Source organism: Nyctereutes procyonoides, unplaced genomic scaffold (genome assembly GCF_905146905.1).
Source record: "Nyctereutes procyonoides isolate TBG_1078 unplaced genomic scaffold, NYPRO_anot_genome, whole genome shotgun sequence".
In the NCBI taxonomy this organism is placed as follows: Eukaryota; Metazoa; Chordata; class Mammalia; order Carnivora; family Canidae; genus Nyctereutes; species Nyctereutes procyonoides.
Genome location: NW_026575146.1, coordinates 68,399,973 through 68,471,309, shown reverse-complemented (window position 1 = coordinate 68,471,309; position 71,337 = coordinate 68,399,973). Strand labels below are relative to the sequence as shown.

At 48.6% G+C, this 71,337-nt stretch overlaps 2 protein-coding genes and 2 pseudogenes across 2 annotated transcripts in view; 3 read left to right on the top strand and 1 right to left on the bottom strand.

The window, feature by feature from the left end:
• The window catches only part of LOC129499752 (MICOS complex subunit MIC10-like), an 832-nt pseudogene extending 704 nt beyond the window's left edge, over positions 1–128 (top strand).
• Positions 1–28,363, top strand: part of NLRP5 (NLR family pyrin domain containing 5) — a 29,523-nt gene extending 1,160 nt beyond the window's left edge. Inside the window, exons 2-11 of the mRNA XM_055310199.1 lie at positions 2,000–2,077; positions 9,414–11,004; positions 12,237–12,407; positions 14,330–14,497; positions 18,973–19,143; positions 21,087–21,257; positions 23,601–23,771; positions 25,022–25,192; positions 26,463–26,633; positions 28,231–28,363. Coding sequence (XP_055166174.1) covers positions 2,000–2,077; positions 9,414–11,004; positions 12,237–12,407; positions 14,330–14,497; positions 18,973–19,143; positions 21,087–21,257; positions 23,601–23,771; positions 25,022–25,192; positions 26,463–26,633; positions 28,231–28,363 — 2,996 coding nt within the window. The remainder of the gene's footprint in view (positions 1–1,999; positions 2,078–9,413; positions 11,005–12,236; positions 12,408–14,329; positions 14,498–18,972; positions 19,144–21,086; positions 21,258–23,600; positions 23,772–25,021; positions 25,193–26,462; positions 26,634–28,230) is intronic.
• A 15,096-nt stretch (positions 28,364–43,459) lies between these two features.
• ZNF787 (zinc finger protein 787) lies at positions 43,460–70,701 on the bottom strand. The gene is made up of 3 exons (XM_055309510.1): positions 70,298–70,701; positions 56,828–56,916; positions 43,460–45,222 (listed from the first exon to the last, which is right to left on the bottom strand). Exons 2-3 carry the CDS (start codon positions 56,904–56,906, stop codon positions 44,144–44,146), a joined length of 1,158 nt encoding a protein of 385 aa, XP_055165485.1. The 5' UTR covers positions 56,907–56,916; positions 70,298–70,701; the 3' UTR covers positions 43,460–44,143.
• On the top strand, positions 48,059–49,242 carry LOC129499682 (14-3-3 protein zeta/delta-like; annotated as a pseudogene).
• Positions 70,702–71,337: the final 636 nt, after the last annotated feature.

Sequence of the window (71,337 nt, the reverse complement as noted above, 5' to 3'; positions counted from 1 at the left end):
GTGGGAGGAAAAGAGAAATCCTGTTTATTACTCAGGAATACTGAAGTGCCCTGGAGTAAGCTGACATTCTTCTGTAACAATGTTATCAGTAATGCTTTAAACTCCAGCATACTGTTTATGTATTTGAAGGGAAGTCTGTTTCTTGTTTTGTATTTTCTCTGGAAATTGCAAGGAGGTGGTCTTAAAGGAAATAAATTAAAAATAGGCAGCCCCCCCCCCCAAAAAAAAAGACTGACCTTGTCAGACTGCCGGTGTCCCTATTATAGCAATGTACTCAGATCAAATTGTGTGATGAGCTTAGGGTATGTAGGAGAAAGGTAGTGTGGGGAAAATAGCTCTCTTTTATCAGGAGAAATTCTCCTGTTCTGTGGACAGAACTTAGAGTCCCAAGGGTGAGCAGTCAGACTGGCCCCAAAGACTACAGGGTCCCAAGGGTGAGCAGTCAGACTGGCCCCAAAGACTACAGGTATGACATTCCTAGATGTAACTCAGCATCTACAGCTGCAAGGGACCATAAGAGAAGCCATCTCTTCTGAGCTTTTTTTAAAAAAAAAAAAAAAAAACCTGTATGGGGAACATGTTGATATTACTCACAGGAAATGAGGGTTATAAAATTAAAATGATAGCTGATATTTACTGAGTCAGTACTCTAGGTGAGGTACTATGTTGAAACTGCTACAATGAAGTCCCAAACCCAGCCAATGAAATAGGTTTCCTACGGCAGAACTAAAACAGAGGTTCTACCAAGTTATAAAACCTAACCAAGTTCATGAGCTAGTGGGTGACAAAGATGAGATTCACTATTTAACATATATTTACATTTTCATGGGTAATGTACCAAAGATTTCTAGCTCCCAGTGCAGAAGGGAAGAGGGATTGATGGCAATTTTCTTTTTAAATGGTGTAGATAAACAATTTCCTCTTTAAGTGGTCCCTATTCCAGACCAGAGTGAAGACTAGACTCCCTTTCTAGAAGAAGTGAAGTTCAATCGAACAAATATTAAACAAAGAAGCTAGCCAAGCTAACTGGACATGGTAGAGAATAACATGATGAGCAGCAGAAATAGCATTATGAAGGCTTTTAGCAAAGAGTGTGGTTAGACCATGAAGAACAGGAGGGAACAAGTCAAGAGATTTTTTTTGGGGGGGGGGGACTACAAAGCCAACAACACAGAATCTTAACTTTAATAGAAAAGCATAAACAATTCATTTATAAAGGGGTGGGGGATAAAAATAATCTAGTTGGCATTTCAGCATTGTTGCTGAAGTGCTGCGTGGTCCAGAAAGAGTCCTGAGTAGAAGTGGAAAGACAAGCTATGAAGCCATTCTAGTATCCCACGGAGAAATAGAGGTGTCTTGGGCCAGGGTGGCAGTGGCCTTTAGAAATGTAATTGGAATAGGTTTCAAAAGCAGACACAACAGTTTTATAGGACTTAATGCAGAGAGAGGATAGGCCATCAGCGATGGCGCCTGTGATTCTGGCATGAAAAAGTGGGTAGACGAGGTTCTACTATCTCACCCCAGGAAATACAGGAAGAAATGTTTTGCAACAACTAGACGAGAGAAAGAATGATTAGTGTTAGAACTCCTGAGTTGAACACCTCTATTTGGATAATTCACAGGCCTCTAGAGAGTACTTAACTAGTTGAAGTTCCAAGAAAGACACTGAGAATGACTCTTGAAAATGAACTCCTGATAACTGTAATATACTGCCTTGTCATGTGAATTACCCAAAGTCATATAGCAAAAATGGAACTAGAATTTACCAGTTCAAGCTCCAAGCACACTTTATGACAAATCTTTGCTGCTTCTCTGTACTGATGGTACTGGAGGATCTGACTCCACTCTCTCCATTATCAGCTAGTCATGGAATTAACTGTGCGATCCTGAGGCTTTCTTGATTCCCCTCAGTAATTTGGGCAGGAGATGTTCTCATCTCTAGTCTCAGTAACTGTTATGCCTTTATTGAGACTAATATGTCCTCTCCTTGTTTTTGCAGAATATTCACTGACTGAAATGCCAGAAAATTCTACATCAAAGAAGAATGACCAAGAACCAAACATGAAAGAAGGGCCAGGTCAGTGTGAATGTGGTGGAAAAATGGATGTGTCGAAAGCCACATGGGACTAGTTAGTGACATGTCCAGGACTGGAACTTGACACCTGATAATCCAGTGTTCTTTCTAGTTTAGCATCCTGTTGTTAGCTGGTTGTATGGGTTCTGAGTACCTAGAAATCAGTCTTTCTTATTCTAAGTCCAAGAGAGTTCTGTGATCTTAAAGCTTTCTTACAACTTTGGGTTCCCATCTTCAGTTTGGGCATCTTCAAGACCTTAAAACTTATACTTCAGTGGAAGAAAAGGGAGAGCAACAAAAGGGGTCAAAGCAGTGAAGACAAACATAGAGGGAAAGATGTAGGCTTGCATAGTCGGCATGCATTCCCCACTGTTACTCACGCTACCACTTGTATATTGCTAATCTTCTGGCATAGGCATTGACCATGAAGTTTAATACCTCAAAAGGATCAGTGTCAACCTTGTGTTGGGCAGCTTGGTCCAGGCTGTGTATAGGAAAGCTCCCTTCAAAACTAAAGTCTGAAATAGCCAAACTGTGGAAGAAGCCTTGGTGTCCATCGAAAGATGAATGGATAAAGATGTGGTCTATATATACAATGGAATATTGCTCAGCCATTAGAAATGACAAATACCCACGATTTGCTTCAACGTGGATAGAACTGGAGGGTATTATGCTGAGTAAAGTAAATCAATTGGAGAAGGACAAATATTATATGGTCTCATTCATTTGGGGAATATAAAAAATAGTGAAAAGGAATAAAGGGGAAAGGAGGGCAAATGAGTGGGAAATATCAGAGAGGGTGACAGAACATGAGAGACTCCTAAGCCTGGGAAACGAACAAGGGGTAGTGGAACAAGGGGGAGGTGGGCGGGAAGATTGGGTGACTGGGTGACGGGCACTGAGGGGGGCACTTGACAGGATGAGCACTGGGTGATATGCTATATGTTGGCAAATCAAACTCCAATAAAAATATGCAAAAAAGTAAAGTCTGAGAAATTGATGAGTCAGAGTCTCATACTACCAGAAGTTATAAATTGTTCCAATTTTTATGTAAATGTGGGCTTAGCGGGGTAGTCCTATATATCATCTTTCTGGGGATACAATTATGTCTTATGCATTTATAGATCACTAAGTAGGGAAGTAGCAATGGTATGGAATAAAGACACTGCCTGGCTAATCTTGGTAGTGGGACCAAAACTGACAACAGCAGGGGTCTTACCCTGCCATATTGGGGAAAGTCCTCTAAATTACCATTGTACACAAGAACTACCACTTGTAGAGACCTTATGGGTCAAGCATAGTGCCATACGCTTTAATCTCCTAAATCTCTGGTGTGATGAGCACTGGGTGCTATACTATATGTTGGGTAATTGAATTAAAGAAAAAAGAATAATCTCATAAATCTCAACAGGATCCTGTGTGGTAGTAACTGTAATTCCAATTGTCCAGCAACAAAACAGATCCAGAGGCTAAAGAATATGCCCAAACCCTACGGGTGTAGACACACTAAACACTGCTTTATCTGTATGCCAGAAGTTTTGGGATGTTGTTAAATACCCACATTATGTCTTGTGGCCCATCTTGGAGAAAGTTACATGTGCGTTCCAGGAGACCATGCATTTTTCTGTTATTGGTATTATTGGTTTTCTATATCTGTTTTCACTATTTTTTGATATCAGTAAATGGCACTGTTATCCACTGGGTTATTCATTCCAAAAGCCTAGTCCCTTTTTAATCTTAGACTTTTTTTCTCTACTTTCCATCCAATGAATCAAAATCCTATAGCTCTACATCTAAAGTATGACCCATTTCTATGTTTTTCTATCCATATCCTGTATGCAAGAATCATTACCTTTGAAGCTCTTATCTGTTTCTGCTCTGCTTATATGCAATCAATTTGCCACACAATAACCAAAGTGATCTTTTAGAAATTTACATCTAATAACTTGACTCCTTTGCTTCAAAATGCTTAAGTCGTTTTCTGTTATATTTTTGTTCATTTATTGTATTATTTTTTTTTTTTTACAATTTGCAACAAACACCACCTTATGACTATTCCTTAAATACCATAAGGTCATTCTCACATCCCCTAAGTCAAATATGTACTTAGTCATGTTAAGGAACTAATTTTTATTTTTTATTTATTTATTTTAATAATAAATTTCTTTTTTTATTGGTGTTCAATTTGCCAACATACAGAATAACACCCAGTGCTCATCCTGTCAAGTGCCCCCTTCAGTGCCCGTCACCCATTCACCCCCACCGCCCCCCCTCCCCTTCCACCACCCCTAATTCGTTTCCCAGAGTTAGGAGTCTTTATGTTCTGTCTCCCTTTCTGATATTTTCTACCCATTTCTTCTCCCTTCCCTTCTATTCCCTTTCACTATTATTTATATTCCCCAAATGAATGAGAACTAATTTTTAATAAGCAGGCACGATGGTTATTCTTGATAAGTTGTACACACCAGAGGCTGTGCTATTTCTCTACCAAAACACCCAATTTTATCTTCAGAGCAACTCCACAACATAAGAACCATTATCCCAGTTTTATAGGTGAACATACAGAAGCCTGTAAACCCAGCAAGTTAACTAAGACCTCACAAGCAGAAAGCGACAGAATTCCCACTTAAATCCTGTGTCTAACTCCGGACCCTCGGTTCTTATCCACCACGTTCTATCCCTCATTTTAATGACTGCCTAAAGGTCTCCAAAGAATTAAAAGCAAAAATGAGACCAGAACCTCATATCTTCTGACTTTTGAATCAAGTGCTCATTTTATAGTTAATCTCTCTAGCTGAGCCAGCGGCTGCCATATTTCAAACTGGTCCTGAGATGTGGGTCTGTACCATCTCTGATTCACATACTCATATATGAGTGGGGGAGTTTATTCTTCCCTCTCTTTTTTACAGAAACTTCTCAAGCTATAGAACAAGATTGTGCCAGAGCAGCAGAGACAAAAGAACAAGGTAAAGAAAACTGATTCACTTTGTTTTTTTTCATCCTGGAATAGAACTCGGTGAAAACCAGTCTATGGAGTTTGCCTGGCAGAGGAGTCCACTGCCCCTTTGCTAATCCACATTTGTCTCTGATGCATCAGCCTCTTCCCCAAGAGCTCCTAGAATCATCACCAAGGACAGTCATGTATGCTCACTGTGATCATCTACAGTCACTGGGTATGAAGATAAATTCCAAAGACCTGTGATTCCAGTGAACTTGGGCATCAAGCACAAGCTCATTTGATAGGCACTAAATATAGAGATGAGTAGTCAAGCACTTCGTTCAAAATTACTTGGCTAGTGGTGATCTTTTTTTCTCCATTCTGTCAACCTTTGTTTTGTGAATACCTACCATTTAAAGAACTGTGACAGGAACACAGTGGTAAAATATCTATATATGGCCATGTAGAGTTATATGTTAACTAAAAATACAAAATGAAGATGAGATACCAGGTTCCATGATTTTTTTTTATAAATTAATTTTTATTGGTGTTCAATTTACCAACATACAGAATAACACCCAGTGCTCATCCCGTCAAGTGTACCCCTCAGTGCCCGTCACCCATTCACCCCCACCCCCCACCCTCCTCCCCCTCCACCACCCCTAGTTCATTTCCCAGAGTTAGAAGTCTTTATGTTCTGTCTCCCTTTCTGATATTTCTCACACATTTCTTCTCCCTTCCCTTATATTCCCTTTCGCTATTATTCATATTCCCCAAATGAATGAGAACATACACTGTCCTTCTCCGGTTACTGTGGCCAAGTTCAAAAAGGGTGTTGCCTGAGTTCTTCTCTGGGATTTTGATGGAATCTTGTCTCACATTTAGATCTTTCATCTATTTTGAGTTTATCTTTGTGTATGGTGCAAGAGAGTGGTCCAGTTTCATTCTTCTGCATGTGGATGTCCAATTTTCCCAGCACCATTTATTGAAGAGACTGTCTTTCTTCTAGTGGATCGTCTTTCCTCCTTTATCGTATATTAGTTGAGCATAAAGTTCAGGGTCCACTTCTGGGTTCTCTGTTCTGTTCCATTGATCTATATGTCTGTTTTTGTGCCAGTACCACACTGTCTTGATGAACACAGCTTTGTAGTACAACCTGAAATCTGGCATTGTGATGCCCCCAGATATGGTTTTCTTTTTTTAAAATTCCCCTGGCTGTTTGGGGTCTTTTCTGATTCCACACAAATCTTAAAATAATTTGTTCTAAGTCTCTGAAGAAAGTCCATGGTATTTTGATAGGGATTGCATTATACATGTAAATTGCCCTGGGTAACATTGACATTTTCACAATATTAATTCTGCCAATCCATGAGCATGGAATATTTTTCCATCTCTTTGTGTCTTCCTCAATTTCTTTCATAAGTGTTCTGTAGTTTTTAGGGTATATTTTGAGAACCATTTTAATGGTAAATGGTTCTCCAACCTTTTATTTTCAGGTTGTAGGTGTCCTTCTGTCAGGTTCCATGATTATATGACATGGCAAACAACCTGTCAAGGAAGTGACAGTAGGCTTTCCTGAAGAATATTACTTGTGTCTTTTTTATTGAGCTATAATTCATGTTCCAAAAAGCTCACCCTTTTAAAGTGTACAGTGGGGTTTTTTTGTATGTTCACATAGTTATGCAACTATCACCATTCTCTTATTCTCTTCCCAAATAAGAAATTCCAAATTTTTCTCTTCCTGAAAGAAATTCAAAACCCATTATCACTTTACATCTCTACTTCCCCAAGCCTATGCAACCACTAATAGACTTTCTGCCTCTACAAATTGGCCTAATCTGGACTTATAGATAGATAGATAGATAGATAGATAGATAGATAGATAGATAGATGACATCCTACAAATGTGGCCTTTCATGACTGGCTCCTTTCACTTAGTATAATGTTCATCCATGTTGTAGCGCATACCAGCACTTGGCTCATTTCTACTATCCTATTGTGTAGATCACATTTTCTTTATCTATGCATCAGACAATGGGCATTTAGGCTCTCTCTGCTCTCTGGCTATCATGAATAATGCCACTATGAACATTCATGTACAAGGAAGTGCTGATGGACAGAAGTGCTTTGATTTCATTTTTTAAAAAAGATTTTATTTATTCATGAGAGACACAAAGCGAGAGAGGTAGAGACATAGTCAGAGGGAGAAGCAGGCTCCAGGCAGTGAGCCCGATGTGGGACTTGATCCAAGAACTCCAGGATCTCACCCTAAGCTGCAGGCAGACGCTCAACCACTGAGCCACCCAGGCATCCCTAGTGCTTTGATTTCTGAGATATTTAATACAAGTTGGTGTTTGGGGTTTCAGGGGGGAAAAAAAGATTCAGGAATGCTTCCTGACTTTCTAATTAGACAACCTGAAGGATGGTGATGCCAAGAGTCAGTGATTTATGTGCCTTTCAAGCTAGGCTTTTATTCTACCTCTATGACCCAACCTATGTTAGCCTTAGGTGTGTTATGTAATCTTTCACTGGACAAAAGCTTGAAGACCTAGTGGTTGCCAGAATTGTCCATTTTCATTTGGGATGAGTAATAATAAATGCCAGTATTAACGACCTCTCAAGAATAATTGCCACAGACCAGGTGCTGTTCTCCACATCTTACAACTATGCTGTGGCATCCTACAGCAGTCTCATAGGGGAGGTATTAATATCCCCATTTTGTAGATGAACAAACCACCATTGAGGGCAAGATGGGGCTAAAATTAGGCTTATGGAGAAAGCAATAAGGCAAACATCAGTTCATAGGAAGTTCATAAAGAGAAACTTTTGTAATTATCACTTATAGGAAATGTATAAGAAGGAATTTCTGGTTGGAGGTAAAACATGAGTTTTTGATGCATTGAATTTGAGGTCCCTGTGACATGTTAAGGTGATGAGTTTGACACATGAGCCTGGGACCTTGGGAAAGAAGTCAGCACCACAGACAGAGATTTGGAACTCTTGGTCACAGGTGTGACACTTGAGTCCGTGGGAGGAGAAGTGGCCAAGGAAGACCTGAATTCAACTGCAGGCTCACCTTTCTGGGGCTGCCTTACCTCTCTGAAAACCTACAGCTCAGGAACATAGTCTGTCCTTTGAGGGTAACGTATTGGTTTGAGCTCAGCAAAAAGACGTTTTTCATATCTCAAGATCTTCTTCCTGTGGTTTTGATACAGGTCTCTTAATATCTGTCTCTGATACAGGATAATGGAGTTTAAGATTTAGAACTTCTCTGTAGAGATTTTATGTACAGATAGCAATTGCCTTATACACAAGAGAATCTTGCTGACTTTTATAAAATTAATAGTACTACCAGCAAATACAAGGACCCAGGATTGGAGGGTTGGGTTTTTTTTTTTGTTTTTGTTTCCATATTATTGAGTACCTAGCAGATGTCAGAGATTATTGAAGAGAGGCTGGAGGTATGGAGGTAAAGTGCTTTCATAGGACTTAAATCACAATCTAGGAACTAGACAATAATATGCATAAAAGAATTACTGTTTATGAGAAGTGCTATGATTAAAATGTGAAAGAATTATGGTTTGTAATGACGATAGTGGCTATTGATCATTTTTGCTAGGCCCCATGCTAATGAATTTTGAAGGCACATTCTCCCTTAAAGGTTTATTGCAACACTTTAAGATATGATGTTAATCCCATCTCAGAGACGGGGAAACTGAGGCTCAACTGACCCTGTACAGTAGAACTTCGAATTTCAAGTAGGATCTGGCTGACTTAAAAGGCCAGGATTGCCTTTTTATGCAGAGCTGGATTCCCCATGACTGGAGGTGTTTCTCCACAGCAACCTAGAGATGCACGCCTGTCCTGCAAGCCTAGAATTCAGGGCCACAGTGCACACATCCTCAGCTTCCCTAAGCCTGTCTGTCTTTCAGAGACCACATAGGAGTGTTTGTTATATATTATTCATTTAACAAATACTGGAGTGTCCACAGAGTGCCAGGCATTATCATAAATAATGAAGACATGACAGTAAATAACAAAGTCCCTGCATAGTCTACTGAGGGGAGTAGGATAGTAAGCCAAAAAAAAAAAAATGTAATGTGTCATGTAGGTAGTAAATGCTGAGAATAAAGATCAGGCTAAAGTGACAAATACTTATTTTGTAGGATATTCATAAGCATTGAGGAAGTGATCTTTGAAGGATGGAACTTGTTATCAGTACATTGCTAGGAAGGAACAAAAAAACCATGTGGGTAAACTGTCTGACTTAGGATCCTCTGATTCTACATCCAGGATTTGGGGTTTGTTCTGTTTGGGTTTTTTTCCCTAAATTCCAGACTTTCTTCAAACATTGTCTCCTGTTTTTCTTCTCCCTTCCCCTGTCCAACTTGGGCCGTGGAGGTAACACATGGAACTACAAGGACTATGTGATGACAAAATTTGCTACAAAGTTAGATGAATACCATGGTTCTGAAAACTTTGCCTCAAACTATCCAGAAATGCAAACATTGCTTGGTGCTTTTAATCCAGACCAGAGGGGCTTCCAGCCTCGCACTGTGGTTTTGCACGGAAAATCAGGAATCGGGAAATCAGTTTTGGCCAGAAGGGTCCTGCTGTCCTGGGCACAGGGTAAACTCTACCAGGGCATGTTTTCCTATGTCTTCTTCCTCGGTGCCAGAGAAATGCATTGCATGAAGGAGGGCAGTTTTGCAGAGTTGATTTCCAGGGAATGGCCAGACTCCCAGGTCCCAATGATGGATATCATGTCCCAACCAGAAAGGCTCTTGTTTGTTGTTGATGGCTTTGATGACCTGGACCTTGCCTTCAAAGACAATGACCCGAATCTCTGTGAAGACTGGACAGACAAACAACCCACATCTGTTCTGATGCATAGTCTGCTGAAGAAAGTCCTGCTCCCTGAGTCCTCCCTGATGATCACTGTCAGAGACACGGGCATAGAGAAGCTAAAATCCATGCTCACATCCCCCCGTTACCTATTAGTCAGGGGCATCTCAGTGGAGAAAAGGATTCAGTTGCTTTGTCAGCACACAAAGAATGAGCATCTAAAGACACAAGTCTTGCATTCAGTGGTAGACAACCATCTGCTATTTGAGGAGTGCCAGGCTCCCATCTTGGGGTCACTCATCTGTGAGGCTCTGAATCTGCAGGAGGCATCAGGAAAGAGCCTTCCCCCTACCTGCCAAACTCTCACGGGCTTGTATGCCACTTTTGTGTTCCATCAGCTCACTCCACGAGATGCATCCCGGTGCTGTCTCAACCAGGAAGAGAGGGCCATCTTGAAGAACCTGTGCCTAATGGCTATGCGGGGAGTGTGGAACAGGAAGTTTGTGTTTTACAGAGATGACCTGAGTGTTCACAGGCTCAGGAAGTCGGAGCTCTCTGCTCTGTTTCAGATGAACATCCTCCTCCAAGATGGCAGTCATGAAAGGTGCTACACGTTCCTGCATGTCAGCCTCCAGGACTTCTGTGCTGCCCTGTATTATATTCTAGAAGGACTAGAAACGGAGTGGGATCCCTACCCTGTGTTCATGGAGAACATGAGGAGTTTGGTGGAGTTCAAACAGATCAGCTCCAATGCCCACTTGCTCCAGATGAAGCGTTTCTTGTTTGGCCTCATGAGCAAAGAGGTGATGGGAGCTCTAGAGGTCCTGCTTGGATGTCCTGTCCCCCTGGTGATGAAGCAGGGGCTTCTGTGCTGGATCTCTTTACTGGGTCAGCAGGCCAGCACTGCCACCCCACCAGACTCCCTAGATGCCTTCCACTGTCTTTTTGAGACTCAGGATGATGAATTTGTTCTCTTGGCATTGAACAGCTTCCAGGAAGTGTGGCTTCCCATAAACCGGCGTATGGACTTGATGGTGTCCTCTTTCTGCCTTCAGCGTTGCCAGTATTTGCAGAAAATTCGGATAGATGTCTGTGAAAGCTTCTCAAAGGATGAATTCACTGAGGCATATCCCCTAGCTCCCCAAGGGTGAGTCCTTTACCTCTGTCATTTTATTCTTTTTTCTTCCCGTATTTATGGAGTTATAATCAAATAAAAATTGTACGTATTTAAGATGTACAACTTGATAAAACAATCCCCACGATTAAGCTAATTAGCATATCCATCACCTCACCTACACCTCCCACACATTTTTGTGTGTGTTGCTAGTACTTAAGACCTATCCTTCTAGCAAATCATAAATATACGATACAGGATTGTTAACTGCAATCACATTGCTGTACATTAGATATCTATCTTGAGTAACTGAAACTCTGTACCCTTTGACCAACATTGCTGCTTTCCTGCTTCCCAGCCACGGGCAAACCACTGTCTTCTGCCTCCATGAGTTGGCCTATTTTAGATTCTGTGAGATCATATGCGTCTTCGTGTTACTGGCTTATTTCACTTAGTATAATGTCCTTTAGGTTCATTCATGCTGTTTCAAATGGCAGGATTTCCTTATTTTTTAAAGCTGAGTATGGGCAGCCCGGGTGGCTCAGTGGTTTAGTGCTGCCTTCATCCCGGGGTGTGATCCTGGAGACCCAGGATCGAGTCCCATGTCAGGCTCCCTGCATGGAGCCTGTTTCTCCCTCTGTGTCTTTGCCTCTGTGTGTGTGTGTGTGTGTGTGTGTGTGTCTCATGAATAAATAAATAAAATCTCTTTAAAAAGAAAGCTGAGTAATATTTGCTGACGTGTGTGTGTGTGTGTGTGTGTGTGTGTGTGTGTGTCACATTTTCCTTATTCATGCTTTGGCCATCAGTGGACACTTAGGTTGTTTCCATATCTTGGCTGTTGTGAATGACAGTGCACACATCTCTTCAGGATCCTGATTTCAGTTCTTTTGTATAAATGCAATTATTAGATCCTGTGGTAGCCCTATTTTTAATTTTTTGAGGAACTTCCATACTGTTTTCTATAGTGGCTGCACCATTTTACATTCAAGGGAGAGCTAGAATTTCAAGGCAAACCTGATCCAAGAGCTGGTGGCTCTATATCATCTTCATACATTCCCCCTGGCATATAAAAAAATATTCAGGAGACAGGGTGGGTGTGAGAGTGCACAGTCACAGCACAAAGCGACAATATTAAATTGCCCGGAGAACCTCTAAAGCCATCCCTATCTTGCCATAATAGACTTATTTTTCTCTTCTGACACTGCTATGGCAGTTGCTTCTGTTAAACTCCATCCTGTGGAAGTGTTTTTCCTTCTCCAATATAGGATGCCGATTAAGACCCTTGCTGATGAGTGGTGGGAAAGTCTCTGCTTGGTGCTTAGCACCCACCCGAGTCTGCAGCAGCTCGACCTGAGTGGCAGCATCCTGAATGAATGGGCCATGAAGACCCTCTGCATCAAGCTGAGACAGCCAACCTGTAAAATACAGAATCTGATGTAAGGCTGCCCTGGTACATGCCCCTTTGCATGGCTGTTACCACACTCCTGTCCCACCCATGAGAAAAGAACCATCTAAGCATTTGTAATCAGAGGGGATAAGTGCTGTGGAAGATACAGGAGACAAATTCCCAAAAGCATGCAATAGGGAGTAACCAAAGACCCTGTGAAGAGATTATTGAGGTGGGTTCATTTACTCTAGGTATTGAAGGATGAATAGGAGTGCTAGTAGGGGCAAAGGTAAGGGGGGGCTCCTTACAGGCAAATAGGTAGAGCATGAAGCCATTGCAAGATCAAAGTGCTAGACTTTGGCTTTAAATCAGTTCTTAATGCTTTCTGGTTCATTAACGTAACAAATATTTGAATTCACAGTAAGTGCCTGGGTCTGTGAGAGACCTCAGGAGTAGATGAAGGGCTAGTTCTGCAGACAAAGCTTCTATTCTGGACTCTTTCCTACAAGACCAAGAGAAAAGCACGTGACACCCAAGACTAGAGCAAGTCAACTTCTCCATGCAAACATCTTCCTTTTCTTGCCACTTCCATCTCCAAAGTAGTTTTCATAAGCTGCACCGTGCCAGGGAGCCTGGCAAGGCCAGAGTCTTTGCAGTGTTCTGTTCTCCTCCATCCTGCCCCAAACCCCTCTGTCGGCTTTACCTTAGCATTTTCCCCCAGGAACCCCCCTTCCCATCAGCTGTCCCTGCTCTCAGCTCCTGCTACACAGTGAGGAAACTGAGTCTGTGTCATCACTATATCGTAATACAGCACTAAGGCATCATAATGGTCACAAGATTCGGACATTGTAAGGGTTTTAAGTAAATTCCCTAATGCCTCTTCAACTTTCTAAACTTCCTATTTCCCTAATTAGCTTTCACATCTCCTAAACTTTCCATGCCATTATATCTATATATTGGCAAATAAGTTTTTTTTCCATCCAAGTGGTGTTACATTATACACAGTCTTCTGACATTTGACTTTCTTCAGCCTGAACTTAACCACATCTGTTTATAGTTCTGTTATTTTTTTTAAGTAATCTCTACACTCAGCATGGGGCTCAAACTCATGACCCCTGAGATCAAGAGTTGCATGCCTGGGGCATCTGGGTGGCTCAGTGGTTGAGTATCTGCCTTTGGCTTAGGTCATGATCCCTGGATCCTGGGATGGAGTCCCGCATCAGGCTTCCCACAGGGAGCCTGCTTCTCCTTCTGCCCATGTCTCTGCCTCTCTCTCTGTGTGTCCCTCATGAATAAATAAATATATTTTTAAAAAGTTGCATGCTCTTCAGAATGAGCCAGCCAGGTGCCCCTATAGCTCTGTTCTTAATGGACTGACCATATTTCATTCTCCAGCATAACTCTTATTCAGCTCTTTAAGTGTCCCCCCATAAGATCAGGCTCCGTGAGAATATGAAGCATCAGTGTCACTATTTCCAGTGCCTGATGCATCATAGATGCTCAAGTATTTGTTGCTTTAAAATTAAATAACTGTAGAGTGCCTGGCTGGCTCAGTCGGTGGAGCATGCAACTCTTGATCTCGGGGTCATGGGTTTGAGCCCCATGTTGGGTGTAGAGATCACTTTCAAAATTTTTAAAAATCTTTAAATAAATGGGGGATCCCTGGGTGGTGCAGCAGTTTGGCACCTGCCTTTGGCCCAGGGCGCGATCCTGGAGACCTGGGATCAAATCCCACGTCGGGCTCCCGGTGCGTGGAGCCTGCTTCTCCCTCTGCCTATGTCCCTGCCTGCCCCCCCCCTCTCTCTCTCTCTCTGTGTATGACTATCATAAATAAATAAAAATTAAAAAATCTTTAAATAAATGCAAATAGTGAAAATAAGAGATTTGGGATGGGAGAAGAGGGGAAAAGAAAAAACTGGGATACAGCTATCACCTGTGTCTCATGCATATTTCCTGCTTTCTCTTGTGTAGATTTAAAGGTGCACAGGTTACCCTGGGTCTTCGTCATCTCTGGATCACTCTCATAACCAACCGTAATATTAAATGCCTGAACTTGGAAAGCACTCACCTGAAGGATGAAGATATGATGATGGTGTGTGAAGCCTTAAGACACCCAAACTGCTTGCTGGAATCTCTGAGGTATGTTCTGCTTATGGCTTTTATGGCTTTGGTTTTGCCTTTCTTGTCTTTCCTTTTTAAAGAATTGTTCACAGCAAGTTGCAAATGTATCAGAGAAGAGGACAATCTGGAGATGGTGGTGGTGGTAGTACAGCAGCGTGTATGTACTTCATGCCACCCTTCTGGGTACTTACAAATGATCAAGGTGGTAAACTTTGTTATGCATATTTTACTACAAAAAAAGTAAATTTCAAAAAGGTATTCAAATTGGCAAAGAAGTCAAACTCTCCCTCTCACAGATGACATAATACTGTATGTAGAATACCCAAAAGACTCCACCCCAAGATTGCTAGAACTCATACAGCAATTCGGCAATATGGCAGGATACAAAATCAATGCTCAGAAATCAGTAGCATTTCTATACACTAACAATGAGGATGAAGAAAGAGAAATTAAGGAGTCAATCCCATTTACAATTGCACCCAGAACCATAAGATACCTAGGAATAACTAAAGAGGTAAAGGATCTATACCCTAAAAACTACAGAACACTTCTGAAAGAGATTGAGGAAGACACAAAGAGATGGAAAAATATTCCATGCCTATGGATTGGAGGAATTAATATTGTGAAAATGTCTATGCTACCCAGGGAAATTTACACATTCAATGCAATCTCTATCAAAATATCATGGACTTTCTTCAAAGAGTTGGAACAAATCATCTTAAGATTTGTGTGAAATCAGAAAAGACCCTGAATAGTCAGGAAAATATTGAAAAAGAGAACCAGAGCCAGGGGCATCACAATGCTGGATTTCAAGTTATACTACAAAGCTGTGGTCATCAAGACAGTGTGGTCCTGGCACAAAAACAGACACATAAACCAATGAAACAGAATAGAGAACCCAGAAATGGGCCCTCAACTCTATGGTCAACTAATATTCGACAAAGCAGGAAAGACTATCCACTGGAAAAAGGACAGTCTCTTCAATAAATGGTGCTGGGAAAATTGGACAGCCAAGTGCAGAAGAATGAAACTGGACCGTTCTCTTACACCATACACAAAGATAAACTCAAAATGGATGAAATACTAAATGTGAGACAAGAATCCATCAAAATAAAAAACAAACAAACAAAAAAGGAATCCATCAAAATCCTAGAGGACAACACAGGCAACACCCTTCTTGAACTTGGCCACAGCAACTTCTTGCAAGAAACATCTATGAAGGCAAGGGAAACAAAACCAGAAATGAACTATTGGGACTTCATCAAGATAAGAAGCTTCTGCACAGCAGAAGAAACAGTCAACAAAACTAAAAGACAACCTACAGAATGGGAGAAGATACTTGCAAATGACCTATCAGATAAAGGGCTAGTATCTAAGATCTATAAAGAACTTGTTAAACTCAACAGCAAAGAAACAATCCAGTCATGAAATGGGCAGAAGACATGAACAGAAATTTCACAGAGGAAGACATAGACATGACAACAAGCACATGAGAAAATGCTCTGCACCACTTGCCATCAGGGAAATACAAATCAAAACCACAAGGGGTAGTGGAAAGGGAGGTGGGTGGGGGATTGGGGTGACTGAGTGATGGGCACTGAGCGGGGGGCACTTGGTGGGATGAGCACTGAGTGTTATGCTAAATGTTGGCAAACTGAACTCCAATAAAAAAATTTTTTAAAAAAGCACACAATGAGATATCACCTCACACCAGTGAGAATGGGGAAAATTAACAAGACAGGAACCAAGAAACGCTGGAGAGGATGTGAGGAAAGGGGAACCCTCTTGCACTGTTGATGGGAATGTGAACTGGTACAGCCACTCTGGAAAACTGTGTGGAGGTTCCTCAAAGAGTTAAAAATAGAGTGACCCTACAACCCAGCAATTGCACTACTGGGGATTTACCCCAAAGATACAGATGCAGTGAAAAGCCAAGACACCTGCACCCCAATGTTTATAGCAGTAATGTCCACAATAGCCAAACTGTGGATGGAGCCTCAGTGTTCATCAAAAGATGAATGGATAAAGAAGATGTGGTCTATGTATACAATGGAATATTACTCAGCCATTAGAAATGACAAATACCCATCATTTGCTTCGACACGGATGGAACTGGAGGGTATTATGCTGAGTGAAGTAAGTCAATCGGAGAAGGACAAACATTATTTGGTTTCACTCATATGGGGAATATAAAACATAGTGAAAGGGATTATAGGGGAAAGGAGAGAAAATGGGGAAAATCAGAGAGGGTGACAGAACATGAGAGACTCCTAACTCTGAGAAACGAATAAGGGGTAGTGGAAGGGGAGGTGGGCAGGGGGAATGGAGTGACTGGGTGATGGGCACTTGATGGGATGAGCACTGGGTGTTATATGTTGGCAAATTGAACTCCAATAATGGAGTGTAATGGACAGTGTATGTAACTATAGTATAGTGTCAAACTGTGGACACTAACCAACATGTGGATGTCCTCCTGTGTCAGTTTATCACATGTGCAGGTTCATAAAAGCATGCCATCCCCAAGATCCAGAAGTGCCACCACTCTGTTCCCTTTTCCAGCCACACCATCCCTAATCACTGAAAGTAACTGATGTTTCCCATCTCCATAATTTTGTCATGTGGACAATGCTTTATCAGTGGAATCACACAGTATGTCACTACGCTCAGATTGGCTTGTTTCCCTTTTTATTTTTTTTAAGATTTTATTTATCTGACAGTACAAAAAGGGGAGCAGCAGGCAGAGGGAGAAGGAGAAGCAGGCTCTCCAGTGATCAAGGAGCCTGACTCAAGGTCCAACTTGAGCCAAAGGCAGATGCTTAACCAACTCAACCACCCAGGTGCCCCTCTCTCTTTTTTAATTTGCATTTTTTGAGAGAGCACAGCAGGAGTGGGGGGAGGTGAGGGAAATGGAGAGAATCTTAAGCAGAGTCCATGCTTAGTGTGGAGCCTGACATGGAGCTCAATCTCATGACCCTAAGGTCATGACCTGAGCCAAAGAGTCAGATGCTTAACAAACTGAGCCACCCAGACACCATGAGATTGGCGGTTTTCAATCAGCAAATGCCCTCAGATCTATCATCTAGCCTGTTCTGTGTATCACATTCATTTTTAGTGCTGAGTACTATTCAATAGGATGGATACACCACATTTGGTGTAGCCATTCACCTGTCCAGGGATGTTTTGGTCCTTTCCAGTTTGGGGCTATTACCACAGTTCTGTAGATCCTAAGCAAGTGTTTTGCCAATTAGATTAACTTGGGCTAAAGACACTGCTACTGGATGCTTTTGGTATGCTGAGACAGAGAAACATGAGCTCTGTTTTAAGCTTTAATTGACACACAGCAACTGTGAAAGAGTATTTTGCTTTGCACCACATGAATATTTTTGCTCTGTAACCTGTGAGCTGCCATCCCAAGCCAGGTGCCTACCCTCATCGAGATGACAAGATGACTTTCTAGAGAACAAAACAAATACCATATGGCCTCACATATGGAATTAAAAAAAAAAATATGAACTCATGCCTGGGTGGCTCAATTGGTTAAGCATCTGCCTTCAGCTCAGGTCATGGTCCCAGGGCCCTGGGGATTGAGCCCCACGTCAGGCTCCCGGCTCAGTGAGGAGCCTGCTCCTCCCTTTCTATCTGCTTCCCTCCCCGCTGCTCCTTGTTTGTGATCTCATTCTCTGTCTCTCTTTCTCTCTGTCTCTCAAAATTTTTAAAAAGCTAAACTCAAAAACAGTAAAATGGTGGTTATCTGGGACTAGAGGAGTGGGGGGGGGAATAGAAATATGCTGTTGAAAGGTACAAACTTGCAACTAGTAGGTAAATAGATCCTGGAGACCTAGCACACAGTATAAATATAGACAAAGATATTGTGTTACAAACCTCAAACTTGCTAAGAAACTAGATCTTAATTATTCCCACCACAAAAAAGAAATAATTATGTGACCCAATAGAGGTGCTCGAGAATACTACAATGGCAATCATACTGCAGTATATAAATGTTTCAAATCAATGTGCTTATACCTTAAATGTATACAGTGTTATAGGTCAGATATATTTCAAGTTTTTAAGTGCAAATGTGTGAAATATTGGCTGGTGATCATTGTTATGCATAAAATAATGCTGGATACCATTGCTACACACAAAATAACGCTGGAGGAACACATGTACAAGGGAAATTCATGCCTTGTTTTTAGGCAGATGGGGATTTGGGTAAAATGGGGGTGGGGCAGGCACAGTTAAGTAAGGTTTTGAGACTGGCTAACTCAGAAGAGGGGATGTTCCAGAGACTTAAATGAAAAACTGAACCACATAAAGATATGGGGCTGGGGATGAGGAGGGATGTTACAAACAGAACAACTAGCAAATGCTCAGACCCTGAGCCTGGAGCAGTGTCCAGAAATCAGCAAAAGGGCCAGAGTAGCTGGAGCACAGGGAAATGGGTTGCTCTGGGGAAGAGAGGAGAATGTATTTCACATTGTTTATCTCTGCAGGTTGGATCACTGTGGACTAACCCCAGCCTGTTGCCTGGTGATCTCCCAAATCCTTGTTACATCCATCAGCCTAAAATCTCTCAGCCTGGTAGGAAATAAGGTGACAAACCAGGGCATAAAGCCTCTCTGTGACGCCTTGACAGCCTCACAGTGCACGCTGCAGAAAATGATGTGAGTTGCACTTCTTTCCACCCAGGGTTCCTTTCTCTTAACTGACATGGTCCAAGTGGTGGGGAAGGAGAGAGTGGAATCATTGGATACCTAAGCCAAGGGTTAGAATGGGAGTTCTGACCCTATGGGAGTACCCCAATATTGAGGCATAAAAAAGACCAGTAAATAACATCTGTGTCTTTGCTACCAAACTCTGAACAATATATAAAAGTCTAGGAGAGAACCCAAACTCATAGAACCAGAGAGTAGAATGGCGGCTGCCAGGGGCTGGCAGTTAGGGGAAGAAATGGGGAGAAGTTGGTTAAAGGGTACAGATGTACAGTTAAAGAAGTCCTGGGGATCTAATATACAGCATTCTGCTTATAGTTAGTAATGCTGTGTTGTATACTGGAAAGTTTCACCAATGCCCAAATCCCGGAGAGTCTTAGCTTGTGGTTGGAGTTGCCATCCCTGGCGTCCTTGAGCACCAAGCTCTGTGCTGAGTGTTTATTCCCATTAATGCCAACTTTACAAACAACCTGCTAGGTAGGAATTATTTTTACCTCATTTTCTGATAAGGAAAACAGAATCCAGAAGAAAGGAAATCTCTTACCTAAGGCCATATAGGGAATAAGAGACAAAGCTAAAATATGACCCCTGGGTTGATAAGTAAGGCTTAGAAATCTCCCCCTTGATGACCTACAATCTGGGCAAAGTTGCTTCCCCCACTATTCCCAAAATGTGTCTTGTCAATAACCTACCTCTTTCATGAGGAGTTTGATTCTAAAGTCATAACAAAAATTGAAAACAAAATGGCACAAATTACCCTTTAAAGTCCTGAGGTGGAGGGTGGAGGCAGGAAATCGCATTAGAAGCCAACATATCTTCTCTCCTTCAGTCTATGGGAGAGGGGGAAAAACTTTCCCTCTATCCTCTTAGGTTAAATATCTGAGGCCTGCAAATTAAACTGATGATTGACAGGAGAAAAGGCACACATATTTTATGGGTATTACTTTTTTTTTAATGCATGGAAGCTTCACAGAAAAGATGTGAGAAACCCTAAAAAGTGGTTAGAATCAAGCTTCTATATCATTTTAACAAAGTTATGCTAAACTGTGGAGAAGTGACTAGACAAAAGGAGTTTGAGGCTTTTAGGGGCTGATATATTGTGGGTAGGCAACTAGGAAATATGAGGGGATCTAATGGTTAGGTAAAAGTTATATGATAATTCATCTCCATGTCATGTCCATTTCCAGTGACAAAAGTCATTCTCTTGTACCAAAGAGGGGGGATACATGTACAAGGGAAATTCATGCCCTGTTTTTAGACAGATGGGAAAGAGCAGAGAGCCCTTCCTGTGTCTGTTTTTCCTTAGTTGCTTTCAGCTCAAGATAATCCTTACACTAAAATGGCCTATTTCGGGCTTACATATCCTGACCCCCTTCTAATCTGACCCAGCCAGTATTTCTTCATCCAAACATCTCCATCAGTAAATGGAGTAAATGGTTGCTATATGCACTGCTCTGCACACTTAGATGGAGTTAATTTATTTAACTTTGTCACAATGAGAGTAGTACTATTAGGCTCTTAATTTCAAGTGCTATTGCATGTTAATCTTTGAAAAACAGGTGGAAGGTCACCTTCTAAATAGGAAGGTCCCTAATCTTGGCAACACCTCACACCATAGTACACATGAGGAGCAAAGATACCTGGATGGAGAGCAGGTTGACTTTGTCCATGTGTTTCCCATTATGGGTGATGGCTAATCTAGTCACCCACACCATTTAGACTATTAGGGTTGGGTTTGCAAGTTCAATGCAGACACAGTGTGACCTCAGCATATGTCTGCAAGAGCATGGTCAGCCATGGGGGTGGTAGTTCTTTCCCGTCCCTGCAAGGAGGGAGGGGTAGAACCTTAGGAAAAGACCTTCATCCTTTCTTTCCTGGGGGCTCTCTCCTTGCAGACTGGGGAAGTGTGGTCTCAAGGCTCCCGACTGCCAGGACCTGGCCTCAGCCCTCATCAGCAACCAGAGTTTGACACACCTGTGCCTGTCAAGCAACAGCCTGGGGAGCGAAGGCATGAATCTGTTGGGTCGAGCCATAAAATTCCCCAACTGTGGACTACAGAGGCTGATGTGAGTCCAGCTCACTTCCCTGGGTGGACTGCATTGTTTTGTTACAAAACAGTATGTACCACTTGCCACACACAAAGTAGCAGGAACACAGCTGTCATGATGAAGGTAGCTGATAGGAGCTGCATTCTGTCCCCGCCCATTTCTTCCTTCCATGGAAAATTCTATCTCTGTTCCCATCTTCTTACAGTGAGAAGTCATCCTTCATCCAGATACAGACGTTTCTCGTTGTTTCCTGCAGTTATGTTTTGTAAAGTCACCACAAACACTGACCCACTTCTCCCTGGGTAAACACAGCATTAGGTTCCTGTGAGCCCCTGGTCACATTTTCAACCAACCAGAACCTAACCTTGCTTTGTGCATTTCTGTTTAAAGACTCCTTATTTAATACATAGTGTTGATTTATTGACATTAAACTTGCGGCCAACAGCACCACAACTCATGCCTGAATGAAGCTCATCTATGACGGATCTTCTCCATCCACACAGCACTGCCTTCTTGTTGGAAACACTGGATAGCACTCCAGCTCTGTACATTAGCGCCACATTTTAAACAGCAAAGTCATCAACGAAAACCACAAAAATGCAGAAAACGTGGCAATAACTGGACCATGAAAAGGATACTTATTTATGATGAATTTGAAATGAGGCCAGCCTCAGCTGGGAACATGTGCATTGGGCAGCTCAAATATTTCTCTGCTCTGCCCGTGCACGCATGTCCATGAACAGTCATGAGCACCACGAGTATGGATTTGGAGGGTAGCAAATAAATTTTAGTAAGCAGACAAATGTGCAAACACAGAATCCATGAATGAGGATCAACCATACTCACTGAACACCTGATGTAGGCAAACACATAGTTGGTAGGGATGCACAGACAACCAACGTGGTCTCTGAGTTTACAGAGCTTAGGTTTTGGTAGGGAGAACTGGGTAATTGAGATTTTTAGATGATGGTAATGATGACACAGGGTTGGTAGCCACAGGGGTGATGCTCCACTACTCCAGACAGTACCATGCACATGGCTAGGGGATGCTGTGTACTCTAGCATACAGCAAAATGTCTCAGTAAGTTCTTTAAAAACTACCCCATCGCCAGATTACCCTTCTAGCCTACATCTTTCATCTGAGATCAAAGGATTATTACATCTGTTCCACACTGTCAGCTTGCCTTGCTGGGGTCACTTTGCTTTCAGCCATTTTACCCCATTGACCAATTAGTTCACCAATAACCCTATAAATAATTTTTAAAATTAACATGTTAATGGTATACCTGTAGCCAGAAATTCTGTTAAAGAATATAACTTTAATATACATGTCTACTTTGTGAGTTGCAAGGTGCCTCAGTGAATAAGTGATGAGAAGAGTCTGAGTGGTAGACTGGATAGTGAACCCTCCCCAAGATGTCCATGTCCTAATCCCTGTAAATATGTAAACTTATATGGCAAAAGGGACTTTGCAGGTGTGATCAAGTTAAGGATCTTGAGATGGGGAAATTATCTTGGATTATCTGAGTAGTCCTAATGTAATGAAAGGGGGCATTATAAGGGAAAGAGAAGCAGGAGAGGAGATGTGATAACAGAGGGTAGATATAATTGCTGACTGAAGACCAGGAGCTAAAGACTATGCGCTGCCTACTATAAAAGCTAGAAAAGGCAAGAAAACCAATTCTCCCCTGGAGCCTCCAGAAGGAACACAGCACTGCTGACCTTTTGATTTTTACTCCAGTAAGATGCTGAACTCCAGAACTGTAAGATCATAAATGTGTATCTTAAGCCACTAAGTTTGTGGTATTTGTTACAGCAGGAATAGGAAAATAACACCTCAAATATGAAGGAAAATTAAAAAGTGACAATATCCTTTTCATGGTCCAGTTAGTATCACATTTCCACATTCTTTGGTTTTCATTGGTGATCTTGCTGTTTAAAATGTGCTAAAAAAATAAAATGTGGTGCTAATGTGTAGAGCTGTAGTGCTGTCCAGTGTTCTAATGCACAAGAAAGCCGTGCTGTGTGGGTAGAGAAGATGCTTCATAAATGAGCTTCATTCAGGGACAAGTTATGGTGCTATTGACCCCAAGTTCAATGTTAATGAATCAACAATATGCATTGAATAAAGAAATGCATAAAGCAAGGCTAGGTACTGAACAGCATTCAGCCATGTGCGTTATGTCAGGCATTGTGCTAAGCACTCCAAGGTTGTCCTATTACCCAAGCCAAAACCTTCTTAAAGTCCTCCTTACATAATCCTCTCCCAAAGGAGGAGCAAGCTGAAGCTAGCAGAAGTGGCTTACCTGAGGTTACACCAAGTCATGAATATGACCTCTTTTCCTTGTGTGTGCCCCACAGACTAAACGAATGCAACCTGGATGTTGCTGGCTGTGGCTTTCTTGCATTTGCACTTATGGGCAACAGACATCTGACACATCTGAGCCTTAGCATGAATCCCTTGGAAGATGATGGGATGAACCTTCTGTGTGAAGTCATGATGGAACCATCTTGTCACCTCCAAGACCTAGAGTAAGTTTCAATGGTTGTTGGGGGTCAGCTCTACTATATAGGGGTTTGGAGTTCCTAGAAAGTCCAGAGATGTGAGCAGGAAGACTGGTACCCAAGATTAGTTCTTAGGTCAGCTGATGCTCGTGTTTTCCAGGGGACACTGCAATGAGTGTGGGTAGAACACGAAATGAGTCCACACAGGAGCCCTGTGGCAGGATTTTTGGAGCTTAGGTCACTCTTGATTTCTAAAAACCTGTTCACTTCTCAGAAGACCTCTTTTTGCCCTGAGTTACTCTTCAGCTGTTCATTCTATACAGAATGAGGGTAGAGATGGAGGGGCGCTATCCCGACACCTTTTCCCTCTGAGGCTCAAATTTCTTTACCTTTTATTGGACTGTTTCTACTCAATAAGAGTATTCCATCATTAAACAGACTATAGGAGAGTTAACAAATCTCAATGAGCAGAAATAAATCTCCAATCTAACAACCAATCCATAAATGCTATTAATACTTTGACAAATTCCTCCTGCAGTTACCACTGAAAGCATTCTTGCCACATGGCAGGCACAGAACTTTAAATATTTTACATGTTTAGGCTCATGTAGTTCCCTACCAATCATTTCCAGGGGAAACCAGAACTCCCTAGAAGCCAAAACCTTGCCTTTGGTCTCACGTTCTGTCCCTTAAGGATCTGCAGACCATAACAGTAAACAAAGTATGGCATGGTATTCCACTTAATGATGCATGGTAACTTTAAAAATCCCCTAAAACTAGACACTGAGCTTGTGCCCAATGGTTTGGACATGTGTACCTTGTAAATATTTGTGTACTTGGTACCCCAAACCCATCTAGCATTTCAGCACCTTCTGTCATCCTTCCTCACCCTCTCAGGAACTCTATCAACTTCTCCTCTCGTGTGTGTGTGTGTGTTTCTTTCTTTCTTTCTTTCTTTCTTTCTTTCTTTCTTTCTTTCTTTCTTTCTTTCTTTTCGTCCACTGGGGAGAATCTTTATCCCATCTCCAGGTGGGAAGCAAGCTCTGATGTGCTTATTTCTTTTTCTAAAGATACCTCCAGCTACATCACATGCTTTCCCCACCTACCACTATCATCCCTCCTCACCTGAACCACTGGATGCTGCACAGCCTAAGCCATTCCCAGGGATGGACAGAAAGGTTACCAGTGAGGAAAAGTCAAGGAAAGCCCCACCAATGTTTCTGGGCACCATCCCCGTCTGGCACTCTCCTCAAATGAAACAGGTTTTCCTCTTGCAGATTGGTTAAGTGTCATCTCACTGCCGGCTGCTGCAAGAAACTGTCCCATGTGATTGTGAGGAACAAACACCTGAAGAGCCTGGATCTGGCCGTGAATGCCCTGGGTGATGATGGCGTCACAGCGCTGTGTGAGGGGCTGAAGCACAGGAAGGCTTCTCTGAAGAGGCTTGGGTGAGTTCCCGAGGTCCCCTGTATGAGGCCTGGGTGAAGAGGAAGGGAGATCAGAGCATGAAGTTGCTGAACAAAACAGCGTTCCAACTCTCACACCTCCATTTGAACCTGCCTTTGTTCCTCCTGGTGCTTAAGAAAGGACCTCCCCCCCCCCCACTTCTAATCAACCTTAAGACATTGCATAGGATAGCTCTGGGCTTTCTACCATGAAACCACTTATATATTCCTTCTGAATATTCCCTTCCTTCTGAAACAATAAAGGAAGAATCCCTACATCTATCAGATTAACCTCATTCATGTTGGGAATCTATGAACTGCCTTACACTATCACTGAATTACTTCCCCTTGCCTCTTTCCACAGCCTCCCTAATAGAGACTTCCTGTTTTCATAGATGCTTAGATATTATTATAGAAGCAAAACCAATAATAATGTTTATTCAATCCCACCTTACCACCTAACTATAGGCAGTTATACCTACTTGAGCTATGTCCCACGACTTTTTACTCTATCACAAGAAATTCCCAAATACACAAAATCTAGAACAATTGGGGCACTGAAAATCTTATGCTTACCACCAGGTTTAAATGATTCTCAATATTTTGCTCTGTGTGGTGAACCATTTCACAGTGAGTTATAGTTGTTCTGCCTCTGAATACCTCAACATGCATCTCCAACATAGGGGAACATGGCTACCATCCAATTACTACATCTAACAATGTGGTTTGGCCCTCAGTGCTCTTAGGCTAAAATCCTAAATCTTAATGTGACCTAAAGTGGCTAGCCTCCTCTCACATGATGGCCTCTGGCTCCCCTGTAGCCATATGGTTCACTCTCCGTGTCTCATATATGATCCACTCTTCCTTCCACAAGAGCCAAGTACGTGCAACTTCCTAAGCCCTCCTTGCTACTTCCTGCCCTGGTTCCTTTGTCTCTTGGGTTTCGGGTGAAATGCAGGTTCTCAGCAAGTCTTCCTCCATGTGCCTTCTCTTGTTCCCTGGTTACAGGCTCTCTCACCTTTTATCTTTTATTCTTTTCACAACTGGAATTAAGTTACCCAGCAGCTCTTAACAGGAGAACCAGCAGCAGTGGTAGCACCATCCTTTGGGAATCTGTTAGAAATGCAAATGTCCTGGTTCCTCCCCAGAATTGCTGAACCAGAAATGCCAGGGGTAGAGCCCACCACTCCATTTTAAGCATTAATGTGAAAGTCCAATGGGTTGAGGGGTCAGTCACTGAACTTTGGAGGCATTTCTTGTGTTGACCCTGCAGGTTGGAGGCATGTGGACTGACTTCCAGCTGCTGTGAGGTCCTTGCCTCGGCTCTCCTCTGCAGCCAGCGCCTGACCAGCCTGAATCTGATGCGGAATGATTTCAGCCCCATGGGAATGACGAAGCTGTGCCCAGCCTTTGCACAACCCACATCCAACCTGCAAATAATCGGGTGAGTACCTGGCGATTGTCTTCCAAGATGCAAACCACCTTCTGCTACAGGCATGCTGGTTGGTGGAGAAACCCAGAAGCTGATATGGTGGCTTAGCAACTAGGTCCTTGTTTCAACCACTAAGTGCCCACTGTGCTCCGGGCACTGTGCTGGGGATACAGGGATAGAGATGGAGGTGTGAGGTTCCTGATATCATGGGGCTTACTTTTGGATGGATTTAGGAAGAATGGAGAGACCACATACAAATCAGATGTTTATCCTTAAAAAGCTAATAATAGAATTGCTATATAATCCAACAATTCTACTTCTGGGTACCTACCCAAAAGAATGGAAACCAGGATCTAGAAGAATTATTTGTAGACCTGTGTTTATAGCAGCACTATTCACAGTAGTCAAAAGGTAGAAGCAACCTAGGCATCTGTTGTCAGGTGAAAGGGTAAATGAAATGTGGTATATCCACACAGTCGAATCTCATTCAGCATTGGAACAAAAGGAAGATCTGATACATGTTACAACCTGGATGAACCTTAAGGACGTTATGCTCAGTGAAGTCAGTCTGATGCAAGAAGACAAATACTGTGATTCTACTTAAGTGGGGTCCCTAGAGCATCCAAATCCATACAGACAGAAGGTAGATGGTATGGCACCAGGTGCTGTGGGAGAAGGATGGGAAGTTGGTGTTTAATGGGCACAGAGTCTTAGTTGGGAAAGATGAAAAGTTTACAAGGATAGATGGTGGAGGTGGCTGCACAGCAGTGTGAGTATACTAAATGCCACCAAACTGCACACTGAAAAACGGTTAAGATGGACAGCACATTGAGGTTGGTTTTCCCATATTTATTTCAATAGCAAACTTCCCTGAGAAACTCTTCTATGTGGCCCAGCTTCCAGTGGTTGGATTTGTGCAGAGGCCAAGTGTCAGCATATAGATGTAACAGGGTGGTTGTAGTGTGGGATCTGAGGAGCAAAATGGATTGGAAGGCACGGCTCAGTGGATTTGGAGATCCCAACATGGCCAAGGAGAACTGTCACAGTGATCTATTTTGCAAATGAGCTAGAAGGGCAGAAGATTGGGTTGAAAGAGCATGTTTGGACAAGTTCAGCCTGTGACCATGGCACTTAGCACTTGAACCTGCAAAGAGGAATCAGACCTGGATTTTACTAATGGACCTTTCAGAAGCCTATTTCCCTATCCACAAAATGGAGATGATTCTGTGTATCTATTTGAATACCTGTTTCTCTCTCTTGTCCTAGAATATAAGCTTCATGAGGTTTAGGGACTTTGGCTTGCTCATCACTGCCTCAAAACACTATTATAGGGCCTGGCACAAAGTAGGTTCTCAGGAAAGAGTTCATGGATAGATGAATTATCACACCCGCCTTTTAGGACCGTGGTGAGGGGCAGATGCCTATAAAAGCTCAGTGTAGCACCTAATACATCTAAGCATGCCTTTACGGGTAGGGATTTACTCTTATTCTATGGAGCACCTCAAGAGTACAAGAAGAGGTTTTAGATCCTTGATGTACTAAGGAAATTTTACGGAAAGGAGAAGTAGTCAGAAGCAAATTCCCAGAGTAATATATCTCTCTTCTCCAGGCTGTGGAAATGGGAGTATCCCACTCAAATAAGGAAGCTGCTGAAGGAAGTCCAGCTAGTCAAGCCACAGATTGTCATTGGTGATGATTGGTATTCTTTTGATGAAGATGACCGGTACTGGTGGAAAAGCTGAAGACTCCTCCCACCCCACCCACTCTGATGGAAGAACATTAAAAATAGTCTTCTGGGGTAAGCTGTGCCCAGAAACTCCCTCTTGGGGATAGAATATTAGTTCTGGTTCTCACAAAGCCCTCAGTGACATAGGCTGTGACTTTCAAATCCTAGGATCTCAGTATCTGTGAAATGTCTATCCTATCTTGGAGCATATAGAGAAAATTGAATAAACATGGAGAGCATTCAAGGAATAATTACCATGTGACCTTCTTGGGTAGTTCCAAGAGAAGAGTGGGAGGGCTTAGTCCTAAAAGTGGCCCCCAAATGTTGATGATTCAACTCTGCTGGTGTTAAAAAAAAAATCAAAGTACAATCTGAAAGTCAAAGGATGGTGTGACTATCATTATCTAAATATAAACACAGGGATGCCTGGGTGGCTCAGTGGTTGAACCTTTGGCTCAGGTCCTGATCTTGGGGGCCTGGGATTGAGCCCCGCATCAGGCTCCCCACGAGAAGCCTGCTTCTCCCTCTGCCTATGTCTCTGCCTCTCTGTGTGTCTCTCATGAAAAAATCTTTAAAACATGTATAGAAACACAAACTGGGGCACCCCCGGTGGCGCAGTGGTTTAGCGCCGCCTGCAGCCCGGGGTCTGATCCTGGAGACCCAGGATCGAGTCCCACGTCGGGCTCCCTGCATGGAGCCCGCCTTCTCCCTCTGCCTGTGTCTCTGCCTCTCGGTCTCTCTCTCTCTCTGAATAAATAAATTAAAAAAAATACTTATAAAAAAAAAAGAAACACAAACTGAACATGTTTCTTAGTGTAGTTGATGAACTGCTCTACCACCATCACTGAGAAGAGCAGACTGCTGATCTTATATAGGTAGGAATGTGGAGAAGCATGGAGTTCAGGGATTGGTGAATCTTCGGAATGAGTTGATCTGTAGTCTCTTCAGTAAGGCTGCTTAGCAGTCACAGGTGTGTTCACTGGGGTGAATCTCTTCCTGATTGGCTGAATCTCAGAAGCTGAGGGAGTCCTTGGTTGGCTTGTCAAAGCATGTTCACTGGGGTAAATTGTCTTGGATCCAGTTCATGGGTTTACACCTGGTTGGTTAGCTACTCTTTACCATGGCTACAGAACCATCAGTCTCCTTCTAGGAAAGAGGGAACACAAATTCTTGTGTTCTCACCAATGTGTATTTTTTATTAGTCCTTCCATTTATTTCTCTAGTCTATGATAATGATAGCTAACACTGCCCTTACTGTGTGCCAGGCTCTACTCTAAGCACAATCTACAAATTAACTCACTTGGACTTCAAATTCAAGCATTTTTCAAACCTGAAAATGTTTTCATTCTCTGATCTGCCTGCCTCCTCTTACCCCTGTAATGTGCTGATTGAAAGTTTATGCCAGGCATGGGGAAATGCCAGCCCTGTATTTCGTTGGCCTTATGTTACTAGCATCATCTTCAATCTTTGGTGTCTCTGAAGGAATACTTTTTTAAACCCATGTTCTGGGAGTATTCACCTTACATAATGCTTGTGCATTGGACCAGTGGGGCATGGTGTGTGTGATGTGAATGGGGGCAGAGGTGTCACAGTTACACCTCCTAAATTAGAGATCTCAGTCTTCAGAATACCTGTTCTCTGGGCAGCCTGGGTGGCTCAGTGGTTTAGCGCTGCCTTCAGCCCAGGGTGTGATCCTGGAGACCCAGGATCGAGTCCCAGGTTGGGCTCCCTGCATGGAGCCTACTTCTCCCTCTGCCTCTCCCTCATGTGTGTCTCTCATGAATAAATAAAATCTTTAAAAAAAAAACTGTTCTCCCACATGGGGCACATGACCATCTGACCCGGTGAGGCAGCACCACTGATGTGTGTGTTAAATACTAATAAAGCATTACTATTTTAGTCTTTTTAAAAGGATATCACCTTACATAGAGCTAAAAATACCTAATCCCTTCCTTCTGTGTTTCATGGAGTCTCTTGAACACTACCTGTCCCCCATCTCCCCTGACAGTACATATGTCCCATTTTGGAAAATTGCTGCCTGAAAAGGAAGATCAAAGAGAAGGCACCGTCTTTTTTATTCAGATCTGTTGGTGTCCTGGCCCTCTTAAATGATTTTTATGTGACATGAGACAAATGTCAACCTCCATCAGCCTTTGTTTCCTTATCTGTAAAATAAGGAAAACACCTACTTCTTATGGGCAGTTGAAAAGATGAATTCCTGGAAAGCTCTCAAAGCTAGAACATTCATTCCACAAATATGTTCTCGGATACCTATTTATCTGTGGCAGTCCACGATATTGTCACAAACTCAGCAACTCAAAACACATTCCCTCACAGTTTCTGTGGGTCAGGAGTCTGGGTGCGGTTTAGCTGGGTCTTCCACCTCAGCGTCTCACAAAGTCACAATGTGTCCTGTAGGGCCATGGTCTCATTGGGGATTCAACTGGGGGAAAGAACCTCTTCCAAACTCGTGGTTCCTGGAACCGTTCATTTCTTTGCAGGCTATTAGATGGAGGGCTTCAGATTCTTGTCGGTTGTCAGCCAGAGGGCATTCCCAGCTACTTGCACTGCCGCTCTATATAACAGGTTGCTTCTTCAAAGCTAGCAAGAAAGAGAGTCTCACTGCAAAGCAGACTTACAACTCCATGTTACACAGAAGTGAGATCCCACCATCTTTGCCATATTCTATTTGGCTGTAAGTCACAAGTCCTCACATTTGAGGGGAGGAGACCCCACAAGCGCATGAACACCAGGATGAAGGGATCATAGGGCCACCTTATAGTCTGATGCTCTGCTCTGAGCTCTAGCTCTAGAGGGAAACTACTCTCAACTCCTCCATGTTGGAAAGAGCAGCTAATGTCTTGTTCCCCCAGCTATCTCCAAGCCTAGAAAAGAAGTTACCAAGTTGATGAGGTCAGAAGGAAGACACCAGGCCTGTGTGGCTTAGCGCCTCTGGGCACTCCTTCTAAGCAGCCTGTCCTTAGGACATGTGCACTCTTTCCTCCTCCATGCCACATGCTTCCTGGGACTCTGATGAAGGCAAAGTGTTAGGAATCTGCAAATACAAGGGTACCTGGGTGACTCAGTGGGCTAAACTACTGCCTTCAGCTCAGGTCATAATCTCAGGGTCCTGGAATCCAACCCCACGTCAGGCTCCCTGCTCAGAGGGGAGTCTGCTTCTCCCTCTACCCTCCCCTCTGCTTCTTGCTCTCTCAAAATCTTTATTAAAAAAAAAGGAACCTGCAAATACAGGCCATAGGACCAATGAAGCTTTGAGTAATAGAGGCAACATCTTGATCTATATCTAACTCCTGATTTCTCATTTGATTCCAAGTTCCAAAAGGAGGCGATTATTATTATTATTCTTAGAAATGTGCAGCCCCCATGCACTGGCTGCTGGGCCAGAGCTGACAGTTCAGCACACAGTACCATATGTTGGCAAATTAACTTTTTTATTAAATTCAATCTAAAGAAAAAAAATACCCAGCCCTTGCCAGGCCAGAGCTGGCAGTTCAACAGCACACAAGACCAGCAATGCCCTTGCTCTCTCAGAGCTTATTACATTCTTGCAGGGGGGTGGTTTCAAGTACAAGCTGCAAATGTCCAGTCAATACATCCTACAAAGAGACAGTATGTTAGCAAGAGAGGGCCAGCTGTTTTTAAATTTGGAGCATGAGAAGGCTACATTTTTTCTGCATCGTTTGTAATTTTCAAGTTGGTTCTCAGATAGGATTTACATACAGTAAAAATTTCCCTCTGTTCAGCGTACAGTTCTGAGTTTTGACAAGAAGTTGGATAGCCATCAACAAAATATACAGAACAGTTCGTCCTCCAAAACAAAATCCCTCATGCCCGTTTGTACCCCCACACTTATTCCCCACAACCTCTCGGCATTGCTGAATTCACTAAACCTGAATTAGCCACCCTCCAAGTCATTGAGTGCATCCTAAAGCATCACAACGGATACAGCTTGGGCTGGGGATGCCCCACCTGCCTTTCTGCGGCTGTGCAATGCCCTCCAATGTCCCTCTGATGCTCACTAGATGGCAGTAGAGCACCATCCTTTCCTTTATACAGCTAAACCAGCCAGTAGGATCTGCTCACACCTCCCAATACTGCATTTTCATCCTCAGTATTGTTAGCATTGTTGTGGGAGAGAGAGCTGTCCTGCATGCTAGCATGTTGAGCAGCATCCCTGGCATCTACCCACTAAGACGTCAGGAGCACCCGCCTGCCCCCAAGTCATGACAACTAAAAATGGCTCCAGACACTGCCAGATGTCACCTGGGGCACAAATGCCCTCATCTGAAGACCACCACTCTACATTACACAGGGAAACCTCCTTCAATGGCATCCCCTGAACCCCGATGCATCTGACTGATCCATAGGCAATCCAATGTCAGCATGCAGTGCCGAGACTACCGCCACTTTTGGCTGCTTCTATCAGAGAGGGACAGCTGTGGACTGGACACCCAAGAGGGCAGCTGCGTTATCCACAGTTGCCAAAACTGCAGAAGCAATCAAGATGCCCTTCAGGAGGTAAATGCATAAATGAACTGTGGTTGGTCCAGATAATGGAATATTCTCAGCACCAAAAAAAAAAAAAAAAAAAAAAAAAAAGCTATCAAGCCAAGACATAGAGGAAACTTAAATGCCTTCACTATTCTGTGTGAGGCTAGAATGATAGATACATTATATGTTTGCCGAAACCAGTAGAATATAAATACCAAGAATGAACCCTAATGTAACCTATAGGCTTGGATGATAATGATGTGTCTTGCAGGTTCATCAAAGGTGACAAATGTACCACTCTGGGAGGGGGGATGTTGGTAGTGGAGAAGGCTGTGCATGTGAGCAGGTCAGGCAGTAAGTGGGAAATCTATACCTTCCACAAATTGTGTGAACCCAGAACTGGGTTAACAGGGATCCCTGTGATCACAACCTAAGCTGAAGGCAGACGCTCAACCACTGAGCCACCCAGGTGTCCCAAGAGACTCTTAATCATAGGAAACAAACTGAGGGTTGCTGGAGGGGTGAGGTGTGAGAGATGGGGTAACTGGGTGATGGGCATGAAGGAAGGCACCTGATGGAATAAGCATTGGAGGTTGTATAAGACTGATGAATTGCTGAACTCTACATCTGAAACCAATAATACATTACATATTAATTGAATTTAAATAAAATTTTAAAATAAAAGATTTTTTTAAGTTGAAGGGAGAGAGGAGAGACAAAAATCCAGAAAACTATTTCTATTAAAAGAAAAAAAAGAACTTCTATAGCTGTTATGGACTGAATGTCTAGGTCCTCCCCACCCAAATTCAGATGTTGAAACTCCCAATGTGATGGTATTAGGAGGTGGGGTCTTTGGGAGGTGATTAGGATATATGAGGTTATGATGAGGTCATGTACACATTTTATAAGGTGAAATTAATATGGTTTAGGATATTTTGTTCATCTTTTGGTTAAACAATTTTACCAAGTTTTAGAAAATTGGTTGGTTTGGGGTTATGTGCATTTTGCCTCAATAAACAAAACAAGGTCCGTCTAACTCAGACTCATGCATTTAAATGATGTGACATAGGGGCGCCTGGGTGATTCAGCTGGTTAAGCCTCTGATTCTTGATTTTGGCTCAGGTCATGATCTCAGGGTCATGAGATCCAACCCCATATCAAGCCCCAGGTTGGGTTCCCCGCTCAGCAGGAAGTCTGCTTGATATCTTCTCTCTCCCTCTGACCTCCCTCCCCATCCCCCATCATGCTCTCTCTTACTCTAAAACAAATAAATCTTTTTTAAAAATCAAAAAATAAGGCAGCCCCAGTGGCTTAGCTGTTTGGCGCCACCTTCAGCCCAGGGCATGATCCTGGAGACCCGGGATCGAGTCCCACGTCGGGGCTCCCTGCATGGAGCCTGCTTCTCCCTCTGCCTGTGACTTTGCCTCTCTCTCTCTCTCTCTCTCTCTCTCTCTCTCTCTCTCTCTAATAAATAATAAAATCTTTTTAAAAAATCAAAAAATAAATGATGTGACATAAAATAACCCTCTACTGCTCTTCATCCTGGAGCCCATCTTTTCATTATTTCACAGACACTGTGCTGTTCTCAAGAATCCAGACAGTGGCAGCAGAGACCAGCGTTTTCCTCGAGGACCCTAGGAAGCCTTGCCAGATTGCGCAGAGCATTTCTGCAGTGTGGAAGCCTATTGTTAAATTGTTCTGGGGGCACCAGTGTGGCTCACTCCATTAAGCATCAGAGCCTTGGTCTGGCTCAGGTCATGATCTCCCAGTTGTGGGATAGAGTCCACCCCCATGCCCCCTACCCTCCGTGCTCAGCCAGAGTCGGCTTCAGATTCTCTCTTTTCCTCTGCCCCTCCTCCCCTGCTGCCCCTCCCCCCTCTGGCGCAGTGTTCTCTCCCCCTCTCTCTCTTTCTCTCTCTCGCTCTCTCCAATAAATAAATAAAAATCAATTGTTCTGGATTTATTCACAGCAGTGAACGCAGCTAAGAAGAAGGAGGAGGCTCTGAGGTCCAGGACAAGAGGGGCAGGATGGAGGAAGCTGCCAAACTAGGTGGAGTTCTGGGCAGTATTTCCACCCCCCAGGGAATGATAATGGATCACCAGATCTTGGACCAGTGGATTCACTTAACAGTAACAAAATCTAGCTGCATCTGTGTGGGGCATGGCAGAACCCAGTGACTGACACCCAGTGTTACTACGTCTCCTTATAAATTTTAGGATATGTCACCTTACCTCTCTGAGGCTGCTTCTCTGTCAAGTGGAAAAACTAGCTCCTGCTTCCTAGTGTCCCTGTGAACATTAGGCAAGATGATACCTAAGAAGCACCAGACGCACAGTAGGTGCACCTGAAATTGTATCTCCCTAGTATCTCAGATAATGGCCATCTCAAAACCCTCACCCAGGTGTTCCCTTGATGAGGGAGGAGAAGGCTAGTTGAGGGCCAAGCACAAGCTGACACCCCCGCAAACCACCCCCCCTGGCCCTCAGGGATATGTGTGACGTTCCTCAGGCACTCCTGGCTGCCCTAAAACTAAGGGAAGAGAAAAAAAACAAATGGTTAACTCATAGAGATCACAGTCCTGTAGGACAAGAGTCTCCATCAGTTTACAAATGTCTTAGTGATTTACAAGACAAAAGCATTCTTACCACTAGCCTAACTTCCCATAGAAACCCATAGACTCCCATTTCCTGGAGCCCTTACATCACCTGCCCCTCCATAGTGATGTAAGAAACAAAGACAGAAAGGATTGTAAATAAAACTAAATTCCCTTATAACCTGCAGCCCATTGATAAATACTTGAGATAGGCAGAGTATAACATTCCTCCAGGAAACTCCCGACTGTCTCAATGCCTTACTAGAGGGAAAAACAACCTTCTTTTGATCATAACCAGGCCTCCAGTATCCGGCAAGTCTCTAGCATGTCAAAGTCCTCTTGGACACCTCCTCCATCTCCCAATATATAATCAGTCACCCCTCACACTTATAATGCAGCTCTTTCAGCCCATGGGTCCTGTCCCTGTGCTTTAATAAAACCATGTTGTTTTTTTTTGTTGTTGTTGTTGTTTTTTTTTTTTTTTTTGCATCAAAAACATCTTAGGAGTTCTTTCTTGGTGATTGGCTCTGGACCCCAACATCCCAAACCACATCACCCTTACTGGGGAGGGCAGGCAGAAAGAGTCACTTGGTACACTGTTGGGGACACAATCATCAAACCTCTGCAGCTGTCAGAATTCACACACACATTTATGATACTCCTGGATGCCAGGAGAGGAGAAGTGACTTTTGCTGGCACATTGTTATAGCAGAAGACAAGAGACACTCTTACTGAACTACTAGGTAATAAAATGTTATGTCCACAATGAAATGTGAAAATATTGAAAGGAATGAGATTATCTATATAGGACTCTCTGGAACAATCTTGGATACATAGGTAGGAAGGTAGTAGTGGATAGATAGATGACAGACACATACATGGATATATAGATACAAGGATAGATACATAGCTGATAGAAACATAGATACACGGATTAGATGCACACATAGACACAAGAGTAGATACATAGGTAGAAAGATATATCATTTATACATACATAGGCAAGTGGCAGAATAGTATGCATGATGTGCTCCCATTTCATAAAATATTTTTAAAACATTTGTATATTCATTGAGTATCCTAGAAAATAATATAGGAAAGGAATGAGGAATCTGGGAATTGGTGTAAAAGAGACTTGTGGGGGCAGTGCCTGGATGGCTCAGCTGGTTAAGCGTCTGCCTTCCGCTCAGACCATGACCTCTGGGTCCTGGGATTGAGCCCCACGTCGAGGTCCCTGATCAGTGGGGAACCTGCTTCTCCCTCTTCCTCTGCCACTCTCCTCTGCTTGTGTGCTTGCTTGCTCTCAAATAAAAACTTTAAAAAATAATAAAGACACTTGCTATTTTTCCAAGTATCCATTTTTTTTAAGATTTTGTGATCAAACATATATCAATTCCTGACCCAAATTCCTTAGGTGTAGCCCCAAGTAGCCATAACTGCCCATCGACATATTCATTGCTTTGCTAGCTGATGACCACATCTATTTCACAAATATTGCATGAAGTATAGATCACTGTGAGTATGGGTATTCAATTTGGACTAGTAAGTTCTGCTACTTACTAGCTGGGAGAGTCTGGGTAAAATACCCCCCTGAACCTCTCCTTATCTGTAAAATGGGAATGATACTTCCTCATTAGGTGGTTAGGAAGCCTGAGGAGATGATGCATGTGGATTAAGCTGAGCTCCAACACCCTAGACCCGCAATGGGGCCCTGTCCGTGGTGCTGAAGGATCTAGCCGAGGGATAACAATGAGGGGTGTGGATAGACTTCTTTGTCTATTGAGGCCGGAGAGGAGGCGAAATCGATGCAGTCAGAAACAATCCCCTCCCACCTATAGCCCCTTTGGAAGGTAAGTGGAAGAGAAAAGATGAGGGACACCTGGGTGCCTCAGCAGTTGAGCATCTCCTTCAGCTCAGGGCGTGATCCCAGAGTTTGGGGATCAAGTCCCACACTGGGCTACCTGTGAGGAGCCTGCTTCTCCCTCTGCCTATGTCTCTGCCTTCTCTCTGTATCTCTCATGAATAAATAAATAAAATCTTAAAAAAAAAAAGAAAAGATGAGTGGATGTATGTATGATACACACAAATACATAGAGATACAGACACACATATACAGATACACAAACACATGCATATACAATAACACACACAATGACACAGACATGCAGAGATACAAAGACACACAAGGACACACATACATGTGCATATACATGCACACACTTACAGCACCCACCTCTCTAACGATGGCTTGGAGCACACTAGCCCCCAAGATGCTCTATTAGTGGAAGGTTTCATGATCAAACATGTTCAGAAAAGGCAGCATAGCACCTACCATGTACCCAGCACTGCTCTATGTGTTAGAAAATTCAAATACTGGGGCACCTGGGGGGCTCAGTCCATTAAGCGTCTGACACTTGATTTCGGCTCAGGTCATATCTCAGGGTCCTGGCATTGAGCCCCATAGGCTCTCCTCTCCACAGGGAGTCTGCTTGTCTCCCTCTCCTCTGCCCCTTCCCCATCTCTCTCTCTCTCATTCTCTAAAATAAATATTTTTTAAAAATTCAAATACAACATTTTCCTAAATTACTTGAACATAGGATCCTGTTTTCTCCAAACACCTTATCAACATTCCCTGGAACCTATTCCCCAGGGCACGTTTTGGAAAGGGTGGTTCCAGATCTTAGCTAAGACTGGTCCATGAAATTGTTGCCTCAGCATCCCTTCTGTGTAGCCACGTGGCCTGTGGGAGCAAACCTGACATTCGCCCCTCCCTTGAGCACATGTCCTAGTGTCATAAGCAAAGGCAAGTCCTGGTAACTCCCACAACTACCCTTGTGAGTAAGTCTCCCCGGCCTCCTAGCACTTATATCCCTTATATACCCCCTCGGTTAAGACCCCTGGGGGGCTCCCCAAAACCCTACTCCTTTGGTTTGAATTGGCCAGTCCAGCTCCAGCCCAGGAACCCCAGGGCACTCCACCCACAGACACCAATAAAGGCATATGCCCCAGGTCCTGCCTCTGTCTGCACTCTGCCTTGACCTCCCCATGTGGCCCCTTGAGGAATGCGTTATCCTTCCTCCAAGACCCGTAAGTAATAAACTTCTCTATTTCAGTTTGTCTTGTGATCTGTTGAGTCACAGCTCACCTTCTGTGCTCAACTTAATAAATATTCATGTAACAGTCCTGATGTGGGGATACATGGAGCACACATTCCCAGATCATTGCATTCACAGAGGGAAGTTGGACATAGTCATCTCATAATAGTCTGACTTCCACATGTTGAGACCTCACCTCTCCAGACGGCCTCCTATTCCACCTTCCTGACCCCAGGACCTTCTCCACATCAATCCTTGCCTGTGTGTCACTCCCCTCCCCACCACACAAACACTAGAGGGTAGCTCCGAGGGGCAGAGTGTGCCTGTCACGTTCACTAACAAGTCCCCAGCGTTTGGCAGGGTCCCAGACAAGTAATAAGTGCTCGGAAAACTTGAACAAGGAAGGAGACATGGACACAGTAGGAGTGTGAAGTTTGGGGCTTTGGGCTCAGATCTCAGTTATACTGCTTTACAGACCATGATCTGGTAGCAATTCCATCACCAACAAGGGAGAAGTAATCCCAACCACATGGGCCTTTGTGAGGATTGGGTTAAGTGAAGGACAGGAAGTCAGCCTTGCACCAAAGTGGGTGCTAACTACATGGTAGCAAATGTGATTTGAACCCACTAGGGTTCATGTGATTGGAAAGGCTGCCCAAATTCACCTGCCCCTGATTTCTTCAACTTTGCCATGGGTGAATGGCTGCAATGTAGGCTTAGCGTGAGGACTACATGGCAAGGCCCATGAGAAGAGAACATACATTTCTTTCTTTACCCGAGCACCCAAAGCAGTGCCTGACAGTTTTGGTAAATACTTTCTGGGTAAGTGAAGGGGTGAGTACGCGCGTGCACTGACAGATAGATAAGGAGCACAATTGGCGTGAAAGCATAGGTCAGGTGCCCAGTGCTGGGGAGGCCAATGTTTTTCCTGCGCCACCCACCGATTTGGCTGGAACTCCAGGACTTGCGGGTTATCGAGCCCTGGGGTGCAGACACTGAATACAAACCCCCAGGGACAGGTCCCAGGCATCTTCCTGATCAGCAACGCCCCTCCACACCATACGCCTGTCAAAGTTCAAGGACAGCAGACACAAAGACAAGTGTTCCTTCCCAGTGGAGAATGTCTGAGTTTCTTCTGGGGCAGGCAGCTTCCCCACTAGGGCAGCCATCAAAAGCACCCACAAAGCTCATTAAGCACAGTCCCGGGGCAACATGGCAACCATAGCTGTCCCCGGTTGCAATGCAGAGTGTTTAACCCAGAGTCAAAATCTTTGATCTCCAGAACCAATTCCACTGGCTCAAAAGGAAACTGAAACATATGGGTCAGTACACTATAAAGACCTGCCCAGGGGTCCTGTGACCAAGCACAAAGGCTGTCCCTAACCCTGGGTTTGGGGTGTGCAAAGGTGTATCATACACACACTACACATATACCCATACCTCCAGCCAACCATCTCCACACAACATTAAGACCTGGTGTTGCCAGAACTTCCAAGAGAAGCCAGAAAGCCATTGTTTTTACATGATATGTTCCAATTTAAAATTCTGGCTCAAGATCATGAAAAAGGAGACAAAGGTTGCTGATATGGGACTCCAAAACCTTAATTCCCCCTTAAAAAAATTTTTTCCCAGCTTTTAGGTAAAATTGACAAGTTGTAAGATGTTTGAAGTGTGCATCCTGATTTGATACACATGTACACTGTCAAAGAGTTCCCACCACCTCTTAACACATCCCTCACCTCTCCCGGTTACCTCTTCTTTGTTTGGGGGCTTGTTTTGTTTTGTTTGGTGAGAACTAAATTCTTTTGAGTCCATGCTAAAGAGAGGATTAGAAACTGAAGCCTTTAAACCCAAATTGGCCACCAGTGTTTTTAGGTTGGTTAAAGGTGGGCTTTATTTTTTTTAATTAGTTGCTAACATTTAAAAAAAAATGGAGTTTCCCATTTTAAAAAATCCTAATTCTGATCTCTCCTGGAAAATCAGGCCTGGCCAAGCCAGATCCACATTCCACAGGGCACATGCCAACTGAGCTGAGAGGCGGCTGCCCACTCTGGACTGGGGACAGGCTCTCTGGGGGACTGTCTTCCCAAAGCCCTTTCTCACTTCCGTCCCCTGCCTGGCCCCTACAAGAATCTTGGCCCCTACAAGAATCTAAGCTTGCAGCTCGCAGGTGAACCTTTTAGGAGACTAGGAGAATGGAAACACACTGGCCCCAGCATGACCTGAAGCTGAGACATCAAGCATGTGGTACAAGAGGCAAGAAAGGCAGTGTTGGCTGCAGGAAAGAAGGGGGTGGAGTGTTCCCTCCATGGGAGGAAAAAGCTGCTAAGGGCTGTGAGGTTTCTTTAATTCAGTGATTTTCAACAAGGGACGACTGTGCCCCACAACCAGAGGACCTCTGGCAATGTCTAGAGGTATGTTTCACTGACACAGGTAGGGGGAGCTACTGGCATCGATTGGGTGGAGCCCAGAGAGGCTGCTCAACACCCTACAGGGCACGAGACGGCCCCACCACAAAGCATGCCCCCCAAAAACAAAATGTCATCAGTGCCAAAGCTGAGAGGGCCTGATCCACTTGGTGCAGGGCATTAGTTCTCCACATGGGCAGAGCTACACCAGTGTTCACATCTGACAGAGCGTGTGCACACGGAACAGATGAGGGTGACATGAACGAGCACTTACATTGTCTTTTGGGACGAACAGACGTTGAACCAACGGCTTGAGATGCAGCCCTCAACCGCTGAGCCACCCAGATGCCCTGATGATAATATCAATATCGAAGGGACACATGTCTAAGTACATAGTCATGTTAGCTCACCAAGTTCGGCATTAAGTAAAAGGAGTGGAGTCTCAGAGCAAAGCGAGTAACGTTCCTAGGGAGAACCCAGATGTGAACCCTGGCTTCTGGACATTGCAGGAAGCTCCTTTCTAGGAAAGGTACTGTCAGTGAGTCTGCACCAGGCTTGGACAGATGCCCCCAGGTATCCCTTCCAGTGAGACAGTCAAGATCTTTGCAGAGGAACCGGAGGGTCAGAGTTCACTTGCCCAGGGTCACACGGCCTGTAGGTGACAGAGTGGACACTAACGTTTAATTTTTCTTGCCCTAGGTGTCAGCTCCTGCCCCACCTCCTGGGGTAGGGAACAGAAGAGGCAGGCCCAAGAGCATAATACCTACCCTAAACTGGTACAAGAAACTCAACTGCTGGGATGTCTGGGTGGCTCAGGGGTTGAGTGACTCAGAGTGTCACCCCTGAGTGGGGTGCTCAGGTAGTGATCCTGGGGTCCTGAGATTGAGTCCCGCTCAGGCTCCCCACAGGGAGCCTGCTTCTCCCTCTGCCTATGTCTCTGCCTCTCTGTCTCTCATGAATAAATAGATTAAATCTAAAAAAAAAAAAAAAAAAAAAAGGAAGGAAGGAAGGAAGAAACCCAACTGCTTACCTCCACCTGAGTGACGGGGCACCTGCCACCACTCGGGCTCCCACAGCTCCTTTCCCTCCCACCCCTGCCTCCCAAGGCACCCAAGGTTAGCACCTCACAGAGGGGACCCAAGAGCGTTAGGCAATGTTTTCTCAACTCTGCTTATGTATGTGCTCTCTGAACAAACAAGAGCTTCACACCTCTCCCTCTTAAAGTGATCTGAGATTTCAAACCAAATTGAACCACATTAACCAATTTCCAAGGAAACGCCACTTGAGAACATGCTCATCTGACCTGCAATCACAACCAAGAAGGTCTAAAGGATCCTCCCAGGAGGAAGGTTCCCACATCCATGACCTTGGTTTTGCATCCCTCATCCTCCAGATAAGGACCTGAGGCTGGGGTGGGGGGTGGAGGAGCATGACCTGCTCAAGGACAGGGGAGCACCTAGTGGCAGATTGAAGGCAGATTTCACACTGGAAATCTCGCTTCCTCCTTCAGCTCCCTGATGCTAATAAACTCTTTCCCCAGAGGTAAAAGGACAGAGTCCAGCCGTGGCCAAACAGCCAGGCCAAAAATACCCCTTGGTGGGGATCTTTCTTCCCCAGGAAACCCCCTGCAGCCTCTCACAAACCCAGGGACAGGGGCACCCAGGACTCTGGCCATGGGTCCCAGGAAACAGGAGCTGGCATTGGGGACCCTATCCTGATGGGCCACCTCCCAGCAGGTCTCACCTCACAAGACTGTTGCAATGATTCTGTCTAGTGTCTGTCAGTGCCTAGGGCGTGGGAAGCACCCCAAAACTGTCAAAATCCTGGTCTTCATCCACCCAGCCCTTCAGCCGGCTCCTGCACATGGACCCCCATAGGCAAGACAGTTACCCACCAGTCCCTCTTCCACCCCCCACAGTAGAGTTCTGTCACTGGGAAGTAGTGGCCTGGCCAGGGACATTTCCAGCCTCCTCTGCAGTGGGACATGACCCTGTGACGCCTCCCAGCCCACACACACACACACTCAATGAGATATGAGCAGGGGAAGACATGTGTCATCTCCAGACCAAGTTTTCCAAGAAGCTGGATGCAGGAAGGGGCTTCAGGTGCTGGTGGCAGAAGCCACAGTTGGAGTACCAGCACCTCATTTGCTGTGTAAGACCACCCACCATCCCAGGAATGCAGACAATGAGATTCCTCCTAAAAACAGCAGGAAGCAGGTCCTGCCCTGAGCCACCCCCAGTTCCTCACAAGCTGGTGGAACATTCCCAGTGTGGTGATCTTCTGTCTGGAAAGCCCACAGCCCACTGCAGGTGACCAAGTGGGGTCACTCTTTAGGACCACACCATCTACACCCTGGCGAGGGGCGGGAGGCTGCTCAGCCCCAAGCGGCTCTCCTGGGGCCCAGCCCAGGGCTGGTGTCCCCTCCAGGACTGCAGGGTGGGGGCCCTGCATTCTTGCTCTAGCCAATCTCCCTCCCAATTCAAGAAACACGCACAGCAGAGATAGTCAGATAGTGCCATTTATTGCCCCTGCACCCTTCCTTGGCAGAGTCCAGGCCAGGAACAGACAGGACCCCAGTCTCCAAAGGGTACACTAGAACTCCTCCATGACCCCAAATCCAGGGAAGGGCAAGGACGAGGGCCACGAAAAATAACAGGACCCGCAGGAAGAAGACAAAATAATGGAAAGGTGCAGTCGGGAGGTGGTGTGATTAAAAGAAAACTCTAAAGGAGAAAGGGCTGTCTCCCCCTCCCTCCGTGCAGCCCTCCTACAGAAGAGCCAGGCTGCTCATTCCTCCCAAGCACCCAGGGTGGGCGGCAAGAGAAAAGGGGGCCGGAGGCCGGTCTCTCAGTCGTGGGCTCCGTCCTCTCTCTGGCTCCCCGAGGCTCTCCAAGAACCAGGGGGTCAGGCCAGGCCAAGGACAGGTGGCAGGGGGTATGGCGGGGCGCAGGAGGGCCCCGGCGGGCCGCCGCCTCTGCACCGCGCGCAGACCATGGGAACCATGTGGCGTCGCAGGGGAGATGATGAGGCCGCCACCGGCCGTCGTGCCCCTGTCCGTCCCTCTCTGGGTCTCTCTGGTCCGGGTCTCTCTGGTCCAAGTCTCTCCGGTGTCAGGGTCCTGCGCCATCCTCCCCGCCAAGCCCGAGGGGCCCTGCCCGCCCCCCACCCCCCCGGGCCTCCGCCCCTACCGGCCCTCTCCACCGCGGCACTCGCTGCAGCGCCCACCAGCTGCCTCATCATCATCGTCCTTGTCGTCCTCCCCGCCCGCCCCCGCCCGGTAGTAGCTCTGTCCGCAGTGGCTGCAGACCGACGGCGCACCCACGGCGTGCACCTTCTTGTGTCTCCGCAGTGCCGCGCCCTGCACGAAGCCCTCGCCGCATTCCACACAGATATGTGCGGGCTCCTCGCCCCCCGCCGCCCCAAGCCCGTCCCCGTGCTGGGCGCGCTGGTGGGCCAAGAGCCCCGCCCCATGCCCGAAGCCCTTCCCACACTCCACGCACACGTACGGCTTGGGGGCCGGGGCACGCCGCGAGCGGGGCCCCGGAGCCTTGGCCCCCGTGCCCGCCATGGCTGCAGCTGCCGCGGCCCCCTCACCTGGTGCGCCCACCACAATGATGCCCTCGCCATCGCCCACCGGGATGGCAATATCGCCGTCCGCCGCCGCCGCCTCCTCGGGCGCCTTGGCCCGGCGCACGCTGGCCGCCAGCACCTTGGCCGCCACACCAGGGCCAGACAGCTCAGGGTGCAGCCGCAGGTGGCGCGCCAGGCTCTTGGGCTGGCTGAAGCCGCGGCCACAGCGCGGGCACACGAAGGGCTTGAGGCCGCTATGCGAGCGCCGGTGCTTGGCCAGACTCTTGCTCTGCGTGAAGCTGCGGCCGCAGTCGGGGCAGGCGTACGGCTTCTCACCCGTGTGGATACGCTGGTGCTGCATGAGGTTGGAGCTCCAGCTGAAACGCTTGCCGCATTCGGAGCAGGCATAGGGCTTCTCGCCCGTGTGGATGCGCCGGTGCTGCACCAGGTGCGAGCTCTGTGAGAAGGTCTTGCCGCAGTCGGCACACGCGTTGGGCCGCTCGCCCGTGTGCGTGCGTTGGTGCCGCGTCAGCTTGGACCAGTGACTGAAGCTCTTGCCACACTCGTTGCAGATGTAAGGTGCTGGTGGCCTCGGCCGGGGTGGGGGGCCAGCCGGGGGCGCCGACTGGGGCGGGGACAGCTTGGTCGGGGGCCAGCTGGGGACGTCGTCATCATCCATGATGAGGATGTCCACTAGAAGGCAAAAGGGCAGGAGAGGAGGAGAGTCAGAGAAGCCCTAGCTGCACACAGGGCCAGGAGCTTTGAGCCAGCCCTGCCACTTGTCACCTGCCACCTTCCACAGGGTGTGTGCACAAAGCCTTGGGCATCTCACACAGCCCTGCCCCCTCAGGGTCCCCTATGGCATCCACCTAGGAGGGCAGCTAGGTCGGGTCAGCATGAAGCCCTTACACAGACAGGCAGTCTGCAGATGCACCTGTCTCTCCATCTCTTCACCTGCCCCGTTTTCCTCAAAGCATCGCTCACTCCCTGGCATTTTACTGAACATTCATGTGGTCATTACCTACCCCTCAAGACTTTTTCCTACCCAGATGCTGCCCCCCACACCTGTTACAATGCCTGGGACATAGCAGGGACTCCAAAAATGTCTGGGAAATATACAGCATCAACATAAATGAACACAACACAGATGCAAGCTTAGGAAATGACACTAGGAGCCCAAGGCACCAGGGTGGGGCAGGGAGGGTCCAGGGAGAACTCCACTGGTGGGGACAGGGCGCTCACACCCTGGCCTAGGAACAAAGACAAGCCCAGGAGTGATGGCATCACACCTGGGCTCCAGGAAGGCTATCTTAGTGCAGGTGGAGAGGAGGAGAGGAAGGAGGAATGGGACTCGTTAATGGGATCACAGGCTGGCACTGGATCCCACCTGCCCCAATAACTGGGAGTGCAACCTCCACATTGTGGAGCCTCTGTTACAGACATCCTCAAATCTGTCCCTGGTCCCTGTCTGCCCAGTGCAGATAATAGAGGATCATGTGGCCCAGTCTCACCAGCTATGAGATGAGGATTCAGCCACATGCTGGCTGCCCTCGAAGCCTGTCCGGCATCTGCACCACACCTGGCCCTAAGTCATCTCCCAGGGTAAATGAGCGACGCGCTGCCCCCCAGCCTACTCAGCTCAGACTAGCCTGTGTGCACCTGGCTCCCCCAATCTGGCGGGGCCTGGGCCTCAGCTGGGAACTGCTGCATGTTGCCTGACGGCCCAGCGTGGCCCCCCATGGGTGCCCACAGCTTCCCTTCAACACATGCAGAAGCCAGGCCCAAAACACTCACACTGACCCAGGTAACAGAAATACGCAGAGGTGTTAGGATGTGCACCGAGGTTGGCACTGAGCACTTAAGCCTCAATGCATTTACATCCTGTCAGAGTGGTGCTTTGGAACTCGGGTCTTTACAGCACAGAACCCCAGGCACCAGAAGATGAATCACAACCTGGGAGAGGCAAAGCCATGAGCTACACAGCAGTATGGGTCTCAAACCAGCCACCCCGAGCCACCCCACAGCACCTTACACTAACGGAACACTCCTCCAAAAGGCCCAACCATCAGCATTAGAATCCTCAGGGAACTTGGAAACGCTCTTGCTTGGCTCCCCAGACCCATCCAGTCAGTAGCTCTAGGGCCGGGGACCAGGACTCATAAGAACCACCACTCAGAGGGAAGACTACTGAAGAGTGGCCTGTACTGGATATGGAATCACCTGGAGCAAAACTACACGGGGAGGAAATCAGGCAGGTGCAGGGCTTCGGAGGAACTGGCTTGGAGCCCATCTGGGGTCAGCATAAACCAAGAAAGCAAAGAGAAAAATAAAACAGACCTGGAAAGTGATATGCCCTGGGTGGCATGGTAGGGAAATAAGCCTCATCACCCCACTCATCACCAGTGCTCACACTCCTTTCATGAAAATAGTTTTGTTGAGGATCCCTGGGTGGCTCAGTGGTTTAGCGCCTGCCTTTAACCCAGGGCATGATCCTGGAGTCCTGGGATCAAGTCCCACATCAGGCTCCTTGCATGAAGCCTGCTTCTCCCTCTGCCTGTGTCTCTGCCTCCTCCTCTCTCTCTCTCTCTCTCTCTCTCTCTCTCTCTGTGTGTGTGTCTCTCATGAATAAATAAATAAAATATTTTAAAAAGAAAATAGTTTTGTTTTCAAAGTTGTCAAGAAAATTAACAACAGACTGTGTTCACTACCACTTGTCAGCCAGGAAGAATATTTACACAGTTGCCATGTGAATTGGTACCACCAAAGCTCCAGAGACCCAGGGAACCCATTCAGGGCACATCCTCCCCTCCCCCCACCCCGACCCCCACAGCAGCAAATGGCTGCATCAGTTGGAGCCAGAGGCCTGGGTGCCTGGTCTAGGATCAGGGAGAGGGATCCAGACAGGCGACGGGAAATGCCTGGGGTAGAGGGGGCAGCTGGGCTGGGGACACCTCATGCTATTCCACCAGGCCTGTGTCTGGTCCACCATGTGTACTACTACTTTTTAAGCAGGTGCTACACAAACTGCTAAGTGGAGGTGGTTTCCTGGCCCTCCACAGACTTTCGGGGCTCCAGGTCTCTGCTTCCAAGCATTGGTAGGCTCTGGGCTTGGTGGTGATGGAGAAGAGCTGGCCTCCTGCTCAGGCAGGCAGGCAGTCAGCAGCTTCCCTGTGGCCCGTCCCTTCCTCACAGGGGAGACAAGGCTAGGGACCTTTCTGCCTCACGGTGTTAGCACTCAAAGGGTTCAAGGAACTGCTGCAGAGAGGAGCCCAGTGACCACGAGCACAAAGCCTTGACTCAACAGAAACAAGAGTAACTGCCCTTCAAGGAGGAGGGAGGGGGTTCCCTGGCACTCTCATGCTGGCAGGAGGGGCTCCCCACCGCACTCTCACTGTCCTCTTACTCAGGGTGGGCCCAGCTCCAGGGTTCCCACCACAGAGCCCCTCGAACTGAACTTCTGAAGCTGAACGGGAATATGGTTTAATTCCACGTTAGCCCTTCTGTTGCAAAATACATGACAGGGAGAGACCGCTGAGCGCCCGTCCGTCCGCCGCCACCCACTCCGGACACAGAGCATCCAGTCATGGATAAAAATGAGCTGGTGCAGAAGGCCAAACTGGCCGAGCAGGCTGAGTGATATGATGACATGGCAGCCTGCATGAAGTCTGTAACTGAGCAAGGAGCTGAATTATCCAATGAGGAGAGGAATCTTCTCTCAGTTGCTTATAAAAATGTTGTAGGAGCCCGTAGGTCATCTTGGAGGGTCGTCTCAAGTATTGAGCAAAAGACGGAAGGTGCTGAGAAAAAACAGCAGATGGCTCGAGAATACAGAGAGAAAATTGAGACCGAGCTAAGAGATATCTGCAATGATGTACTGTCTCTTTTGGAAAAGTTTTTGATCCCCAATGCTTCACAAGCAGAGAGCAAAGTCTTCTATTTGAAAATGAAAGGAGACTACTACCGTTACTTGGCCGAAGTTGCTGCTGGTGATGACAAGAAAGGGATTGTGGATCAGTCACAACAAGCATACCAAGAAGCTTTTGAAATCAGCAAAAAGGAAATGCAACCAACACATCCTATCAGATTGGGTCTGGCCCTTAACTTCTCTGTGTTCTATTATGAAATTCTGAACTCCCCGGAGAAAGCCTGCTCTCTTGCAAAGACAGCTTTTGATGAAGCCATTGCTGAACTTGATACATTAAGTGAAGAGTCATACAAAGACAGCACGCTAATAATGCAATTACTGAGAGACAACTTGACATTGTGGACATCGGACACCCAAGGAGACGAAGCTGAAGCAGAAGGAGGGGAAAATTAACCGGCCTTCCAACTTTTGTCTGCCTCATTCTAAAATTTACACAGTAGACCATTTGTCATTCATGCTGTCCCACAAATAGTTTTTTTTTTTGTTTACGATTTATGACAGGTTTATGTTACTTCTATTTGAATTTCTATATTTCCCATGTGGTTTTTATGTTGAATATTAGGGGAGTAGAGCCAGTTAACATTTAGGGAGTTATCTGTTTTCATCTTGAGGTGGCCAATATGGGGATGTGGAATTTTTATACTAGTTATAAATGTTTGGCATAGTACTTTTGGTACATTGTGGCTTCACAAGGGCCAGTGTTAAAACTGCTTCCATGTCTAAGCAAAGAAAACTGCCTACATATTGGTTTGTCCTGGTGGGGAGTAAAAGGGATAATTGGTTCCAGATACAGGTGTAGTTATTGTGGATACTTTAAGGTTTAGAGCACTTACAAGGCTGTAGTAGAAACGGGTATCCCATAGATAAGACATGTGAACCACAAATATCTGTGGAATACTCATTCTCAATGTGCACACCTTTGACTACAGTTGCAGAAGTGTTCCTTTAGTTGTGACCCAATTTACTCTGGATAAGGGCAGAAACGGTTCACATTCCATTATTTGTAAAGTTACCTGCTGTTTGCTTTCATTATTTTTGCTACACTCCTTTTATTTGTATTTAAATGTTTTAGACAACCTAAGAACAAATGTACAAGATGCAGTAAAAATGAATTGCTTGATATCCATTACTTTATGTATATCAAGCATAGCAGCAAAACAAAAATCCCATGTATTTAACTTTTTTTTTTAGGGTTTTTTTTGTTTGTTTTGTTTTGGTTTTTTGCTTTTGTGATTCTTTTTTTTTTTTTTTTTTTTTGATACTTGCCTAACATGCATGTGCTGTAAAAATAGTTAACAGGGAAATAACTTGAGATGATGGCTAGCTTTGTTTAATGTCTTATGAAATTTTCATGAACAATCCAAGCATAATTGTTAAGAACACGTGTATTAAGTTCATGTAAGTGAAATAAAAGTTTTATGAATGGACTTTTCAAAAAAAAAAAAAAAATACATGACAGGTTCAGAAAGCCCCAGGTGGAATGCAAAGCCAGCCGTGGTAAATAGAAACCACCCAGGTGAAGACCCAGAACCTGACCACCCACCAGGAAGCCCCTCCTCCCATCCACCTCCCCCCCCCCACCCTGCACGCCCCTTCCCTGGGCTCTGGTGCCCACAGGCACACCCCCAGATGCTACAGGGTGGCCCTGGTCCGTTACTTTTTCATTCAGGGTGTCTGAAAGTCTCTTTTCATCCAGATTCCCCTGTGCCTTGCCAGTCCACCTGGCCTCTGCCCGCTGCATGTGGTTTGGGGGATGCCTCTGTGCCCGCACCGGCAGCCAGTGTGCAGCTGGGCCTCAAGGCAACATCAGGCTCTTGCTCCATCGATGGGACACACATGGTGGCCATCGTGCCTCTTCCCGTGGTGCTTACACTGGCTGATCCCAAGGGGCGCAGGACGGAGCTGCCCATGGCCCTGGCAGCTGGAAGGGTCCCCAAACACTCCCCATCACCACAGCAAACACATGTGGCCATGGTGGAATACACGCTCACCTCCCCTCATGGGTCCAGTTTTCAAAATAATGAACTGGTCCTCTATCATACTCCAAGTACTGTCCCCTTTCTTAACATCGCTCTTAACTCCTGGATTTAAACATATTTGGTGGGTCTCGGTCCACTGCTGTCATTATGGCTACTGGAGCTGCAGGGGTCCCATCACTGCCATTTCAGGCCCCCCTCCGCCCTCAGTGTCCCTGGGGCAGGACCCTGGTGCTCCTGGAGGCTTCCCCACTATCCAGCCTCAGGATGCTCCAGGTGCACCTACATGGGCTGCCCAGACATACAATCATCCCTTCCAGGAGGCCCTGGTTTTTTCTGGTAAAAAGTACTTCAAGACCAAAATCTGGAAATGGTCACTTTTTTTTATTATTATTATTAATAAAATTGCTCCAAGTTCACTCTGACACTTCCCAGACAAATCCAGGCCTACAGGTTTTTTCTTGAGTCCTTTGTATGTGACGTCTGCCATCTCCCCTCTAGGAAAGGAAGAGAATTTGAATACCCTGTAATTATTCATCTGCGGACTCCCATTACAGGTTTGAGATAAGCACCCTAACACCACGACTGCCAGCTACAATTTCTGAAACAACACAAAGCATGGCTTTGTGCACACTTTGCATGCACTAGTCCATTCACTGCAGGACCCCCGCGTGCAGTCTAACCTATGGAATCTCCCGTGGCCCCACAAGGCCCCATTCTGCTCACCCACTAACAGACCCCTGGGAATGATTAATGTGCCCCGACCACCCCCTCTCCTGGCATTAAGCATGGCTGACACCATGTCTGCCTACTTGCCCCAAAGATCGGCTTCCTTCCTCACTGTTCAGTGACCCACACAAAATATGGCTTGTTCATCTGAGATATTTTCATTGGTGATTTGCTCTTTCAAGACCTAATTTTTACATTTCAGGAAGGTCTTCTTGGCGTGGAGTGTTTACTGTTTGTTCTCCTCCTTTGCTCTGGATTTCTTGCAAGGGCTTCCCAGTCTACATAAAAAAAAAAAACTTGAAAAAAAATTTAACTCTGTTTTAACCTTTCTTTCTTTTTGATTTCAAACATCCCTCCTTGATACCTCCAACTTTCCTTAGGGAATGTGTTCTTTTTATTCCCTCTGGAATTTCTGCCTTCAGCTTTCACTGGAAAGTGACTTTGCTCCAATTTCTGCTGAGCCCCACACACCCTGGCTCCTTGCTGTGCTGCTTCTGTGCTCCCTCCGTGGGCTGTTATCTCTCTGACCTGGCCTCCCTGTTAGGGGGAGCTGTTATCTGCCCATTTTCTCTTTTATTCTAATAGCTTTCAGGGTTGGGGAACACGGTGTCGAGCTAGCTTGTTCCTGTTGCTTGGTTTCGTGGGCAAGTGTTCCCCAGTTCCTGGGGCACAAGGTTTGCAGAGCTCCCTCCTTGACATTCTCACATCATAGCTGAGAGTCCGTGACACTCCCCCAAGAATCCTGGCTCTGCAGCCACTCTGTTTTTATCTGTACCTGCTCCTTCCTTCCTCCCTGTGGTCAAGGACAGGGGTCCCATTCAGTTTGGAGTTCCCTCCTGGAAGGTTTTGCTCGGAGTGTGTCCTGTCCTGGCAGAACGCTTGACCTGGTTGGCACCAGAGCCCACTCCAGCCCCAGATCTTCCTGTGGCCCTAAGCTCCCTGCTCCCAGTCTGGACAGAACACCTCCAATCTCAGACGGTGGCCTCAGTGGGAACCTCAAGTGAACCCGAGGGCTATTTGGGTCTCTTCTTGCTTCCTTCCCTCCAGCACAATGCCAACACCACAGAGGCCTGTGGCCATTGGTTTGTCCCCATCCGACTGTATCTTGGGGTCACAGGGGCACCATCACACCTACAGTGTATGGTCATCCATGTGGTCCTAGGGATCTGGGTTTTTACATAGGGATTTGGGGAGGTTTAAGGGCTGCCATCATTCTGGATGAGTTCTCCATAATGACTTGAGAGCCAGAGCCTGGCAGAGGGAGGTCAGAACCCTGTCCTCCAGGGAGTGACTTCCAGGACCCCAGCTGACTATTTCCTGTGGGGAGAGCTACCTCCTGAGCATCATGATGTCATTTTTATTTATGTATTAATTTTTTGGATTGCTTCCCTTTCAGAGTGCCCTGTAGCTAAAGCCCCAACACAGGCCTAGATAGCTCTCCCACCTCGCCACCGCCTGACCCCAGGCCTCTGACCTCTCCATCTGGCCGGCCAGGCTGGGGCCATCAGGAGCCACACACAGCAGGGTGGGAAGGGCCACCCTTGCCTGGGCACAGTGCACAGAGCCTGGCTGTCCTCCCACAGCCACCTCGGCCCATATAGGTGGCCTGGCCTCTCCACTCCAGCGCTCTGACCGGCAACCCAGCCGCACAGGACGGCCCAGTGGCTGGAGAGGAGCATGGGGCAGCCAGGAAGTGCTTCTGAAGCACCCGCCACTGCCAACAGCAGCACCAGCTTGGTTTGCACACCATTCCCCAAAACATCCAAGCACAGGGGGAAAATGAGAAAGTTCCTGAGGTTTCACAAAGGCACTGGAAAGGAAACGTGACCCTCTGGGTCTCTTTAGTCCCAGGTGTGTAGAGCCACCTGGCCTCCGCAGCCGCGTGCTTCCCACTCACAGCCTGGCAGGGTCAGTTCGCCACAGAGCAGGCAGGGCAGTTGCCAAACTAACAGGCAGCAGAAGCAACCACAGAGCAGGTGCTGCCAGCAGGGACAACGGGTCTGAGACTTTGACCTCAGTCCCCCATAACACATGCGGGGCAGGGGGCATATTAGTGACAATGCAGGCCCTGACAGCAGTCAGAAGACAGGTCACCCTCTGCCATATGTCTCAGGTATGTCTTCATCGTGGGGTGGCGGGGAGGCTAATGCTCAGGGGACAGAGAGGGCTGGAATGTCCGTTAGACAACATCCTATACCGGGGCCCACCACCCAACCTATGCAGTCCACGGGACTCAGGAAAGGAAGGAGCCTCGGGCCCACAGCCACCAGAGCTTCTAGGAGTTCGCTGCCTCAGGGAAACACAGTGCCATGGGGCTTGGGGCTACTGCCCCCATAGCAGGCCCCAGAAAGCTTTCCAACATACCCGAGCCCCAAAGGAACCCTTTGTCCCTGGGGTGACATTGCCAGGGGCTGCCCACAGTCAGTGCCCTCTCCCTCACCAGAAAATCCCAAGCACAGGACTGAGCTGGGATTTTTTTTTTTTTAAATGGAATTTATTCTATCTATAACCGCCTGAGAGGACACAGGGGAGGGGGCTTCAAACCACAGCAAGAGTGCACTGCTCGCCTTGGGGCTGGAGCCCAATCTGGTTGGCCCAGGCCCCGGCTCTGTAACCATTAACCTCTTCTCCCAACTAACCCCAATGAAAAGTGTCATTCCCTGTGACTGGGCTGTTGTGTTTGGATCTGTGCCACGGACCTCTGAGCCCAGGTTTTTTTTTTGTTTTGTTTTGTTTTTTTGATAAATGAATATTTAATCGGGGCCAGGCTGTGATTTTTCTTCATGCACACCTTCATGTTTGCCTGAAGCCACCTCCTACATCATATGCCCCCAACCAGGCCAGCAGGACCCAAACACAGCTGCCAGGCAGAAACACCAGAGGAGCCAGTTTGGCCTCAGCCCCACCCCCTTCCCTGACCTGCAAACCCTGGCAGGTGCCTGGGAGGACTCAAGGGCCAGAGCGGATATACTACCTCAGGAGTGCAGGGATGGCCAGGACAGCACACAGAAGGCCACCAAGAGCCAGAAGGTTGGTGGCTCACAGAGAAATGGCTGCACTAACCAGCCCTGGAACCACCATGCCTGCAGCCTGCTGTCCCAGGAAAGGCTGCTGTCAAGAGGGCTCTTCTAGTCCAGCCTCGCTGCCCCAGCCCGTCTCCAGCTGTCCACAGGGCCCCTGCTCCACAGCCAGCTGCCCTCAGTGGGCAGGCCCTTCCTTGGTGAAGCCAGCCCTGCCCTCAATCAGACAGGCCCTCTGGCAAGGTGGCCTCTAATGGAGTCCTCTCCATGACAACTGGCAGCCTACGGGCCTCATGGAGGCAGGGACCTCAGGCATACAGTCCCTAGCCCCCAATCTAGCCCCCCCCCCCACCAGCAGAAGCGGTGACCCAGTGGCACCTGAACAGAGCTGAATTCAAGGTGGGAGCAGCTATGGGAAGAAGGCTCTGAGGCAAGGGCATGAGGCAGGCTCCCACAGGGCATAGCTTGCATCCACGCTGCAGACGGCGGGCCAGCTAACTCCAGGCAATGTATGTGGTGCAGGATGTGGGACCACTCTGGGCAAGCCAGGACCTCACATCCATCTCAAGAAGCTGGTGGCTGTGGACAAGGAGGGATGCAGGAACCACGTGGAGGTCAGTGGCAATCCAGGTGCCGGGCAGTGGTGGTGGTTGTGACTGCTGGGCCCGGGAAGGCTCTGTGGCCACATCCAGAATGTATTTTGTCAGTGGGTGCTAAACACGCCAGAAGCCAGAAGGGGGTTGGGGGAGACCTTAGGGAGCCTCCATGGTCACCTGTGCCATGTGGATGCGAGTCAGGGCTCCAAAAGCACCTTCTGTCCGCCATCTTCAGACCCTGGGACAGGTGGATAAACCCATCCTGCCTGCCTCCCCACTCTGCCCCACTCTCAGGGGGTCAGCACAGACATCAGCCCTTGCCCTGCAGGCCAGAGCTACCAGGGCATCAGCCCAGGGTCCCAGGGCAGGAGTCCAGCACAGTCACCCCACAGGCAGGCAGGACCTACAGTAGCAGGCCCAGAACAATGGGACACACGGCAGCTTAGAAGCTCCAGGCACACGGCCTGTGAACTGAGTGAAGGGGTGTCACCATGTGGTGGCTCCGCAGCAGTGGTGGCTGGAGCAGGAACTTCCAGCAGATTCCCATGGGGAAGAACAGGTCAGGACAGTGGGCTGGACAAAGAGGCCATGAGCACTCACCCATACATTTTACAGGTTTTCTAAAGAGAACAAGTTAGCAGAGGACTCGTAAGATTAAACCTGATTTACTCCATGGCAGATGTATGTTTTGAAGAAAACAGGGGTTGTTAAGGTAGCCTGGGTGTTTTGTTGGGTGAAGTAATAAGCATTTTGTAGCTGTTGTTTCGTGTGGAGGACCTAGGAGTACAATGACACAAATCTGAGATGTTCTTTAAACTCTCTGGGAGGAGAAGAAGGCATGAGTGAGGAGGACTGGTGAGGCGTCTCTAACCCCAAAGCTGAGGGCAGAATCATGACATTACCGAGGTCTGACATTCCCACGATGACACAGGATTTTAAGTTAATTCTAAAAGGCCTGGGAGGCCAAGAACGTGCGTCAGAGGGAGGGGGTAGCAGGAGCAGCAGGGAAGGACGGTCATGGTCCCCCCGCACAAAGCCCTCAGTTCTCAGTTCCCTCCTCTGTAACCAAGGCTTCATAAACTACCCCCACCACCATGCAGGTCCCATGGCCCTTCTCAAGGAGGACTATGGCATGCTGGCCCTGGGGCTGAACCCAGCAACTGTTCTGTACGTCAAGTTTTGCTGGCACATGGTCGCACCCATTCACTTCCATCCTGACTGGCTGCCTTCCTGCTGTAAGGGCACATGATCTGCAAACCAGAAGTATCTCCCTTCTGGCCCCTTACAATAAAAAAAAAAAAAAAATGTGCTGATTCCATACTGGCATAATGCCTGGCACAAAAACACACCAAGAGCAGCATGAAAGCCAAGTCCATGCTTTATTTCTCGAGTGCCATATGGGAAAGTAGAGTCTCGGCAAGCAAACCCCAGCCCCATGGGATAAAGGTGAATTTTATTTAGCCCAAGGAATGCTTTATTCAACCCAAGGAATGCTTTATTCAACAAAACAGAGCACCAATACTTAAAATGTGAAAGATTTCCCCACAAAACTGGCACATGCATGGGCAGCCCCGGTGGCCCAGCGGTTAGGCTGCCTTCAGCCCAGGGCGTGATCCTGGAGACCCGGGATCGAGTCCCACGTCGGGCTCCCTGCATGGAGCCTGCTTCTCCCTCTGCCTGTGTCTCTGCCTCTCTCTCTCTGTGTCTCTCATGAATAAATAAATAAAATCTTTAAAAAAAAAAAAACTGGCACATGCCACACCGTCCTATCGTGCTGTCTCCCCAGCCCTGGGATGCCCACCCCACTCTATGGCTTCTTGCTTGAGAATGCGGACTGCCTAGAAATAGGGCAGGGGGCCCAGGATGCTGGGGAGCGAGGGCCTGGGCCAGGAGTTGGGGGAACAGAGAGACAGAGAGAAGCGGCCCCTAAGGGCACCCACAACCCTCTGGAGGAAGGACACATCAACCCTGAGCCATGGGACAGGGAGGAGAAGCAAGCTGGGGTCCAGGGCTATGGGATCAGCTAAGCCCCGCCGCCCAAGGCCACCTCACCTGGGTTCTCGTGACTGGCCATCTGCTGGTCCTCAGAGTCCAGCGGCCCCGGAGACCAGGCCTCCTCCCGCAGCTCCATGTCTGGGTCCCTGTTAGAACGGGAGGAAATGGAAATATAGAGTTTACAGGACGCCAGACTCAACGGAGGGCCCCAGGAAGGCAGGTCCCACGTTGGCAACCATCGGCGCCCAAGCTCCGAGCTCCCAGCTTGGCCCTGGTAGGCAGACAGTCATGGCAGGTACCTGAGGGACAAAGGCGAAATGGCCCTCACCTTCCCCCTGGATGGGGGACCAGCCCAACGTCATGCACAGTCTGGGCAAGGAGAAAGCACTGGGGAGCAACCACCCAGGTATGGATCCTAGCTAGAGCCCGGGGAGAGACTCCAGGTCCCTGCCTCATCTTCCACAGCCACCGCCTGGCACCTGGATTGTCCAATGTGCCATGAGATCGAACAACAAAGCACAGCAGCAGCTCCAGCCCTGGAGCAAGGAAACCAACCCAGGTCCTCCTGCCAGTGCCCTGGAAGCCAACCCCCACGGAATGATGCAGCAGACAGACAGGCACACGGGTCACCTATGGGGTTCACGCTTTCAGGTCTCCTCAAGCGTGCATGAACTGAACAATTCCCTGAATCAGGGTCCTGGGGGACAAAGGCGCTGATCGCCGACCCTCCAGAGTGCCTGTACAAAAGGGGTGGCCAGACAACCCTGGCATTTGGGGATGGAGGGCCAATCCATTCTGCTCTCTGCAATCCTGGCCCTCTCACTGTCTCTACAGGTCTGCCCATTCTGGAGGTCTCATTACCGGCACACTACATTCCTGGGGGCCGTGTCTGCGTTTTCTCTCCCTCAGCGTAACGCTTTCAAGGCTCGTCCACACCTTACCATGTGTCCAAGCTTCCTTCCTTCTCGTGGCTGAACAACAGTCCACCATACGGAAAGATCGACCACCTTGTATGCCAGCCCACCAGCCGGCACTGACAGGCGTCTGGATTGGGGCCAAGGAGTAAAGCCACAATGCGCATCTGAGGGCATGTACTGTGGGGACATGTTTTCACCTTGCCCAGAGAGGAGCTGCTGCACAGCCCACGCTCACCCCATGCCTACCCCACGCTCACCGCATGCAACAGGACATGCTGGGGAGAAATCCTCCACCTCCTGACCGGCCTCCATCCACTCTGCCCCATGTTTGGAGTCGGCTGGCAGGGGAGGGAGAACCGGGCAGGCCCTGGGCCCAGGCGGGCTCGTCAGTCCTGTGCTGCACCAGCACCCAGGACTGGGGGAACCTGTCTCTTGGTGGGACATCACTCCCTGACAGGAAGCCTGCAGGTGGGCCAGATTTCTGACAGGAGGTGGTGCAGACTTCTGACAGGAGGTGGTGCGACCTGGTCCCCCTGCCCTATTTCTAGGCCTCACACTATCAACCTGTTCCCTTGAGTTGAGTGCTTACAGCTCTAAGCAAATCTCCAGAGTTCCTCCCCCCTCACTGCATATGTGGACCTCACCATAGCACCTGTGAATCATAGCCAACTGCTCCCTGGTACAACATGCCAAGCCCACTTCTCTTAAATCCCCCACTGAGAGGGGGTCACCACCATCCAGGGACCAAATGTAACCCATTCCACTGCTGGGAAGCATGAGGCCGCCCCTCCATAACCTCTACTAACCTCTGTGAGGAACTCCAAGAACCCACCTGTCCAGTTAACAAACACTTGCAGATACAGTAAGCAGTTCCTTCAGCCAACATTTCCCGGGTCTAGACCCTGCTCTACGTGGTTTAGACGCCATTACCGTAGCCTTCGATTCTGGCACAGCCCTCTGAGCGGGCAATATTGTCACTCAGGCTCCAATCACCTTCCGTCTTCCGCCCACCAGCCTGGCCCTGCATTACCCTGCACTAACATGCTCTGAACGGCCCCCATGTCACAGCAGAGGACATGAGACCATCAAGGAGCAGGGATAGGACGCCAACGGTGTCACTGCAGAGTCCTCACTCCCAAACGCTCTGCCATCCTGACACCCAACAAGGACACAACCAAAGACAAAGACCAGCCTGCCTAGGGGGCCAGGAGGCCAAGATGGGGTACACTGAACAGGAGATGGAAAGCGGCCATCTCAGAGGAGCTGCTGAGTGGACAGGAGGAAAGCAGGGCTGGGGGGGAAGGCAGCAAGGCCCCCTGGCTGGAGGCTACAGTCAAGGCCAGGCCTCCTCACCACCTACCCAGCCACCAACCTCAGCAGGGAGCTACCATGGGGTCAGGCCAGGTCAGTGAGGAAAGCATGCAGAGGGTGCCCTGTGCAGGTTCTCACTCACAGACATCATCACAGCACCCGCTATGAAATGGAAGCACCCACCACATCACAAGCTCCCCCTCCACACACGGCCCTTGTCTCACTGGATCCTCACTTGGCCTAACGAGAAGATAAGGCAGGAATGTCAGCAGCTGCACAGGTGCTGGTGTGTGCTCAATGGCACACTCCTTTCCTCCCCACCTGTCCCCGTCACCGGTACCCCACAGGCGTGGGTCTCCCCAAGGGGCAGACGTTGCTCTGACACGGGCGGATGTTACAGTGAATGGCCACAGCTCCAGCCACATAGGAGGGCCCTGCCAGTGATAAATGAGCACCTGAATGAAAAAGGTGATTTCAGACAATGAATTCTGTGAAGATTCGTGTGGGGGGTAAGGGGGAAGCCAGAGATCTCCCAGGAGGAGGAGCCACAGGAACCAAGAGCGGCCCTCATGAGAAGTGTGGAGAGGGAAGGATGCAGGCAGCAGGGACAGCAAGTGCAAAGGCCCTGAGGAGAGGCTAGAGATGCAGGAGTGGGAGGGCTCTCTTGCAGGACTTCTAAGGCCAGACCTAGCATTGAGGAGTTGTCTGAAATGCGGTGACCTCTTTGAGGGCCCCAACACATGTTTTATAGAGGACATGGGCTCACAGACATGGGTGAGGCCACATCCTAGAGGGGCCCAGCACCAACAGCAAGGCGCATCGGATAGCAGCAGCAATGGCGGGCAGCCGCAACAACACCCAGAAGCTAGGAGGGCAGAGCAGTCTTCATCCCTGTCTGCCTGAGGCATCACCCCCTCAGAGGCCTCCCAGCCCCCAATCAGCCTGACCCTGGGACCACTAGGTACACAGCACCCACACCAGCGCTCGGCACCCACAGGGCCTATGATGGGCATGTGACGCCTGCATGAAGGGTCTGAACAGAACAGCGGCTCAAGAGATAAATGCAATGCAACTCTGTCCCCCCTGCCCGCCCACTTTCGGACCCCCAGGAAACCTGAAGAGCCCCAAGCCACAAGGTGGTGCCTCACACAGTCCACACAGAACCTGACAGCCCGGGCTACTCAGGCACAATCTGGCCACAAGGTTGTGGAGCCGCAAACAGGTGCTCAGGGCCCTGACCAGGCCACCCCCTTCTCCAGAAGCTCATCTGAGGGGAAACCCAAACCTCAGAAAATATTTCTTATGGGGAAAAAAAGAAGTTCATCACAGCCAGATTTAGAGCAGGGAAAAAACTGGAAAGAAGCCGTCAGCACCACGTGGTAGAAAGCCTAAGAAAATCCCACAGAAGCCACAGCCTCAGAAACAGGGGTCATAATGCCCCCTGCTGATAGCAGGAAGAATGCTTTTAACTTTTCTTCTCGTTTATCCTCATTTTCTCAACTTATTAATTTTTCAGAATAAGTAGTTACTTCTGTAATAAGGGAAAAAAGACTACACGTTGATTCTTTCTTGGATCGCCATAAGGACTGTGCACTGCGATGGGAAAATCACTGTGTTGAGGGGGCAAGGCAGGGACACCATCATTTGGCCCTCGGGTCACACACAGTAACCGTGAGGCACAGAACCCCCAGTGCACAGCTGACAGGCATGTGGAACGAGCCGAGCAGCCGCGGCTTCTCACATGATAAACAGACCTACCTTGTGACCCGGGAATCCACTCCCAGGTACACAGCCAAGAGACATGTACCCAAGAACAAGTGTCCACAAACAGGCTCAATCTCGAATGTTTCCAGCAGAGCTGCTCACAGTGCAAACACGAGAGGGAGAAGGCAGTCACAAAGAGCCGCAGAGAGCAGATTCCATCTCTGTGAAACGTCCAGAAACGTCCAGGACAGAGACGGTGGCTGCCAGGGGCTGGAAGAGGGGATGGTGAGGGACTGCAAATGGGTGCGGAGGTTCTTTTCAAACAATGAGAGTATCATTGGATCAGATGGTAGTGATAGTTGCACAATGTTGTTGATGTGTTAAAAACCACTAAATTGAACACGTTAAGGGAGTGGACCTCACGACGTGTAAGTTACATCTCAATTAAAAAGTAAACAGACGGGGATCCTTGGGTGGCTCAGTGGCTTAGTGCCTGCCTTCGGCCCAGGGTGTGATCCTGGAGTTCCCGGATCAAGTCCCACAGCAGGCTCCCTGCATAGAGCCTGCTTCTCCCTCTGCCTGCGTCTCTGCCTCTCTCTCTCTCTGTGTCTAAATAAAGGTAGAATGGTTTAAAAAAAATAAAAGTAAATTTAAAAAACTGACTTAAAAGTAAACAGACTTTAAAAAATTGCATGGGGCCCTCTGATTACAAGGCCACCAACACTGAAAATGAGGTGCGTTCCCCCCTTCCCCCACTTAATAGAGTCAATTACATCCTCAAGGAAAACAAGAAGTGCCTGGAGGGCTCAGTCGGTAAAGCATCTGGCTTCAGCTCTGGGTCCTGGGATGGAGCCCCATGTGGGGCTCCGTGCTCAGCAGGGAGCCTGCTTCTCCATCTGCCCCTCCCCCGCTCATGCACACATTCTCTCAAATACAAAAAACTTTTAAAAGAAAAAAAAAAGTAGACAGTGCTAACAGGGCTGTGGGACAGCGGGGCTAAGGAGGTGTGCTGGGAAAGCTGGCTCCCCTGCCCTCCTCTGTATGCGGAAGCTTGTTTGCCAAGTGGGTGTGCTGTGCTTCCCCCACGGACATGGAAGTCACCATGGAAGTCACCGAAAGCAGGGACTTCCCAGACCCGAGTCTCCAGCTCAGACCAGTTTCCTGCAGGAGGGCCTTGGCCTTCACTCTGTCACCACCACCCCCTTGTCCCTGTCCTCTCCTCAAAACACCCATGGCCAGGAGGCGGGGTGCAGGGGCACTCCTTGAAAGTCTGCCGCCAATGAGATTCCCGCGTACCCAGCCTACACAGCTGGCAGCTAACAACAGCCCCTACAGAGGCAAGTGAGAGGGCCCATGGCTGCAGAGCCGTGCCTGGTCTCTCTCAGGTCGCCTTTCTTCCTGAGAGCACATGAGAGCCACACAGCACAGGGCCCTCCCTGGACCTGGAGAAAGCCGCCTGCATGAACAGACCATCTCCTGTAGAGCCCCCAGGCCGCAGCCACTTCACACTCCAGGACAGAAGGGTCAGAAGCACTTCGTGAATGTCTCTCTTGCTCAGGCTCCCATGTTTGTGGAAATACAATCTGTGTGCTTCCCTCCTGTTAATCTGTTTTAGTCAGTCTCAGCCGGAAACCCGAAGAGGGCACAGGAAAACCTGCCCTCCCCTCTGGGAACCAGCTGGAGCTGTGTAAGCCACCTCTGCTCAGAATCGGTTTCACCTGTGTGTTTAAACAGTCACACTTTAAAAGATAACTAAGTAGCTACACTAGATCCTCCGTTTTGCCCCCAGGCCCCTAAGGCCCAAAATACTTGCCTCCTGGCCTGTTACAGAAAACATTTGCTGACCCTGACATAAAGCAGGAAGGGCTGCCAAGATGCAGGGGAAATGTCCCAGGCCAAGCAGACAGGAAAACCTGGAGGTGCTGAGCCTCAATGGGCAGGAAGGGGGCAGAAGGAGCATGCATGGGGGTGGTGGGGGCCACAGCAGGGATGCCAGTCAGGAGGCAGCCCTGAGCCTGGGGGTCAGTGCCCTGCAGTCACCTCCTGAAATTCCCAGTAAAGTGACCTTCCATCTGTGTTTTGCACACAAAGTGTGACAGGACAAGGGGGCAGGCAGCGGGGCCTGGTGCCCAGCCATGCACAGTCCTTCCTCCCCCAGCATCTGGTTCCCAGTACCTGGGCAGAGAGGGCCAGTGGCTCCATGGCAACACTGGGGGCAGCCCCGCACCAACAAACCACAACATGAAACACTAAGCAAAATCACCCTAACAGATCACAAGAGACCCCAAAAGAAGAAAAGGGGTTTTTTCTTTCTTTTTGCAGAAGGTGCTCACCTCTTCATTTTGCAGAGTCCGAAAAAACGAAGGCCCTGCGGGTCACAAATGAGGCGTAAGAGGCACTGGGTCCAGAGCACAAGGTCACAGAGGGCCCTGGCCAGACTCTGCACGTGACTCCAAACACGGTGGCACTTTACAGAGGCCTTGGAAAGGCAGAGATGCATCCTTTCCTGTTTTGACCCTCGATGGGTCAGCAGGGTCTCCCACCAGAGCTACCAGGCAGGGGCCAGGTGGCATAGGGCACACTACCAGGTTACAGCACCTCCCAGGGAGATTTAAACCAACCATCTTGGTGAGACCTGCCCACAGCAGAGCTACCCTGGTTTGGAAGCCGGGATCTGGCTTGGCCGTGGCTCCCCACAAAGCCCAGCAAGTACCAGGGCCCAGGGCCAGGGGACGGTCAGGAGAGCACTCTGGTCAGGGGTTAACCAGGGTCCTGGTGAAGAGTTGGGAAGAGTGTTCCCAAAATGTTTCCCAGGTCCCTTCCTGTCCCATTACTCATTCACCACTCAAGAAGCTGCTGAGGCCTCCAGGCTAGCCCTGTGGGCCTCTGGGCCTTGCACCCAGGATCTCTGAGTTGTGGGGGAAGCACTGCAGGCCCCACTCCACAGAGGTGCGTGCAGAGAGGAAGCACCGGGGTGTGGCCTCAGACAGGCCCCCAACCATCTCCCACAACCAGGAGGCCCCGTACTTGCTCTGGACCAAGCCTGACTTTCCATCCTACACGTTCAGAGGCCCTACCTCCCCCCATCTTCCCTCCTAGCTCCGCTAGTCCCCCCCCCACCTCACCCAGCTCTGACCTCCAGACCCCGAGATGAAGGGCAGGCCTCCCTCAGCCCACCCCAGCCAGGCCCTTGAGCGATCCAATTAGCAGAGGGGCTGACAGGGCCCGGCTGCTATTAAGCTGGAGACAAATTATTGTTATTATTGTTGTTATTAGATCCCGCCCACCTCCTCTGGATGCCAGCCCACCAATTAGCCCCTCTTTCTTCTGCTGCCAATCTCACCGCCTCCCCTCCCCCGCACCAGCAGCCAGATGCTCCAACAACTCCTGCAGAACAAAGGCCTCTCCTGAGCCCCTGCCCTAGGCCCTTCCCTCTAGGACACCCCTCCACGCTCTCTCTGCTCTGCCTAACCTCACCGTCCTGTCCTGTCCTCCTCCCTCAGAGCTGAGCCTGTGCCTTCTACCTCCTGCCCTTACCTCCCACCCAGGCTCCAACTCCCCCCACCAAGCTCTTGATCACCCAGGGGTCTTTAATGCTGGCAGGAGTAGAGTCCAGCACACACTCCCCTCCCTGCCCACCCTTACTCTGCCTTCCTGTGCCCACCCCCTCCCAACAACCTCTGTAAAGTCTGTTCTCCACATCACAGACCAACTCATCTCAAGTTACTCAATTTAAACAGCCCAACTAAAGATGGGCAAAGGATCAGAACAGACATTTCTCTAAAGAAAAGCTGATAAGCAGGTACCAAATTTCTTGACCTCATCTGCCATCAGGGAAATGTACGTCAAAACCACAATGAGATCCAGGGTATCAGGACGCTTATAACAGAAAATACGAAACAGCACTGGCAAGGATGTGGAGAAAGCGAAACACCCATGTACTGCTGGTGGGGATGTGAAGTGGGGTGGCCACTGTGCAGAAGGTCAAGTACAGAATCATCGTGGGACCCAACAACTCCACTTGTGGCTGTGTACCCAAGACAAATGAACACATGCCCACGCAGATATCTGTACACACCTTCAGTGGCGTAAATTACCATAGCCAGAAACTGGAGACAACCCAAATGCCTATCAGATGGACAGACATAAACACTGGCCCCATCAACGGACAGAACGTTACTCTGTCACACAGGGGATGAAACATTGACTCATGCCACATGGTGGACAAGCTCTGAGAACATCACACTGCATGAAATCAGAGACAGGAACCGCGTCAAGCATGACTCTGCATGAAATATTCAGAACGGCAAAGCCACAGAAATAAAATATAGACGAGTGACTCCCAGGGGCTAGGGGCAGGGAAGGGCAGTGGGTGCAGTCTCATTCTGGGGGTGCTGCCAATATTCTTTGAGCACATCAACCACAGCTCCACATGCACTCTGAAGGGGGTGCTGTAAGCTAGGGGACTCACACCACCACCCTGCTGAACCCCAAATCCACACCCACTCCTATAACTTGTCCAGGCCCTCAATCCCACTGCCCACTTCCGACCTGCGGCCTATCCTCCAGCTGCCTAGTAGCACTTTCTCACCTGTCAAGGGTCCACTCACCTATCACCTCAATGGCCCAGCTTCCTTCCTCCCCAGCACATATTGCCACCCAGCACCCATGGCTCACTAAAGGGAAGCAGCCTGGTGCCTGCAGGCTTGACTGGACAGGGGCCACTTAGACCTCAAACCCTTCTTTGGCCCACCAGGGTTGCAGGCAGACACCTGCCCCCTCCTCAGGAGCTTATACCCACTTCCCTTTCTGTGGATGGCTTCATCCCTTGCTCCAGGCCTGAACACCCATCCGTTCCCTGCTCTGCTCCCCACCCAGACCATGTCCGGCACCCACAGCTGGTCCTGCCAGCTCTCACCTGTGCTTTCGACACTGAGGGCCAGTCTGCAACGCCATCGGAAGCTTAAGCCCTTTCTCAGTGGGGAAGGGGAGCCCTTTGTCAACTTATCCCATGTCTTCCATAATGATAGTGTGTTCAGATCTTTTCCATCTTACTGGGAGTCAGGTGGGTGGGTCATACCTCCCCAGAATGCAACCTATGCCTCACTCAGATTTTCCAGTGCACTGAAAAAGCTGAGCAAAGCAGTCCCTTATGTTCCTGCTCCCCTGTGCCCCCAACCCCACTTTTCTTCCTCTTTTCCTTGACTAGGCTGCCTCACAGTAAGCCTACTTCCTGACTTTCACTCTTCTGTCTGCCTCCCACCTGGCCAGGCATGCCTCAGCCACCCTCACCCTAGCCTCAGGGGCACTGCCCTCCTCCAGAGCCCAGGAGGTGGCAAACTCCAGAGACCCTAGACCCCACTCCCTGCCATCTCCAAGAGAAGCCAGTTTCTAGATTCCTGGAACCTCCCTATACTGTTATGGCTACAGGCATGGTGGACAGCGGGAAGACCACCTGCCACCATCCAGAAACACCCAGTGTCCAGATCTTCAGAGATGTCTATGAAAACTCCCAATTCTTAAGTCTTGGCAAGTAACTGAAAATTGCTTCAACAAGCAAAAATATCCTCCAGGCCAAAAAAAAAAAAAAAAAACAGATGAAAGAACTCCTACAGGCCATCTTATGTCTGTCACCCCTCAATCAGATCAACGGGCCAGACCCTCATTCAATAGTAGGTGTGTTCCCATCCTTCCACCTTGCCCATTCTCCCTGTAGACTTGCTGCCAGGGCCCAGTGAAAGTAGCACTTCCCCTAGGAAGCCTTCCTGACACATCTCCCTTCCCTCAGCTCAACTGTCCTCTTTTCAAATTAGTAACAGATCCCATTCATCAAGCACAGGCTACATCTCAGCCCCATGCATAGGGTGCCATGGCTTCATAATCCACACCCCCACAACCACCGCCAGAGAAGAGAGGACAAGCTCTCCGGGCAGGCTGCCAGAGCCCAACTCAGCCCCATCATCCAGCAGCCATGTGACCTTGGACAAGGTGCTCTGGCCTTGGTCTCTTCACCCTCACGGGTCTGGCGTCACGATCAAAGGGCCAGCGCACGTGTCCAGCAGAAGCCAGGCACCCAGAACAGGCCTGGTGACCCCTGATGAGGACTGTCAAAGCTGGGGCTCTGACAAGTTCGGTGGCTGACCCAACATCACAAAGCCATCCAGTAGATAAGCAGAGCCTCCAGCCAGGTCGGCCAGTCTCCAAGGTCGTTTCTTTCCTCCTCTCTTAGGATGCTGGCACTGGCACCCTAACTGCCATCATTACAGACCAGTCCCGCAGCCCCAGGGGCTGGGTGGAGCAACACAGGGCCCTGATCCACCCACCCAGGCCCTGCTTGGCTGGCTGCTCTGTGATTATGAGGCCAGAGCTCTCTGCACTACAACAAAGCTACTGACGCTATTAGCAAGAGTCACACCTGAAATGAAAGGCTGGGTCTTAGAGCACCCCAAACCAATGACCCTTCGTGACAATGCACCCCAAGGCAGGGGGGGGCCCTCCAAGTCCCCAACCCAATGACAGACACCAAAGAGGCCTTCACGATAATTCCCATCTCCTCCCCACCCCTGGCCTTGACCAAAAGAAATAAGTCAACAGAGACTGTGGCATTATGGCAAAGGGCCAAGCTCTGAAATCACATGCAGGCCCATGTCCTCTGTACAGCTATGGGTTCTGGGGCTCAATGCCATGCCCCTGAACTGGGGGTAACCACCCCCATCCCAGGACCTCTGAGAGCTCAGGACAGTGAAGACCAGGCACAGGACCAAGTGCTCAGGAAGCAAATGCCATCAAATTTATAGTCTGTCAGAATGCCTAGGTGGCTCAGCAGTAGGGTGCCTGCCTTTGGCCCAGGGCATGATCCTGGAGTCAAGATCGAGTCCCACATCACGCTCCCCGCAGGAAGCCTGCTTTTCCCTCTGCCTGTGTCTCTGCTCTCTCTGTGTCTCTCATGAATGAATAAAAAAAAAAAAATCTTTTTTTTTAAATTTTTTTATTTATTTATTCATGAGAGACACACAGAGAGAGGCAGAGACACAGGCAGAGGGAGAAGCAGGCTCCACGCAGGGAGCCCGACATGGGACTCGATCCTGGGTCTCCAGGATCACACCCCGGGCTGCAGGCAGCGCTAAACCACTGTGCCACTGGGGCTGCCCAAGAAGTCTTTAAAAAAAATCTAGTCTGGGGATCCCTGGGTGGCGCAGCGGTTTGGCGCCTGCCTTTGGCCCAGGGCGCGATCCTGGAGACCCGGGATCGAATCCCACATCGGGCTCCCGGTGCATGGAGCCTGCTTCTCCCTCTGCCTGTGTCTCTGCCTCTCTCTCTCTGTGACTATCATAAATAAATAAAAATTTAAAAAAAATTAAAAAAAAATCTAGTCTGTCACCACCAAGAGGCCAGAGCCACAGCTGATTCTCGGAGTCATGCAAGGCTTTGGACAGCACAGAGAACAACTGAGCAAGGTCTGGGGGCTGAGACATGTCTGACCACAGGTGCCCTGAGAACTATGTGCCCAGCAGTGACTCCTAAGGACCTTGGGCCAGCCAGACCATTGCTGGAGGCTGGAGGCCACGGGCCAGAACTGGGAGTCACCCTCATCCTCCCCCACCTAGGCCCAGGGTCCTCTTAGCCAATCCTTCCCTGTCCTTTAAGACTCAGGACACACACACACACACACACACACACACACACACACACACCCAGGCACATGCTTCCGGGCTCCTATACTCCCCGGAGGCTGTTCTGGAAATCCCCCCAGCCCTCTGCCTGGTGCTTCTGTGTGTATCTCCCCAACAGCCCTCCAAGCTGCTGCAGGATAAGAACTGCCACCCAGTGTTGCCCAGCTCTGAGTCTGGCCCAGAGGAGCCTCAAGAAACATGTGTCAAGGGACCCTCCTCTCACACCCCATGGCAGGGAACTGCACCTGTGGGCCCAGCACATGGTAGGGAATGCTGGCTGTGCTCTCCACCTTAGGAGACTGAGGAGGAAAAGGGGAAGTGACAAGTCCAAGGTCACCATGCTGGAAGAGACAGGAGGCAAGGCCTGGCCTAGGAATGCTTGGCTACAGAGCCCTTCCCATATATACCTTTGCTCACCTCTCTGAGACATGGTCTGGCTTTAAAAGCAAAGCATTAAGAGCTTTCCTACCAAGTCAAAACTATCATTATTGTTCCATTTTACCCAGGCAAAAACAGAGATATCATGCTCATTTGTGCTGTAAGATCACAAAGTACCAGGTATGGAGCTTGGATCTGAATTCGATTCTGTCTGACCCCAGGCACTCCACACTAACACACCACAGTGCTGCTCATGGGGCAGCATGGAGAATAGCCCTTAGAGTTCTGTGGCTCCTTAGCTCAGCTAGGGTTGGGGTGGGAGTTAGATCTGGAAGGCCTCCAAGGGGAAAAAAACTAAGACAAGAAACATCGAAATAGGAATCTGATCTGAACGCTCTGGGGGGTGAGGCAGAAGCAGGAAGACCAGAGTAGGGTGCAGCAAAGGCAGATAGGTGAATGCCAGCTGTACTCAGCCAAAGAGGCTTACACTCTCAGAGAGAAGATAAGCCCGGATCAACAGCAACTGTGCTTCCCCAGGGAGGAGGCCAGCTCCTTCCCAACTGGACCCCCGTCTGAAGCCCTCTGGACTGGGCTGTGTAGGGATGTCTTTCTTGTGCTCCCACACTTTCCTGACCTCTGCACAAGGGCTCTAGTGTCCAGGTCCGCATCTCTGCGCGCCTGCTCCGGGACCCTGCTCACGGGCGGGGCACCGGGAGAGCCTGCGATGCCACCATCCGGAGCCTGCCTGACCCCATCTACACGAACTGGGGGGTACCCCCGGCGGCCAGGAATGGGAGCGGCCTCAGGTGGCCTTGGGGCCCGGCCGCTGTCGCCGTCGCCGTCCCCCCCCCCCCCCCCGCGGCCTCGGGCCAAGCGGTGTCCGACCTTGGCCGAGTCACTCCTCCCTTCCCCCCTCCCCGCCCGGCGCACGCGCTTCCTGCCCGCATCCCGCGCCGCGGCGAATGAATGAGCCTCCCGCCGACCCAAAGCCAGTCCTCGGGGGCCGGATGAAAGGCCGCACGCAGCCCGCCCGGGACGGCAGCGGAACCCGGGCTCCTCTGGAAAGGGGAAGGAGCGCCTAGATTAGGGGGAGCAGGCCAGGGAACCAGACGCGCCCCCCAGGCGGCCGTTTCCGGCCAAGCCAGCCCTGCGCGCCTGTCCCTTTCCCCCACTGGGGCCTCAACTTCCCCCGGGAATCGCCACCACTTCCGGCCACGACCTGCCAGAAGACTGCGGCGGCCCCACCCCCGAGCCCCTGGCCCGAGCCCCAGCGCTGCGCACGCGCGCTCCCTCCCTGGCGCGGCCGCGCCGCGGCGCCGCGCACACGCGCTCCCCGCGACTCCGCCTGGCGCGCCCTCGCCCGCCCGCGTCACCGGCCGCGCGCCCACTCACGCCCCCCCAGCACGCGCACGCGCACTCACCCGCCCAGTCGCGCTCGCCCGCCCGCCTCCCCGCCCGCCCCCCGCCCGCAGCCGGGCTCCCCGAGGCGCGCACCCACCCCGGCCCCGTGTTCACGCCCCCCCGCCTCCGCGCCCTCCCCTCACCTCCTCGGCCCCGGGGCCGCCGCGCCGCACTCCTCCTCTTTCCTCCCTCGCGGATGGTGGCAGCGGCGGCAGCGGCGACTCAGACCCTGGGGTCAGGGGGACGGGCGCCCAGGCCGGAAGTGACCTTCCTGGCCGCTTCCGCCCGCGCTGCTCCCCCTCCCCTTCTCACAACCCCCCGGCCGGCCTCCACCCCGTCCTCGCCGCTCTAGGACGGCAAGCCCGGCGACCCCCTAGCCACCGCCCCCCCCAGCTCTATGGTGCGGAGCGGGCGCCCCTGGGAGCTACTTCCGGACGCCTCTAGGACATAGGTCCTCCGTGCCCGCTCTATGGCGCCGCGCGCCGAGGGGCTTCGGGCCCCGCCCCCTTCCAGGACAGGAGGCGCGGGCCCGGCCCGTTAGGCGGAGACTTCCGGGTGTCTCGAGAAGTTCCCCCTCCGCGCCCGGCGCCCGGCTCTCGCGCCTGCGCGGTCTACGCTCCGCGCCAGCCTGAGGCGGAAAGGTGTGGGGGAGAGTGGCGGCAAGGGCCGCTCGTGCCACCCCAGGTCCTCCGGTCGTCTCTATCACCATAACCCCTTCGGTGCCGGGGCCCGTGGTGGGTGCGGCTTCCGCGCTCAGAGGCGACTCCGGGGCACAGCCCCGAGGAGCCCTGCCGGGTCCCGGGGTGAACTTTGAGGACGGGGATCCTGCCGCCCCCGAGGCAAGCCCCACAAGTGCCCTAGCCTGCTGCACCTGCCACCTGCCCTGCCGAACGGCCAGCCCCCTCCTGCCCTGGGTCCCTTCCCTCTAGGTCGGAGAGGGTCAAAGCCAGCCCTGGAGCTGGGAAGGCTCCCTGTCCCCGGGCCCCGAACAGAGCGAGTGCACCTCGGGCACTGACTCTCGGCCTCAGTGCTCTCCTTTTTCAGCAGGTAGTAGCATTTTGTGCACTTGCGAGGGCTTTGCATGCTCGAGGTCCCATTAATAACCCATTCCCGGTTTGCAGATAACAAGGTACAGAAAGCTCAGCCTTTACCGAAAGTCACACGCCCAGAACGCAGAGCCTGG

Coding starts and splice junctions, on each gene's coding strand:
- ZNF787 (XM_055309510.1), bottom strand. CDS start 56,906: ATGGAGCTGCGGGAGGAGGCCTGGTCTCCGGGGCCGCTGGACTCTGAG. Junction 45,223..56,827: donor GGCCAGTCACGAGAACCCAG/GTGAGGTGGCCT, acceptor TTTGCCTTCTAG/TGGACATCCTCATCATGGAT.